Source organism: Ambystoma mexicanum, chromosome 8 (assembly GCF_040938575.1).
Source record: "Ambystoma mexicanum isolate Mex_15411 chromosome 8, UKY_AmexF1_1, whole genome shotgun sequence".
NCBI lineage: Eukaryota > Metazoa > Chordata > Amphibia > Caudata > Ambystomatidae > Ambystoma > Ambystoma mexicanum.
Window position 1 is genome coordinate 1,061,558,783 of NC_090929.1, and position 72,089 is coordinate 1,061,630,871.

Sequence of the window (72,089 nt, forward strand, 5' to 3'; positions counted from 1 at the left end):
AAGACTAGACCGCCAAACCAGGAAGTGAAAAGAAAAAACACACGGAAAATCTAATGGCGCCGCCAACGCCAAGCCTTTCATAACCGCCAGCGGCCACCAAAGGACGGCGGCATGACACTTACTCAGTTCTTTGGTTGGTTGGAGACCCAGTGCAGGGTCTCAGTGGAAAGTTAAGTCCTTGCTCATTACGAGTTTGGCAGTGCGGGAAAAAAGTGTAGGTAATTCTGTTTACTTCCATTTTTCCCACACCGCCAAACTACAAGTTTGCCGGCATTAGCTCAGGCGCGATAACCAGATGGTAATACCGCTGATTTTTGGAGGTATAGTGGAGGAGTTACCACCTAGAGGTAACTCCTGCAAGTTAAGTCTTTTCTTTTTCCCATCCCAAAGTTCAAGGTTTGTAGAGGCCACTTACCAGGTTCTGTCACCTCCCCTGAGCATTTCCAAGAATGTTCTGCCCACAAGCCGCCATCACTGCCAAACTGCACATCATTGCTGGATCCCATCACATCCTGGTGGTAACTCCTCAACTTTACATCCAAAAAACAGCAGTATTACCATCCAGTAATTCCGCCAGAGGTAATACCGGCAAAGATCGGGAGTCCTATGGACTCCATAAAATTGGGATTTACACCGCAGCTAATACCTCCAGTGGTAATACCGCTGGACAAAGTGGCAGTAACGGTAATACCATATGGTGTTATCTCTATAGTATTACTGCAGAGATATCACCAAACTGGTAATGAGCCCTTTGTCCCTTCCAAACCTTGAAGGTTTGTGGAGAGTACTTGCAGGTTCTGTCACCTCCAGTGGCCATGGTCCTGGATACCAGGGTCTCAGTTGCAGTAGGCCTTGCCCAGACAGCCGGTCATCACAACTAGGCCCTTGCGATGGTTAGGTAGAAAAGCTTTCCTCTTCCTTTGAGCTCCTGGTGTTCACCTCTCTGGCAGAGGACTTTGGAGTTTACTGGTTGCCCAATCTGGTTCTTGTGAATCCTTCATCAAGCAGTGTTCAAAGATGAATCAACTACAAGGTGGGTCTCCTACCTTTATACAGGCAAATACTACAGCTGTTTGGGCCACAGGAAGCCTGTTGTTAGGTGTACAATTCTGGCTGTTGTAAAAAGTATTGTTTGTCATTTTATGTCATACCGCGTGTGCCCAGGCAGCAGGAAGTAGGGAGACGGGCCAGAAAGTTTGAGGGCCCTAGGCAAGTCTAAGATGGTGAGACCCTTCAGTGAACTAAGGGTCTCTACTGGGCAATTCTAGCCCTGCCGCTTCCTCTGCCTGCTTACTTCAAAAGGACTCATGTAATCAGCATTCTGATGTGAGGTGGCAATTGAAGTAACACAGCTTTCTTTGAAACACTGGTTCCCAGGGGACCTCACAGAGTATTTCTGTTACCTGAATGATGATTATAACTCCTCTTCGTGGGATCAAAGAGAGGGCTTTCTGGGCTGACTGAATATGTTTGTTGTGAGTACAACCAGCCCAGACAGTTTAATACACACTAGGTCCTGTCATATATATTAAGTCGTATCATGTATCACGCCCACTATGTCTGCTCAGATGGGGGACGGGGGCAGTCATGTCATTTCTGAGGTGGTTAAGAGTGCAGTGGCAAGTGTACTTAAGGTAAAGGCCCGTTACCCTGACTTGTGGAATTCTATCACCAAACATGAGATTCTTATGCTCCAGGAAACTTGGACCACTACTGTGCTCCATATTCAAGTATTTACGCTCCACTCAGTACCCGCAGTTAGACTGAGCACCAACGGCAGGCTTCCGGGGTACTTGCCATATATCTCTGAACCATCTTAGCAGTGTCTGACATAAGACTCATGAGGAGAACTCTAATTTGCTTTCTGCCTGCCTTAAGTGGAAAGGTGGTCAGGAGGTCGGGCTGGTGAACTTTTATAATAATTCAGTGGATAAGGAGTCGTTTGCACTAATCATCCAACTAAGTGAGACTATGGACTATTACCCAGATGTATGGCATACCTTCCCTGTGATTGTGGGTGGTGATTTGAATATGAATCTTGGTATGTGGTGGACTTACTACAAGATAATGAGGAGGAAGCAGCTCTTTGTTTGACAAAAGCCACGCTGGTGCACCCGGCCACCTCAGATAATGCTCTGATCTTGTGGGAGATATTAGTTGAGCTAGGCTTTAGAGCAGAAAATATGAGGGTCACCTCTGCCATGTCTGGCAACTACACCTTTGTAAATGGCGGCTTCGGAGTATAATTGATTACATACTGATACCCATTACATGGTGTGCCAACATTCATGGTATTGAAGTTAGGGAGAGGATTGAAAGGGATCATAATCCTCTTATACTCGCCTGGTCAGGGAATGTGGGGCCTTTTCCCAGATATATAGTCCAACTTTGGCTAGTAACTTAACAAAGAAAGGCTTCAGGGTTATCCGGTGGTCATCTGCCAACAAAGTAGTGTTACAGAAGTCAACCACATATTCTGCAGAGAGGAAATATTTACCTGCTTGAATCCCCTTAGTTATTATATCTGCCTTCTCCCACAATATAACAAATTGTGGTAGGATATTTAGGATACCATGCCCAGATATAAGGAGGAACAATAGAGTAAAGAGATCTTGACTCTCCCCAATCTGCACACAAAAGAGGAAAGTACTAACGTATGCCCTCAAAGGATTACTGTGAAATGATTGAAAATGAAAAACCTACTGCAAAATGACTGAATTGTTTTTGGTCTAATATTTTTAAAAATGTTGTGAGTGAGACCCCCTGCAACCCTCCCCCACTACCCCCTACCTTAACCTATACCCGTATCCCATCACTTATCTATTTTTTATTAAGAATGTGCATAAATCCCAAACAAATTCGACCAAATAAATTCCGTCATTTTGTTACGTATTTTCGAATTCGATCATTTCTGCAGATACCACCCTCAAATGCAAGCCGCCTGACACTAATCTTATTAATGCTATGTGATGTGATTTTAAAGAAGCTGGGGGGAGATTTCAAATGAGAACTGGGATAGGCCTACAGTGACGGCAGGCCAACACAACTCTAAGGACTTTTGGTCTATGGTGTGTAAGGGTTCAGAAGAAGGCAACTAACCAGGATGTGTCATAGTGGTTGGCAAAGACTGTTATTGAACTAAAATAAACTAGTTATACCTGATTCTAAGAGGGGTTTTCCTGCCTAAAACTAAAAACTAAAGGATCGGTCAGAACGTCCATCAACTGAAAAAGCCACAATCCTGAGTCAAAACCCTGCATCTGTCCCTTACACTACAATTATAAGCTCTTGATCAGAAGTAAAGTTGTTTCACCAAGAGAACTCCCTTCTCCGGGTGTCTTAAAAGGAAGTCTCCTCAGTACTTCAAATGCTAGGAGGGGGAATGACTCCCTTCCCCTGGTCTTGATTTACCCTCAGATCCAGAAGTGGCCAGGAGGAGTGACTCCCTTCACCTGGCTTCTCTGAAAATGGTCAGGCTGGTTCCAGGGTGAATGACCTCCTTCCCCTGGATAATGGTTTCACCAAAGTTCCAACTCTACCCAGAGGGAATGACTCCCTTCCCCTGGATGTTAGTATCAACAAAGATCAGACTGTGCCCAGGGGGAATGACTCCCTTCTGCTGTGTATTAGTTTCAACAAAGTTCCAATTGAGGTCAGGAGAAATGGCTCCCTTCCCCTGTTTCCTTAGGTAACTTTTATAATAGTTCCAGACTCTCCTTAACCCGTCAGTGGTCTTTTCTTTACCAATGCTTGGAGTGTTGCTCCTACCGATATTCACCCTCTACTTGCTTGGGTCCCAGACCCTATTTGCTACCCCTTTCTTGTCAGGCCCACTTTGTTCACTCTCCTGCCAAGTAGTGTCACGAGGAGGATGACTTGTATGCTAACTTTGGTTTGGGTCCCAGACTGTGGTTTCTATTCTTCTTTTTCTAGGCCCACTTGGTTCACTCTCGTGCCAAGTACTGCAATGAGGAAGATGACTCGCATTAATATAGGTTTCACCTCGGTTCGGGTCCCAGACCCTGGATCTCTTCCCTTCTCACTAGGCCCACTTGGGTGACTTCCTTCCAAGTACTGCCACAAGGAAGATGCTTCATGTCAACATAGAATTCCCCTTGGTTTGGGTCCCAGACCATTGGTTCTCTTCCCTTCTGACTAGGCCCACTTGGTTTACTCTCTTCCCAAGTACTTCCATAAGGAAGAGGCTTTGTATCAATATTCCCATGCGATTTCTCTCTCTCCTGAACCTCCAAGCCCCTACCAGCCACTGTAACGTACCTGTAGAGATGCAGATAATAATAATAATTTGCATTTATATAGCGCTATGAACCCTCAGGTATCTGAGCGCTGTTTACCCATGGTGTGTGGTGCTCATTTATCGACCTCGGAAGGATGAAAGTCTGAGTTTCGCCCTGCCGGGATTCAAACCTGCGTCAACAGGCTCTGTACGGATATCAAAGCGAGCGTTCTACTCGCTGTGCTATCTGACCAGCACACAAATATATAAAAGACATCTATAGAGCCCACTGCCTCACCTCCGCCGAATTGGGAGAACAGCAAGAGGGCACTGTGCATGACACCTGGTATCATCCCAATACCACATCTAAGATATGAGAGATGTTATGCACTCAGACAACCATATCGAATGTATCCTCATACTCGTCATCCACTTTGATTTTATTGAAATGGAACGCTGTATTAATATGAAGTACGTCTTAGTGGTCATCTGTGCTTTTAGTAAATGGGTTGATGCTTTCCCTGTCAAAGATGCTACAGCCATGACTACTGTGAAAACCATGTTAAAAGAGTACTTCCCGCGGTTCGGGTTACCAAGAGTCAGCTGGTCGGATAATGGTCCACATTTTGTCGCTGCTGTAATTCTGCAGATATGTGCGGCATTACAGATCGACAAACGGTTCAATTCGGCCAGACACGCTCAGAGCGCCAGACTGGTAGAAAGACACAATGGCATCATCAAGAACAAGCTCGCTAAGACGTGTGCCGACACTAAATTAAAATGGCCGGACGCCTTACCGATCGTGTTATTATCCATGTGTACAACTCCTCAAAATAGGACTGGACTCTCTCCATTTGAGGTGGTAATGGGGAGACCTGCCAATATCTGGAACCTTCCTAAATGTAGATCTTTGAGAAATGTTGAAAATGTATTACTTTCAGATTATTGCAGCCAGTTGACTAAAAACATGTATTTGATTTATCACCAGGTGCCAGAGGCTTTACCTTTGCGATATGAGGGCCCGGGCCACAGCATACGGCAAGGAAGCTGGGTGCTCATCAAGGCATTTGAGCGCTCTTCCTGCCTTGCATCTCGCTGGCTGGACCCATTCCAGGTCCTGTTGGTCACACAAACGGCGGTGCGGGTTTCTGGAAGAAAGAACTGGATCCATGCGTCGCACGTCAAGAAACTTCCTCACCCAGTGCCACACGATACAGAAGAAACAGAACCCATCGCTAACGCTGCAACCAACGATCCCAAAGCAGTAGATAGCGCTGAGAGTGTATCAGAGAATCTTTCTGAATCAGAAACCAGCCATTTTGTCTCCACACTCTCCAAAAGTTTTGCTTCTGGAAACTGCTGTTTCAAATTCGGCATCTTCACTTGTCTTCGATACGTTGCTTCCAACGGGAAGTGACGACACATTGTTTCTGGATCAATCAGTACTGGGAAAAGCAAGGTACAATCTGCGTCCAAGAAAGTAGACTTGCGGCACGGTTATGCTGTGCATCTGATAGACTTAGGGCACGGTTTTGCTGTGCATCTGATAGACTTACGGCACCGTTCGGCTGTGCATTCGGAGAAGGAAAGGATCATCGAGGGCTTGTTTTTGCCCAAATTTGAGAAAGGGGATACTGTTGGCCAGGGTTGTGGAAGGACTAAGAAGTCGCGCGGGCAGGAGGTCGCCAGCAACGAACATTGGGGGTTTCTGTTTGAAGACTACAATGCCTGCAACCACTACCGCTCGTATGGGACTTGTAAATGATTGTGTGACCAACCGGGAAAATGGACATAGAGATTGGGCCACGAAAACGTATTGCTGTGTTTTTATAATAATATTTGGTTTTATAATAGTCACTGTCTTAGGCTTATGGTACCTCGAGGAAACTCATCCTTTAGAATCCTTGTTACTGACTGAAAATGTACCTAGTGTTCCTTCTCCCTTTGTACATTTGCATACTCTGTCCCCTAGGGACTCCCAGCATAGACAAAGGTACCACAATAATACTCTGCTACTTATCATGAATGCTACGCATGCCATTTTTAATAAGTCTAACTGTTGGGTCTGCTCACATTTACCACAACACGGGGATAAGGGGCTAGGTTGGTATACCCATCCTTTTCCTTTGACAACTGCTTGTTATGATTCTCTTAGAGCACTGTTCTTTGGCCGTTGGAACGATAGCATCTCGGGGAACTTTGATGGTACTAATTTGAATAGTTTTGAGAAACGTGTTCTGACTCCCTTGGGATGTTCGATACTATAAAGTGCATGATTCTACCACCAAATGACTCACAATAATATTAATATACTCCAATTTTAGGCATATACAATTTCACTGTCTTTGGCCCCATCCATGGTGTTAGTGTAAAAGTTGCGTATATATTTTGGGTAATGAGTATTCTGTTGCCCTCTAGCTCTACATGGCAAGTTTCGTGTACCGGGCTTGAACCAGTGCCCTACACTCTTCGGGAGCTCAGAAATATCACAGTTATTCATTTTCTTTGTTTTCATTATGTTGAATGTATCAGCATTTTTCTTTGGATTTGTTATGACCCATCCTATTGTTTCTATTTGTCTACAGGCCACCGACCTGCAACACCACCATCACAGACACTTTCATGGATGCCATCACCAACATCACCATTAAATATGATTACTTGATCCTACTGGGAGGCTTCAACATCTGGTTCAAAGGAGAGAACATCAACTCACCCAAAACATTTACTAATGAATTAGCCACAATGATCTACAAAATCTGGTGAAAGGAGCGACACACACACACACAACAGGCCACACACCAGATGCAATTTTCTGCAACAAATACATGGTCGCAACTGCACCACCAGTGCAAATCCCTTGGAGCAACCACCTATTTATACCCTTGGTGATCCAACCACCAATGAGAACACTTCCTAACCTCCCAAAAAATCCTCCAATTCTGAAAACAAACTGGAAATCCATTAACAGCATAGATGGAAGCATGAGACTAGAAGCCAGAAAACTATCAACCACCGCTCTAGAGTGAGCCAGAATAGAATAAAGAACAGACACAATCCAAAAATGGATCATGAAAACATTTCACCAGAAAAGCCATTCACCCCCTCTCTAAAGAAAACAATCGTAAGATGGTTCACACCGCACTCAGAGTCCTGAAAAAAAACAACAGAAAACTGGAACAAGAATGGAGGAAAAACTATGACCAACAGAAAAAAAGTGCAAAGACAGATGCAACTATACAAAGATGAAATACTCAAAGCAAAAAAGATATTCTACAACAAATGGATTACAAATTCAAGCAACACCCAGAAAGAGATGTTCAGCATCATAAACAAGTTAAGAAACCAGGCAGCATGTAACAACATACCAACCCCACCACAAAATCTATGCAATGACCTTGCAGACCACTTAAAAATCATCCATCAAAACATTGAGAACAAGCAGAAAATCACCATCAGCCACCTCAGCCAGCCAACCCCGGAACCATCTACTGGACTAAACCACCTCTCACGATCTTGACAGAAAAATTCAACCGCCTGGTGAGCAAAATCAAAACAGCCGGCTCTCCCTGCCCACCAGATCCTAACTTAAAAAAAACCTCCAGAATATTTCCTCAACCTCTTCAACCACTAAGTATCAACAGGAACCATCCAACAAGCCTTCAGATCAGCATACATCAAGCCACTACTTAAAGATCCATCGGGAAACACGGAAGACATCCCATACCTGGTGAAACTACTCGAAGGCTACGCCTATAAAAAATCCTGGAACATGTGGAAAACAACCGGATACTAGACCAGGCACAAGTAGGTTTCAGACCAATGAGCGTAATGTAAACTTCATTACTATCTATATGGGATGACCTGATAATCAATGCAGATTTCAATGTCAAATCAGCACTAACACTACTCAACCTGTCAGCATCCTTTGACACAGTCCATCATGAAACACTCATCAAAAGACTCGAAGATATAGGAATCGGCAGCACAGCCCCCCTCTGGCTAAAATCTTTCTTGACTGAAAGAACAGAAACAACTTGGATTGCACCATTTGAGTCAGCACCTCAGACATCAACATTTGGAGTCCTTTTGGGTTCATCGCTATCACCATTACTCTTCAACATCTACATGAGCCCCCTGATTAACCTCATAAAAATCACAGCCTCACCTAGCACAACTACGCAGATGACACTCAAATCAGCTTCACAATCAATGCCAGAGAAGAACAAAACAAACCTTACCAGCTGCCTCACTGAATTAAATCATTGGATGAGCACCAACAGCCTTAAACTTAATCTGGACAAAACAGAAATCATGATTGCACCCAAAGACTCGTGGAACAATCACCACATTCCATGACCTACTGAACTGGGAAACCCACCAGAACCATCCAAAGTAGTAAATAATAGCAGAATACTAATGGACACTGAAGTAATGCTAGAACCACAAGTCAACGCAGTAGTTAAGAAATGCTTCTTCCACTTACACACAATTAAGAAGATTTTCCCCTTCTTCACCTTCCTGCCCAGAACACTTGCCATGTAAAGAATAGATTACGCCAACAGCATCTATCTCGGAATACCTTATGAGAAAACTACAACGAATACAGAACTCAGCAGCAAGAATACTCCTCAGACTTATTATGAGAGAACACAACACACCAGTACTGCGAACACTACATTGGCTACCAGTCAAAAAACAAATCGTCTGTAAAACACTCAGAGCAATCCACAGCCAAGGAGCGGGATTCATAGAGGGAAAATCTCCATACACAAACCAACATGAACACTAGGGTCCAGCAACAGCATTGGCCTTGAACCAAAACTATTCAGTGATCAGCATTCTCCTTAATAGCAGTGAGATTTGATAACTCGCTTCCAAAGGAAATACGTACAACAGAAGATCACCTAAAATGCACGACATTTTCAAAAACATGTCTCTTTAATTCACCAAATTAAGGAGTGAACATCAGCAAAGGAAACCCACTAATGCAACACAACATGAAACTCTGCAACTGGATCAACTGGAGAAATAAAACACCCAACACCAACCATCACAGAATAATACTAAACCAATCAGAACAAGCTGACCCACCGGAAAAGTCTCAGATGACGGTCAACTAATCCTAATAATAACGCTCTAATACTCTGCATACCCACCCTCCAACACTGAAGAAACCAGACACACAGCTCTGCCACAAAAATAAAAACATCACAAACAGTAAGCATTCTACTGACTCTCCCCCACACCCAACACACATAAACCACATATGTACAACCACATGTCAAACAACAGACAACGCTAATCATCTAAAAAGAAACCAGCACAAAGTGACAGTTTTTTCCGAACTGAAGCTATCAACAGAACATCAAAGCTCTCTTCCCTCTCAATCCCACTAAACTAACCATTTCCAACCCCCTTCCTTTTGTTTGTGCCCTCCCCGTCTTTCTCATGGAAAAGAATAAAACTGACACACCCCAGATGGGGAATGAGGCAAAGAGTGCAGGCTGCTAGAGTTCAAGCCAAGGTTTATATATGTAGATGGCATTCAAAGATCTCTGTTGACTCTGAGAGCGCTCTGACCAAATTTAATGTTACAAATCATTTTAAAGGGCAAAGGATGCAGCTAACATAGGATACTACGTTGGTCCCGGATTGGACAGTCCATATGGTGCCCATGGTGTGGGTGGCATCTCTTCCACCAGGTTGGCTGCTTGGTTGGCGGGAGGATGGACGTCAGGCATCTGTGCTCCGAATGGGTGAAGGTCAGGTCGCTGTGAAGCAGGGTGGTCACTAGCTAAGCTATCATAATATATTCTCAAAATGCATGCACTAATTAATAATCGTTCAAAGTCTTTGAATAACTAATCATGTCTCTATAAACGTCACACATGCATCTATACTATCAGTTACATCGGATTATAGAGGCCTTAGGTTAAGGGCCTTGGCCACCATAATACACTGGTTGAAGTGAGGGTCTGTGTTCATAAGAATCTCTGGCATGTGACATTTGTTAGTGGTAGACAACGATATACTGCAGCAGGGGTCTAATGTTATTTGGGGATCTGTTGGGTGGGCATCATGGCGTGGTCAACGGTCTGGCACATGAAAGGAATACCTTGCAGGTGCACACGGTCACAATGGCAGTAAGTTTCCACTGGCGAGGGTGCGGGGCAAGGACACGTTTGTGGAGATGAACGAGCTATGTGCTTAGCTCATGCTGGTTCACATGCAGGACAGTGATCTCTGAGGAAGAGTGATGTGTTACATTTATTATTTGTTGCAAGTACCTCCGGCTTCGGCGTGAGAATGGAGCCGCAGAGTTTTCCAGTCAGAGTGGGAAAGATGGTGGGGGCCATGTGCCCTGCTCGTCTGGCCGCTGCGAGAAAGGGAAGCGAAGCATTTTGTACTATCGCAGTGAGGCCTAGTCACCAAGATGGAGTCGAAAGGGGGTACAAAAATGGATGCCCTGTGTCCTGCTCAGTGGTCCCATCTACGCGAATGTTAACCAAAGTCGACATTGCATAAGGGCAAGGGGCGAACCCACTACGGGAGGCACTTGGTCCGAGTTTTGTACTGAGAAGTAGAGGATGCGAGGGGCCTGCTGGCACACATTCCCCCCTTTCGTCACATCTAAAGTAACACATTATGACACTTGTTTTATTTCATTCTCCCTTCGGTAGTACTCAGATTCAGCAACTGCTTCTTTCCAGGCTGGGGTACCTTTTATTGGCATCCATGCTCTGCATACACTTCTCAAGCTATTACCTCTTCTTGCATATTCGTCTGGGGTGCATGTTAGGTATATCCCACCATCCCCATCCAGGTCTACCCATACCTCTTTATACCATTGTAATTCTCCTGGTTCCTTGATGGTGGTGTGGTATAAATTATCAACCCTGTCTCCATATTGCCTATAGATGGCAGTCATCCTGTATTTTGTTTGTGCATCTATCATAGTTGCTACCGTTGTCAGTCGGCCCATTGTTACCATCATCATAGTTGAGGTAGGCATACTTTTTGCACAACACCAGAGTCCTAATTGGCACACGCAGAAGAATAGCAACACAAAGACGGTGACAGGAATGAGTATTTTCATCATCACATTTACCCATGATGGTATCCAGCTGAATATGTTGTCAAACCATGTGCTTTCTTCTGCTCCGCCCTCTGTTCTCATCCTCTCTCCTAAATTGTGAACTGCTGTTATCACATGTGAGAGTGTCCCGTTATCTGCATCTTCAGATGACACGAATGTGCAACACGCTGCCCCGAATTTTCGGTAAACACCACCGTCCATCGCCGTGAGGAGATCTAGAACATATCAGTTTTGCATTGTCATTAGTCGCAAGGCACGGAGCTCTATTTTTATAACGTTGAATCCTTCTTCGGTGTCATTAGCTAGTTGGATTAGCTCCCAGCGCACTATTTGTAACCATTTGGCATTTGCTCATGCTTGGAGCCCTGGCACTAGGGGCAATGCAAAAAATGTCTCTGCGGATGAGAAGAGCTTGTACTTTTGTGGGATCTCAACAAGGAGTTTTGATGATTCAGACGAAATATAGTTGGATGATCTTTTACTTCGTGATAACTTTGTTTTCAACTTGTGTTCTGACAACAGTTCATAAGGTGGAAGTTCTGTTTTTACTTGTTGTGGCGCTGTCGATGGGTCAGCTGATTCTTCTGCTGCCGATCTGCCAGCCGATTCTGCTGCTGCTCCTTGGATATGGCTTTCGGGTATTATCATCATGGCCATATAGAGGGTGGCTAAGGCACAAGTACCTTTCCAGGATGCAGGTAGATGCAGGTAGGCTTGTTTTCCGCAGATCCAGTACATGTCCATGAGTGCTGCAGTGCCTTTCTTCAAATCAGGTATTATTACTGTCTTGTTGCATTTCCTTGCCTCCCCCATATTCACTTTCCCTTCCCCATCCAAGCATAGTTTGTGCTGTACTTCTTTTTGTATTTTTATATGCTTTTCCAGTGCTGTGATCCATGTTAGCTTAGTGACATGTTGCGACCAAATAGAGGCACACACTTCCTTTATCCATTGCAAGGTGTCCTCAGATAGTCCCTGAAGTGCTTCTGCTTTGCATTCGATGGTTTCATCGTGCCATTTGTTCTCTGCATACCTCATTCCTTTTATGACAAGAAATTGCTTTCTGATGCAAATTACTCCTTGACGCCGGCTTGTGCATGTTCTCTCATTTTCCAGCCTCTCTATAGTGACGGTGTGTGCCTGGAAGGTGCTTTTTATCTTACACAGAACTAAGTGAATCAAACATTGAGCCTCCGACAAAGGCACTTCCTGTGGTACTTACATTTTGGGTGTCCCTGATGCATGCGGGATGAGTGAACAGACATAGCAGCTTTCATTTGTTGCTTGCTTTGCCGTAGCACTCATGTCTAAATACCATTTGTTATATTGATCACGGTGGCGGGGGTCTTCTATTTCATCTAACCCCATGGCATGATAAATGTCGTATCTTTTCCTTCCCGCCCAACCTTTTTTCTCTTCTTTTCCCTTCCTCCTTATAGCTTCTCACCATTTGATAATGTATTGGGAACATTCCAGCCCAGACAGTATCATTGCTGTTGAATATGGCATGTGTATACTCGTTAGTAGCAGCAGCGTAATATGAGGTAGGTTCTATGGTTGTCTGTGCATGCATACTTATGTTGGCTAGGTTACTCGGCCAATAATAGTCACCATCATATTCATTTGATTCATAATCATTTCTCATATTTATGCCCGGATGTGACAAGGAGACAATTGTTGGATCAGCAGGAGCGTGCTCTGAAGTTTGTGTCACATTTGTATCGTTAATACCAATGATATATGTTTCTCCCCATATTGTCTTTACTCCAGTCCATATTAGGCTTGACCCTTCTCGTATCAGCTTAGCCCTGCTTCGCCCTTTATGTATGTCATTAACCAGAGATAAGAGAGTGTAATACCAGGCCATGAAGAACAACATCACAGAAAGCAAAACAGCAGCACATTCAAAACACATTCAACATTGCTAAACTTATTAGCCCTAATGACATCCCTATTGCTATCTAACATTAACGTGTTCTCTGTGAGTGCACTTCGTTGGGCCATTTTGTCACCTGGAGGGACGATACAAATTTGTTAAGTCACCAGCATATATACATTATATATATATTTACACATCATGTTTACTCATTGTTTTAGTTTATGGTTGCTGTACTTATTATTATACATCTTTCTGTTATTCGCTTCACTTATGTCCTCTTTTTTACTGTGCATTCTTATAGCAGGAGGAAGATATAGTGATGAAAAGAGAGTGAAAGGGACAAAGATAGAGAAGTAGGGCAAGGCAAATCAGAAGGCACATCATTGTTTTTGCTCCTTACAAGTTCCTTGTTTCATTTGATCAGGTTGTCATTGCTTGCCAACCTCATTTGTAGTAGTACCACTTGCACATTCCTGTTCACTCTGAGGGAGTGTACTATCGTGTGCCCTCCTCACATCTGAGAGGTGCACCCAATATTTCAGTCCCTTTACTTTCACTGCAGTGGGCGTACTGTAAATCACTTCATATGGGCCATGAAACCTTGGTGAATTCCATCTTCTGACTAAACTCCTCACATATACCTGTGCTCCTAGCATCAGCGGCCCAGTTGGGCTATCTGTAGCTGGTGTGGTAGTATCAGTTGCCACATTTTCAGTAAAAGGCGGTGCTATTTGTCACACTCTGCTGCATACTGCACACGTCAGCTGAGTCAAGTATTCCTGAAATTCTTCCCACAGCACTGTGGCAGCCCTGTGTGCATCCGATGCTCTCCTAATCGGGGAGAGTGGTATGTGTATCCGCCTCCCAGTCACAATTTCATGGGGGCTCAAATGGTGGTCCTTGCATGGTTGCGTTCTGAGTTGGAACAGTGCTAGGGGCAAGCAATACACCCAGTTTTTCTTTAGTGTATTACACAATTTTGATAGTTTACTCTTGAGCAGACCGTTGATCTTTTCCACCACTCCATTAGCCATCGGATGATAAATGGAACACAGTATGTGCTTCACCCCTAAGAGTGACGTTACTTCTTTGAAGAGGTCATTCACAAAGTGCGTGCCATTGTCTGACCATATCACATCACATATTCCCTCCCGGGAAAACACTTCTCTCACCAGAAACTTTGCCGCGCACTTCGCGTCTGGGTGGGGGCATGGACCCGCCTCCACCCACCTTGAGAAAGGACATACTACCACAATTAGATATCTTGCCCCGTTACATCTCTCTCCCATATCTGCATAATCTATATGGAGTTCTCTGAAGGGCCCTGCCGGTCGTGGCAAAGTACCTCGCAATGTCCTCAATGTCATCCCTGAATTGTATGTTTGACATGTTGTACAGTCTATGATACATTTTGACAAATGTTCCTGTAAGTTGGGGACAAACCAATGTTCCTGAATGTCTGCGGCGATGTGTTGTTTCGCTACATGGGCTGGAAAGTGCAGCTGTTAGAATGCTAGCTCTAGTAATTCTACCAGCATCACTACCTTCCCTGTTGTCTCCTGCCTCCAAATGAGGTCTTTGGCCGATTGTTTACATCCCCGCTTGCTCCATAATTCTTTTTCCTCCAATGGTGCTCTCCTCTGTAACTCTATTAGCTGTGTTATGGGCGTGTTACTATAGGCCTCTTCTAGTGGTTCTACGGTGGTGGCTTTAACAATGCACTCAGCCGCTGGTGTTATATTGAAATACGAGGTCTCCTTCGCTGCTGCGTCGGCTGCCGCGTTTCCCAATGAGATCGCATCTGTGTTGTTGGTATGGGCTTGACATTTCACCACTGCCACTACTGATGGCTCTGCCGACGCCTCTATTAATTCATTCAATAGTGTGGCGTGCTATACTGGTGAGCCATCTGCTCGTCGGAACCCTCTTCTTCGCCAGCATGATAGTCCTGAATGGACAGTGGTAGTTGCATATGCTGAATCTGAGTATATAGTCACTGTGCATCCTTTGGCTGTACGTAATGCTTCAATTAATTCAGTTAGTTCAGCCGCTTGTTCAGAGTAATGGGATGGGAGACGCTTTTGGACGATCGTTTCATAGCTATCTTCCTCCATTCGTACTACTGCGATCCCTGCATGCTTCTCTCCTGTTTCTGGGTTTATTGATGCTGAACCATCTATGAAGTATATTTCTCCTTCCTTCAGGGCGTTTTCACTCGCCTTGGGAATATCATCACCCTCCCCCTCATAGGTTGCACAGGCGTGTTCCTGCATATCCTCCGTAGTACATGGCTCTGTAATGAATGTTGCTGGGTTTACTGTTTTACACCTGACCACATGCACGTTGGGGATTGAAATTATTATCTCATATGCGGTTGCCCTCTGTGTTGTCAGTGTTGATTTTGACCGCTCAAGAATCCCAAATAATGAATGCTCTGCATACAATGTTACTGAACATCCCATTACAATTCTGGCACTTTTTTCAATGGCGAAGGCCGCGGCTACGATGGCCTGTTCGCACGCGAAGTGACTCTGCATCACTGCATCCAGTCTTCCGCTGTAGTAGGCCAATGGTTTGTGGCCTAATGATGTTTTCTGTGTCAACACTGCCATCATCAGTGTTCCATTGCAGTTTGAGAACAAGAAAAATTCCCTCTCATAATATGGGTTCGCGAGGACTGGAGCCTCAGTGATAAGGTCTTTCAGTCTGAAGTACTGAGCCATCATGTCATGTGTCCATTTTATTGGGGCTCTAATTTTTTGCGCTTCTTTTAATGCTTGCAATAATGGGCATGTGTATGCTGCATATTCAAGGATCTATGCTCGGCAATAGTTACATATGCCAAGAAATGTTTGCATGTCCTTCACTGTCTTTGGTATTATTATGTCACGTATAGCAGCTGCCCTGTCAGGGAGTATTCATTTTCCATCTTTCGATGTTAACTGTCCGAGGTATACAACTTCAGCAAGGCAATATTGTAGTTTCCCTTTATCAACCTTGTATCCTTTGTTAGCTAACATGTTTAACAGTGTTATAGAGTCTTCTCTACACTTTTCTTCTGTTTTGCTACAGACGAGTAAATCGTCTACGTATTGTATAATGGTGCTTTCTACATCTATATTTCCAATGTCCTCTCATAATACTCTGTCAAAAATACTTGGGCTTTCGCAATATCCCTGTGGGAGTCTGCGATGTTCATATCTGTTATTTCCCAGTGTGAATGCTGTGAGGTACTGCGATCCTGGGTCAAGTGGTATGGAGAAGAAGGCATTCTTCAAGTCAACCACAGTAAAACATGTAGATTCTTTGGGTATATTACACAGTATTGATGCCGGGTTAGGCACTAGCGGGAACTCTTTTTGAATGATGTCATTAAGTGGGTGGAGATCTTGGATCATCCTCCATGCCCCTCCTTTAGATTTTTTAATCGGAAAGATGTCTCTGTTACACGGGGAGTTTGATGGCACTATTATACCTTAGTTCAGGAGTGCATTTATTGTCTCCCTAATCCCTTCCTCTGCCTCTCTTGATATTGGGTATTGTTTCACTCTTGGCGGCATGGCACCTGGTTTGAGTTTTATCTTTATTGGTGTTACTTCATGTAATAACCCTACATCATGGGGGCCTGTAGTCCAAATTTCTGGTGCTGCGTTTGCCATGTCTTCCTCAATTATTGTTGGTGGGCATTAACACTAGCCATAAGTGGGTTGTGTACCTCTCTGTACTGGATCATAATATCACACGGTATGCTTATTTCCATTATTATCTCTCCATCATCTTCGTTGTCAGTGAATAGTTCTTCGTCAGTTAGATCTCTTAGCATTATGTTTGGATCTATGCATAACACAGTTCTTCACTCACATCCATGCGTGTCCAAGCCTATGACCACAATACGTTTACTCGATACCTGAACTGCCTCAATGTCTATGGACATTGTAGTGCCTGGCACGATGTCCGTATTCACAATTGGGCGAAATATAAAGTCTGATGGTGTCCTCCATTCTTCTCTCGTTATCTCAGGTACTACTCAGGCTAACACTTTGATGCCATAGATAAACATGTCTATGTCAATGGGTATCCCTCACACCACAACTTCATTCATCATCGTGCTAATCATTAACATTGCTCGCACTGGGAATACTCCTGGGGTGGAACACACTATTCCCCGCTCGGTAAACAAAATGGTCATGTTCAATTTACCTAGCAAATCTCTACCCAGCAAGTTGATTGGCACATTTTCATGGTACAGTAAGGGTGCGCATACTGTTTTTCCCCCCACCGTTATATCAAGATCTTTGGTGTAAGGAACTTTTAAGATAGCCCCAGAGAACCCCTGCGTTTCCAAATTCCTGCCTGAGAGTGGAAACCGCCCTTCCATAAGACATGATTTTTCCGCTCCTGAGTCTACCATAAAGATAAACTGCTTATTACCTATCTCTGCCCCCACTAGTGGTTCCTCTTCTGCGCGTAGGGTGGTGGATAGGACTAGACACGCACGTGCTCCCTGTGGGCTGTCCTAATCTGCGTACCTTTCTTGTCCGGGCACTGAGAAAACATATCTCCAACTATTGATGCGCCATGCAACGGTGCAGGTGCACCATGTGCAGCTGTCGCGAAACTGTTGCTGCTGGCGTTTCCTACAGTGTTTTGTCTTGTCATGTGCTGTGATGCACTGTGATGTGGTTGTGAGGGTGGTTGTCTTTGCTGCATTTGGGGTTCATTATAACACTGGTCCTGTGGTCTTCCTCCTCCCATTGGTAATCCATAGGGGCTACCAGGGTGTGGGCATCCCCATACCTGTTCATTGTCCATGGGTGGTTGCCCTTGTAAAAACCCTGAGGGCCCCATTATGCAATCTCTTGAATAGTGTCCCCATCTCCCACAGTTCCAACATGACCCTTACTGTCCTCCTCGCATCCCTTGGCCACCGAATCCTCTATTCCCCATGCCACCAAACCCCCGTCTCTGGCCACGGTACCCACCTCGTCCTCTTGCCGGCCTTTCTTGCCACTGTGGTCCTCTGTGTTGCTCCTCTCTGTTCCACGGCCCTTGTTCTCCTGCTGCCCACAGCACTGCTATTCCGACTGGCCTGCTCCCCGCACTTTCATCCCCCTCGTTCTCTCTATCTGTTGTTACGCTGGTGTTATTGGCGGCGACCTTCACTAATTTATTCTGTACCAGTTTCGCTTCGTCTGCCAGCCTTTTTTCTGCTATCTCCTTTTCTCTCTCTTTGATCCTCCTACAGTGGTGCACAGTTATGCTCTGAATTTCAGGCCAACCCTTGGCTTCTATTCCAGCTATCTTGTCCAAGGCCTTCTGTACCTCCTTCGGGACCCCTTTCTTGATTATAAAATAGAACAAGGCAGTGGATTGGTTCCACGCGTACCAGTTTCGCTTCTCCACAAGTTTTGCACCCGCAGTATGAATTGCGTAGGATCCTCCCGCAAGTGGGGGGAGGAGTTTCAACAGGTTGTTTTGTCCATTTGGGCCCACGGAATATAGTGTGGCCTACCTGCTCCCTTATGTATCAACGGCATCTGCAACTTATTCTTCTTTCCTGTTTTACTTACCGTCCCTTTCTTTGTCTTACTTACCAGCATATTCCCTACTCGCTGCCTTAATCTACCCTGCCATCATGGGGGTAATCGTGGATCTAAGTCATCGAAATGATGTGGCAGTGGGGATCCTGCAGCTGCCATTTCTTCCTTGTATTCGTCTAGATCACTCCGCACCTCTTCTATTTCTTCTTCTCGCTCGCCATTCTCCTCTTGTTCTTCCCCTCGCTGGCTTTCTGGGGTGGCTGGGTGTCTTATTCTCACTGGTTTATCTTTCAGATGGAACAGGAATTCTCCCGATTGCCATTCTTTCTCTCGCCCCTGTGATGTGGGTGTTCCCTGAGGCAATATGGACTGATCTGGCTCTGGCGTCGCTGGGGCTAACTCCCCTGCTGCACTTAGCGGGGGTGTAAGATCTGCTACGGACAATGGTGGTACTTCCCCTCCCCCGGTAGCATTTGTCCCCTGTCACACAGTGCTCTTAGCAGTGTTATTTCCATTTGTGCATGCGCTAACTGGCGGTCTAACTCTCCGGTTAGTCGTGCTAAATGTACAGGGGGCGCACTTGTCGGGCCATAAAGGCCTCCTTTATCGTATGGTGGTGGTGCCGTGGCTACTGCTCCATTTGAGGGGGTGGGGCACACTGGTATATACAGAGGCTCACTGTATCGTACTGCTGGTCTTGTCATTAAGGGGTATATTTTGGTTGTATCATTCTCAGCTGTGGTCGTTGTGCATTCACCCTTTGATGTTCCGCTTACCTCTTCCTGTGTTTTCTGTTTTTCGATCGTTTTTTCTGTATTTACCTCTGCTGTAGGGGTAACTTCCTCGAACATTCGCCACAGGTCCAATACCTCTCTTCTGTTTTGCAACTGTTTTCCCTTATATTTTGCCAATACATGTGTGGATACTAAATCTAACACCCTTTTGTCAAACGACCCTCCCTCTCACACTGTCCCCTTTTATCTCTGTCACCCATTGATCGTGGTATTTCTGTATCCTGTCACTATATAGTGGGAGATGTTGGCAAATGTGAGCTAATGGTGTTATTACCCTCATGACGATGTTTCTCCCTTCGCTTTGTGGGCGCACTTGCACTTGATCTTCCCTCTAATCACACCCTTCAACCACCGTTCTTTTTTATAGGTCAACTATATATTAAGCGTTTCTCAATTACTGACAGTTATTGTGCCTCAATATTCAACGTTACCTTTGTAATCATTGCATTTCCCATTTCAACAGTTCACTTTCGCATATATATGACCCCTTACCAACAAATCACTTACAACATTTTAACATACGCAACAATAATGGACAAAAAAGACATATAACACATAACATGCACTACCTGCATGCTTTTATCTCCCCCTTGTTCCCGTTACTGAACACTTTTTATCCTCCCCCGCTGGCTACTCTTCTCATTCACTCCCCACCTCTTACACCCTCTTACTCTTTCCCAAGAATTCTTGCTCAAACGGAAAAAGAATATTCTAAATAACTACTCCGAGTCTACTCAATATACAAGATCCCTACTATCTTCTTTTTATCTTTACTTATTTATCTGCACTGGACGAGACAATGCTACGCGGCGTCGCCTTCTACCCCATTCGGGCTAGGATATCTCTTCTCTTCTTCTTCTTACTTCTCACAAAACCTAATGGCCATATAATGGATAGATCAGAAAAGCCTCAACATCACTCACACAGCCCCTACTCTTGGCTTTAACCCACTACCACCTGTTCCCCTGTTCCCTTATTTTCTCCCTTACCTTTTCTTGGGAACTTTCGCAACCGGCACTCACGTGTTCAATCAGGTAATCCGAGGGTCACCGTTCACGGTCTGACCCCAGTCAGGGCCGCACCCCAACCAAGCCGTGGCCTGCATCGGCGAGCAGCTTTTTCAGTTGGGTATTCGTTGACCGGGAACCCTTGACCCTTTCTTGTAGTGCGAACAGGCTGTTCGGCCGCGGAGGCAATGGTTTTGCTGGGGGGCGTCCCGGATCTCACCGCATGGTGCGGGCCTCGAGGCACCTCTCCAAATCACGTTGCAGAGAGTCACCAAATGTTTGTGCCCTCCCCGTCTTTCTCATGCAAAAGAAAAAAACGGACACACCCCAGACAGGGAATGAGGCAAAGAGAGCAGGCTGCGAGAGTTCAAGGCAAGGTTTATAAAAGTAGATGGTATTCAAAGATCTCTTTTGCCTCCGAGAGCGCTCTGACCAAATTTAATGTTACAATACATTTTATAGGGCAAATGACGCAACTAACATAGGATACTACATTGGTCCCGGATTGGACAGTCCATATGGTGCCCATGGTGTGGTAGGCATCTCTTCCTCCGGGTTGGCTGCTTGGTTGGCGGGAGGATGGACGTCAGGCATCTGTGCTCCGAATTCGTGAAGGTGAGGTCGCTGTGAAGCAGGGTGGTCACTAGCTAAGCTAACATAATATATTCTCAAAATGCATGCACTAATTAATAATCTTTCGAATTCTTTGAATATCTAATCTTGTCTCTATAAACGTCACACGTGCATCTATACTATCAGTCACATAGGATTATAGAGGCTTTAGGATAAGCGCCTTGACCACCATAATACACTGGTTGAAGTGAGGGTCTGTGTTCATAAGAATCTCTGGTATGTGACATTTGTTAGTGGTAGACAACGATATACTGCAGCAGGGGTCTAATGTTAGTTGGGGATCTGTTGGGTGGGCATCATGGCGTGGTCAACGGTCTGGCACATGAAAGGAATACCTTGCAGGGGCACAGGGTCACAATGGCAGTAAGTTTCCACTGGCGAGGGTGCGGGGGCAAGGACACGTTTGTGGAGATGAACGAGCTATGTGCTTAGCTCATGCTGGTTCACATGCAGGACAGTGATCTCAGAGGAAGAGTGATGTGTTACATTTATTATTTGTTGCAAGTACCTCCGGCTTCGGCGTGAGAATGGAGCCGCAGAGTTTTCCAGTCAGAGTGGGAAAGATGGTGGGGGCCATGTGCCCTGCGCGTCTGGCCGCTGCGAGAAAGGGAAGCGAAGCATTTTGTACTATCGCAGTGAGGCCTAGTCACCAAGATGGAGTCGAAAGGGGGTACAAATATGGATGCCCTGTGTCCTGCTCAGTGGTCCCATCTACGCGAATGTTAACCAAAGTCGACATTGCATAAGGGCAAGGGGCGAACCCACTACTGGAGGCACTTGATTCGAGTTTTGTACTGAGAAGTAAAGGATGCGAGGGGCCTGCTGGCCCCTTGCTCCCACACATTTTTCAAATCCGCATAGGCGTCTGGAGACTATGAAAATGGCAGCAGTGAACGGTAGAAATCACAGTAACATAAAATAACATTTTGCTACCACAGTACTACTGTTGTTTGGTCTGCTTCTGTGCATACTCACATCTCTACTGAATCACATAGCCAGACCTTGGCTGATGTTACCAAAAGATGCGAAGAAGCCTGTTGGAATATGCCTGTTTCATATTATAATCGGGATTACTGCTGGTTTTGTTGTAGTGTGGGGCTCAGCAGACTTGTATTCACTGCTCTTCCTTGTACTACTGCAGAGCAGTAGTAGTTCTGTCACATGAGATCTGTTGTATTGTTTAATTGGAGAAATACAGGGCAAGATGCAGGCTTCTTACAAAAAAGTGTGCTCCTGCAGCTCGGGCCTGCGCTTTGAGACGGAGTGGCAGGACACTCAGGGTTGAATGCACAAGAGTCCAACGAACCCAGTCCCACCCTCACCAGGTTTTAATGGTCAAAGCATGTTGATGAACAGTAGTAGAGTCGAGACGGTGTTTCCTCTTAATGGCTCTAAAGACACAAATGTTTCACCTTGCGATAAGTTCCAGACCTGTTCCATAGCCGATTTAAGTTGTTTCCAAATACAACATTATTTACCAGAGTCGAAACGGAGAGACTTTCTGAAATTGACCGTCATTTGTTGCAAGGATACCGTGTGATCAAAAGAGAAGAGTTTCTAGGAAACTGAAAATTCAATTTCCTTGAAATTGCCATTCTTTCGGCTCTTACGAGGACATGAGACGGCCACCTATCACGTGACTCCATATCAGGTGCATTTGGGATACATTTAGATCTGGTTGCTGATGAAAAGACAAGTGCTTTTTCTAGGAAAGGACCCAACAAAGAAAGGGATTTTTCAAAACGCAGAGAGCTCTGAAAGTGACATTCAAGGCAATGACCCTTTGGTAAGAAGGTACAGACGATTCCATACTCTTAAGTAAGTGGAAATGTTCACTTCATTGAGACAGATCGAATCTTAAAATGAACAGCTAACCTTGCTCAGTTGTCGCACACACTAACCTAGATGGCCTGTAACATAAGCCAGTAACTTTAACTCCAGCCCCCTCCCCTAATACCTCTCTCTTGCAACCCTCTTCCGTTTTCTGTTCGTTTAGGATGAATGCACCTGCCAATCCCAGAACTCCTTCATAAATGTCACTCCATCCTATGACTACAATTCCCACAATTAAGCGTGTCAGTATTACTTGGAAAAACAGAGCATCTTTTTTTTCTCGGAGCAGTTGGTGGATACACATGCAGGTAGCAGGCCCTTTAACTCCTGGAGCCTACTTAAGTCCGCAAAGTGAGGGTGTTAAGTGTTTCAGTGTTTGGAGTGTGGAGAGCAGGCTGCAGCTGGGCTGGTGAGTCGGTCCTTGGGCGTGGGCATTTATATTTAGACATTATAGCATGTCATCCTACAGCATATACATCCTTTACTCATCGTCCGGAGCTCCGCTTTGAACTTATGGACTTCTGAACTTTTTTTTGAGTAAAACTTGAATAGGTTGTGGTATATACATGTATTTTTTTGTATTAGTATTTGATTTTTCAAGTGGCGACTGAGGGCCATAGTGTCTTTGAGCGACTCATTTTGTTAGTACACGGGAACCTTTTAGGAGACTAGTCTGTGCGTGTTACTCTGAAAACAACCCTGAGATTATTGGAACCTCTGGTATTTTTGGTCATGGTCTGTGATTGCATCTCTCAGATATTTTTTTGTGCCTTTTTTATTTTTTCGCCCTGCGGTAAATGCAGGCCTTGGTGCCTTTGATCCGCTTTCTCTCATGTGATACATGTTGTGCTGCATATGTGTGGCAAATGATTATCAGACATTCAATTATCTAATGTTTGACAGTGGTGTGGAGTGCTGACTGTGTGTGGGCCATGGTGACTTTGAGCCGCTAGTCTTTGAGCCATTAGCCAACCCCCTTAGCACGAGTCTCATTGGGGGGCTGTTGTATGGCTAATTTATTGAATTGTTGCGCTGCTGTAGAAACACTTTGCACATAACAATGGTTACCCTAGGCAGGTAGTGCTGTGGTGCTTTGGTGATTGGGTGATTTTGGAATCATATATTTGTCTGGAATAAACAAAGTAAGGAAAGGAGGTACAAAGTGCAAGGAGTGTGCTAGAGAGTGGTCAAAACAGACAGGCAAATACAATAATGGAAGGATCTGATGCCTCTGGGAGAGACGTCGAGGTGGGCCTGCTAGAAGGAGAACTGGCAGTTCTGGAAAAAGTTCAGCGCTCATTGGAAGACTGTTACTAATCACTACGCCATTCACGAATGTGGCCCCCTAAAATATTTAAAGCACCATCTAAGAGAGTTATGGCCCATGGACCTGGGGCACCGATTTACTTCTTCACAGCTGAGGTGGAGCGGAGATCCCCTAGACTTAATGTCTCATTAGACCTTAATACATCGTTGTCATGCCTTGGTAGCAAATTTACAGAAAGTTTGGAAAGAGTGTTGACCTCGGCCAACAGGGTTATGAATGAAGCTCCCCAGTAGTGTGAGGAGGTTCAAAATGTTCAATTGTTTAGGGTGATACTGTGTTTGACTCGGGGAAAGAACTTGAGATCCTTTTGGACCTTGGTAACTTAAACTTGACCAGCCCGTTTACACTTGTGATTGACATCCACAATCCACTAGATGTCAGGCCAGGTGTCATTCAGATCGCGCAAGTGCATGGGTAGGGGGGACGGGAAAAGTGCAAGGGGGAAAAGGAGAGGGGAAAGTGCAGTACAAAGTGATTAGTAAAATACAAGATAAATAATAAGGGCCAGCTGGTGGCAAGTGCAGGATAAGTGCAGACAAGTGCTGGGAAGGGGGACTGTAAGGATACAGAGACAGTCTCGCAGTGCAGGGGTTGCCAGGGAGGCAGTGAAGGGAAGAGTGGCTGGGCCAAGGGCCGAGATTGGTGAGTGGCCCAGTTGCTGATTCAGTACAGTTTCAGTGATTTAGCAGGGGAGAGGGGGAGAGAAAGCAGAAGCAAAGAGGAAGGTTTTGAGGTGCTTCCGGAACCGGAGATGTTTCTCCTCAAGTTTCAGGGAGGCAGGAAGGCTGTTCCAGAGGGAGACCCCTGCTGCGGAGAGAGATCTCCCCCCAACTCGTTTCTTGGAGAAGCGGCTGACCCTGAGGGAGTTGGAGGCGGATGAACGAAGAGCTCGAGAAGGAAGATATTTAGGAAGAGAGAGTTGAAGGTATTTTGGCCCAAAGCCCCAGAAGGCTTTTTAAAATATTTAAAGCACCATCTAAGAGAGTTATGGCCCATGGACCTGGGGCACCGATTTACTTCTTCCCAGCTGAGGTGGAGCGGAGATCCCGTAGACTTAATGTCTCATTATACCTTAATACATCGTTGTCATGCCTTGGTAGCAAATTTACAGAAAGTTTGGAAAGATTGTTGACCTCGGCCAACAGGGTTATGAATGAAGCTCCCCAGTAGTGTGAGGAGGTTCAAAATGTTCAATTGGTTAGGGTGATACTGTGTTTGACTCGGGGAAATAACTTGAGATCCTTTTGGACCTTGGTAACTTAAACTTGACCAGCCCATTTACACTTTTGATTGACATCCACAATCCCCTAGATGTAGAACTAGGAGAAGTTGCCAATTACAAGGGGTTAAGTGCTGCACAGCATGAGTCAATGGTGGACAGGAGCTTTGATGGGCACTCTTGCACCTTGAATGGACCTGCTATTTCTAGAGAAGCTGGGGGCATGTCTAGCTGGCAGAGGGCCCCAACAGGGGATATTGGGGAAACTATGGGACTTGGTATTTTGGACTGGTCGGTGCATAATGTGAATGACTCTGTGGCAAGTGAACAGGCGAGAGAGTCATCTACTACCCAATATTTGGCCCTTGAACAACTTTTAACAGCAGTTTTGGTGAAATGTGATAATATAGAGCTGACACTGGCTTCTCAATCAAATGACTTGGGTGCTCGTAAATTACTTTGCACACAGGGAAATACACAAATTAGTACTTACACAGAATTAAGAGAGAAATGTGTTTTGCTAGTAAACAAATTGGATAGCCACACTGTGTCCCTGGAAGAGTTAATAATGTGTGTGGGTATAAAAGGTGGTACAATTAAATTGGTGATCTGGGTGGGCAGGATGATTGTAGGTGATTTATCACTGGAGGCAATAACTATCATTCTGAATTTTGGCAAGACACACATGTGGTAATGGGCAGGGTGAGCCCAGGAAATACAAAATAAAACAAACCCCCTGCCCACCAAGATATATGATATGATATGATATATGATATGATATGATATGGCATTTGTAACGCGCCTATACACAAGTGTTTCAAGGCGCGACGAGGCAGGGAGGGGGGAACAAGGGGAGACAGACAAGCGATCCTACTAGGCCAGGTGTCATTCAGATCGCGCAAGTGCATGGGTAGGGGGGACGGGAAAAGTGCAAGGGGAAAGGGAGAGGGGAAAGTGCAGTACAAAGTGATTAGTAAAATACAAGATAAATAATAAGGGCCAGCTGGTGGCAAGTGCAGGATAAGTGCAGACAAGTGCTGGGAAGGGGGACTGTAAGGATACAGAGACAGTCCCGCAGTGCAGGGGTTGCCAGGGAGGCAGTGAAGGGGAGTGTGGCTGGGCCAAGGGCCGAGATTGGTGAGTGGCCCAGTTGCTGATTCAGTACAGTTTCAGTGATTTAGCGGGGGAGAGAAAGCAGAAGCAAAGAGGAAGGTTTTGAGGTGCTTCCGGAACCGGAGATGTTTCTCCTCAAGTTTCAGGGAGGCAGGAAGGCTGTTCCAGAGGGAGGCCCCTGCTGCGGAGAGAGATCTCCCCCCAACTCGTTGCTTGGAGAAGCGGCTGACCCTGAGGGAGTTGGAGGCGGATGAGCGAAGAGCTCGAGAAGGAAGATATTTAGGAAGAGAGAGTTGAAGGTATTTTGGCCCAAAGCCCCAGAAGGCCTTGTGGACAATGCAGAGGGTTTTGAACTTAATCCTCACAGCCACAGGGAGCCAGTGTAGTGATTTCAGTCCTGGAGAGATACGTTCCCTGGGCTTGAGGCCAAGGACAAGTCTCGCAGTCCTGTTCTGGATGAGTTGCAGCGGGCGGAGAGTAGAGGCAGGCAGATTTAGATAGAGGCTGTTACAGTAGTCCAGCTTCGAGAGAACCAGGGCTCTGGAGACAGTGAGCTTCTGGGGGAAGGAGAGGAAAGGAAGGATACCTCTGAGGAGGTGCAGCTGGTAGTGTGACTTCTTAGAAACGTCAGAAATGTGAGGAGAGAAGGAGAGTGTGGAGTCGAAGATGACCCCGAGGATTTTTGCCTTGCAGGTAGGAGCAGGAAGAGGGCCAAGAGAGGCCAGCCAGAGAGCTGCAGGGAAGGAGGGAGTGGGTGTGCCGATGAGCAGAATCTCAGTCTTACTGGCATTAAGGCAGAGGCGTTGGCGGCACACCATTCCTGGATAGCAGAAAGACAATCAGAGATGAGGGAAGGAGCAGAGGAGGCCGAGGGTAGCCTGAAAATGAGCTGGGTATCATCAGCATAGCACTGAAAGTTGGGGCAGAGAGCAGCGATGCGGTGGGCAAGAAGTGCCAGATACTGGTTGAACAGCCAGGGAGAGAGGTTAGAACCCTGGGGGACGCCACAGGTAGAGAAAAAGATGTCAGAGAGGAAAGACCCCAGTTGGACCTGGGAGGGTCGATTTGAGAGGAAAGAGGTCAGCCAAGCCAGAGCCTGTCCAGAGATACCCAGGTTATCGCGGAGACGGTTGAGCAGGATGGTATGGTTGACAGTATCAAAGGCAGAAGAGAGATCAAGCAAGATGAGAACACATGGAATGTTAGAGTCAAGGTTCGAGAGTAGATCCTCACGGATGTTCAGGAGAGCAGTTTCCGTGCTTCTGGCGGCTCTGAAGCCAGACTGATGGTCATGAAGGCTACCAACAGATTCAGCATGGAGATTAAGCTGGGAGATGGCCAGTTTCTCCAGGAGCTTGCCCAGGAAGGGAGTGATAGAGATTGGGCGATAGTTAGCTGGGCAGGAAGGGTCGGAAGAGGGTTTCTTAAGAAGGGGGTGCACAAGGGAGTGCTTGAGAGGGGATGGGAAGACTCCAGAGGCGAAGCACACACCAAGCACATTTGTATGTCAATAAGAGATATGGGAAGAAGAAAAGACATGGTTGTATAATTACTTCTCAAACATGGACCCTGGTGGAGAATGCTGATGGTAATTATGAGGTGGTAGGTGTGCCCCCCTGTTGAGTTGGATTTGGAGGTAAAGAAAATAATCCTGTGTTCAGTGCAGGGGTGGTCTCTGGGGAATTGGAAAAAGTAACCAACCTTTTCCAGCCAGTTACAGAGCATTGAAGCAATTTGATTGAAGACAAATGCAATATGCCGGATATAAAGTTGATTGAGGACTTCCCAGATTCTGCATGTGGGAGTAGAGTGAACAGAAGTGAGGGGAGAAAGGAGGATATAAGAGGGTATCTGCAAACAGTCGAGATGCAAAAGCCCCCTACAATGGATGTAGAACTGGAGAAGAAAACAAAAACTAAGTATGCTAGTTGTAGTGATGGAAAATGGTCAGCAAGTAGAGGTTTTGGTTGGTGATCATAGGGCCCTACAGGTCAGTTGGATCTTGAGGGATGAAATGCACCCCCAAATAAATAACCACCTAATAATGCAGTTATTCCATATAATACATATCCTTGAGTCTTATCAGGGAGGATGAGATCTTGTTGGTAGATCAAGAAGAGGACATGGTGAACTCTGTTTCCAGTATTGTTTTCAGAACTAATGACATTCTAAACTTTGTTCGACAGTACGAAGAATAATTTTTTAAGTGTGGCTATGAATGTTAATTGGTTTATGTTCCCAAAGGAAAAAAAAAAGAACAAGGTTCAGGGGTCCATGGTTCAGCAAGGTCTTGGTGGCAAGGTACACTAGTCTGTGCTGGTGAAACTGTACAGGAGGGCGCACAGTCTTCTGACGGGCCCATAGGTCAGAGCACACCCTCTAGTACCTGTAAAACAAGATAGCTGCACCTTGAGGAGGTTGGGGTGCAGGATTCACATACTCCAACACAATTCAATAAGGACAGCTCAAAAATGTGGCAGAGACTGTTAAGTTCATAAAGGTTTATTCCATTTCCCTGCTGACACAGCGCGACCCTATCTGCTGTGGTCAAGTTCCCTGCCTCGAATGAACTTCCCTCAGCATTACCCAGAGCTCATTTTTATAGCCAATTATGAGGAGGCAATCTGCCCCCACTGCTCCTGCTCAGTCTTAGACAACCTCTGTTATCTGAATAGTGATTAGCTCAGTTAGAGATATTAAGAATAACGCACTAACCTGTACATCCAGCTGTAACCGCGAAGGGCAAAGGTACTGACGACTGCAAAGGCTTCCCTATAAGCCCAATCACTCCCTACCCGGATTGAACAACCAGTAGAAGAGAGGACTGTGCCCCCAGGGAAACCCTCTATGGGAAAGAAAACCTGCACGGCACTGAAGACACTGGTTCTGGGCTGGATTCAATGTCCTGGAATCTTGCAGGAACTGTGATGCTGAAGTATGAGTTCGGTCGGGAAGAGTTCTGTAAAATGAGAAAGAGCTGATGAGAGAGGTAAAGGTCGGAAGAGGAGAGTCCCACAGAAACCCTGCACCTACCTATATCTGCCTCGGATGTTCTAATGCAGACAAATTGCGCTCCGTGTATCAAGGAACTCGGAAGGCTGAAGGGATGGAAGGAACACTCCTGGAAGGTACGGAAGAGGAGGATGGTTAGTAGAATAGTAGCAAGTAGCAGAATGGCAGGTCTAGGAAGAGAGAAGAGGAAATGACCTGAAAGTAAGTACCATAGAATGAAAGCAACTGTACTAGATTTGGATAGAGGTCCGGAGATACACTGCAGGGGGTCTCGGCGGGTGGAATCAAAGAATCCCTGAATTATGGGAGATTCAATGCTAAAGCACACAAGAGGGAAAAGGGTTAGCAATCGAACAGAAGTCAGAGAGTAAAGATCCCTAGGAGGCGATCACTTACGAAGCGTCTGGGCTAAAGGAGTAGCGATGCGCGGAGGCAAAGCAATCGGTTCCTTATATCCGGTCACATGACCCGCTGGCAGCGTCTGAGAAGTACGTGAAACAACTATGCCGGCACTCAAAGAATAGCAAAAAAGATACGCCACTATGCTGGGGGGATTCACAAATGCGGAATGGCACGTCCTGCCGCGATGCCACAAGGACCAACGTTTATAGCAGGATGTAACAACCTCATTGTTAGCATTAGCTCATTGGGCAATTAATTGGACTAAAACCTTCAAAATGAAATACGCTCTAGCATGCATTCCTGACTCTTCTTTCGGTGCACTGTTCAATTATAATTTGTACAGGTGGATTCTTCAAATAAGGGTTTCGACTAGGCCCGATTTAATGTCTGGTTTCTGTCCATTAGTCAAGTTTCTGAAAGCATGGTGGCCTCGAGCGTCTCAACTTTAAAATGATCTCATCATTACACCCTTTCAGCACTACTCAGTTTCTTCTTATTTTAGCCACATTTTGGTTACATGTATTTCCATTAAAGGCATTTTAGCCAGAATGATGTTCTGTCTGTGTATAGAATATCTCATTGTCCATTATGTGCTTTGCCACCTTTTTACATCATGGTAATGCCATTTTCGACATTATAAACACAATGCCTTTTGAATACTAGTATATTGTAACATTATAAATACAATTTTTGCATAATTGCAACACCACATAAGTCCCTTTGAATTTCTCTGGTTAGGTTTAAGTGGGGGGGGCTCCACTTCATTCAGCTGTTGATTCAATATATATATATAGGTCGGGACCTTCATCACACTCCCCCGTCTTGAAAGTTCAGGTGATTGAAAAACAACAACTTTAACCCATATTCGATGTCCATTTTCCTTAATATTTATCCAAACATATCTTAACACGATCTTATAATTTAGCACATACTAACGTATTGTCATTCTTAAAATAAACATGTGTGTGTCATCTCCTTACATGTAAGCCCTACTTCCTGTAATTGTGTGCCTTTGATCTAACTGTATGCCTTGGACTATTCACAGCCATTGTGAGACTCAAGAGGTTTGGTCAAGCTTTGAGGTAACCCATTAGCCCATTGTCTCTTCGTATGTAACACCTTGTCTGCAACTCCCACCCCAACAAAGTACAATCTCTCCTTGAGCATCTTCTCCTGCCCATGAATATTATTTCACTTTGTCCTTCCCTCTTGTCCACACTCTTTCCTTTTCTGTATCTTCCGTTGTAGTTGTCATGAGTTTGGCGTTTGTGGACCGTCTGCGTCCTGTCGCCTTTTCCTTTCCATTGTGCTGTTTTCACAGTCGCTCTCCCAGGTTCCTTTGAAGCTTAGACCAGAAGTCCATTGTTTATTTCCTTTTCACATGAAGTTCACTTTTTTCCAGAGTGTTTCTCTTTCAAAAGGTTAATTGTTCAATTGGTTCACAAGAGGGGACGGTTCAGCATGGGGATGCAGGGTTGGGGGAGTCTCTTTGCAGACATGATTCAGCGTCTGGCTTTCACTGGGTTCCTCTACAACCTCCCTCTCACCTCACGCAGTTCAACGTCAATTTCCCAAGGGATACAAGTCCATCGACGTATGCCTGTAATATAAAACGGAATGAGTTTCCTTTGTAAAATAAACAGATCTCTGCTATTTAACACATTTCCTACCAACCCATGTCCTTAAAAACTCTTTTCACATTGGCTATTATACCTTATTCCCTAGAATTGAGACATTCCCTCTTATTTGACACCCCTGCCTCCTCGACAAGCTACACAACATTTCCTTTTAAACATTTCCCTTTTGTGGATCATTTTTACACCATAACTAAAATACCCCCCATTCCCAGCACTGAGTGAGCTGGCTTAGACAATGATTTTTGTTTTCAATAACACTCGATACATCACGTCCTTCATGGGACACATTTTCCCCTTCCGGGTGCCACATGCAACCCTAAGGAGACAAAACAATTAAAGAAAGATGTCGTCTTCTTTCCTGGTCTTCTAGGCACGTCCGTAGTAGATGACAGAAACGTCCTTGGGGGTCCCCGTTGTCTGTAGAAAGTCAAGATAAAGGCAAAAGTAATTCGGGCATTTGCAAGGGTTCAGGTTTTCTTCCTGACTTTAGCCCCCTTCCTCCCTTGCTGCTATCAAAAATACTCTCTGGGTCATTCTCCCCTATTCGTTGGTGCACATAAACAACTAATTCCCAACCACCCCGCGGGGATACTCAATTTCAGCTTGGTTCTTTGCTCAGCTCAGCTGTAAACTCTTCCTAGTTAGCTGCACATACTTCCTCGGCTTAGCAGTAAATTCTTCCTGGTTAGCTGCACATACTTCTTCAGCTTAGCAGCAAATTCTTCCTATTCTTTTTTTTCTTCGTTAGTTGGACCATGGTCTCTGTTTGTGCTTCGTGTTCATCCTAAGGAGATAAAACAGAGGCGTTTCACTGCACACCGTCCCTGTCTAACTTGATCTAGCCTACCCCTGTCTTCAAAGACTATGGCACCAATTCTTACTACGTGCCTACACCTTTATTGTTCCTATTAATGCTTGCCTATTCTAATGCTTGCATACCTCTATCGTAACAATCCTTTTGACATTATGAACATGAAAATAATTACTCACCTTCAATTTTACTTCTGTTTTCTGTGGTTGTCTGGAATGGCCATGCTGTTTATCTATTTCTCTACTCTTTCTGCACCTGATTATACCTATCTTGGGAAAAACAGCTAACTTGTGAGGACCTTGTGTCTCTTGCTACCTTTTCCTGTTACTCACCTGGATCCTCTTACCTTTAGTGTTGATCAATTGCGTGTTCACACCCTTTTGGCGTAAACTAGTACTTACCTTTTTTTCCCTTTTCTCCCTAATTTAAGGCCATGCAGACAATTTCATGTGCTTTCACGCAAGAGGTCCATAGCTTGTCTGTAAAATAAATCAGAATTGTTACTGGCATTCACAAGTTGTTTTGCTTACTTCACCATATTTACTTTAAAATGGTTTGTGTGAGTTTTCTTTCATTTAATTGACCCAATTATATCAGCCATACTCCTTTTCTTGTTCTTCATGGTCTCCTGATGTTTTTTATTGCCCAACGCTCCTTTTTTCTGTTAGCCAGGAAACCTCATAAGTGCTATTTGTTTTCCACTTTTTGCTCTTTTTTTCTTTATGCTTTTGAGTGTATCCCTTATCCTTTTATTCATTTTTTATTCAAGATAACCACTCACTTTCAATATTTCCTGATTTATTTATTTATTTGTTTATTCATTTCTGTGACCAATCCTTTTGCGCTTCCTCACCTTTTCTCTGACCATATCTTCTTCCTTTCTTCTTATCTCTATGTTCATTTTTCCATTGAATTTCCTCATCCCTTCTTTCACGTACCTTTGCTTTTCTTCTAACCTTTGCTGTTTCTGTCTGTCACGTTCATAGGCTGCTCTCTGGTTTGCGATCGAGCTGCTTTCCTTGCTCTTCGCGATAAAGCTGTTCTCGCCTTAGCCTAACTTTTCTTCTTATTCTTCCACCCCTTAACTCCGCTTTAGGCCTCCCATCCTCACTTTCTTTCCCATCGAGTTTCAATGAGATTTGTCCTCCCATCCATTCGTCCTTTGTAAATGCTATTTTATCAGTTCTGTCTTCACTTTCTTTCCTCTTCTTTCCCTCTCTTCCCATGTTGAGAGGTGCCCTTGTCTGTGCCTGATCCCCTCCTTCATTAATGCAACACCGTGTCTCCCCTTGTCCCTTGGCTAGGGATGTGAGATTCTTGTCCTTAACCTTCTCTTGATTTTTGCTACTACTGTATGTAGGTGACTCATAACTGGGTTTACTGTACCCTGTGGTTGCTTTTAGCTCTCTTTACTGGGAAAAGTCCCTTAGGCTTACGTCCCTCGGTTCTTGTTTCAGGCGGGGCAGGCGTTGCTGCAGGTGTCTCACCCCCCTCACTGCATATTTTTTAGCATCAAGGCTGCTGGAGGCTCTTACTCCTGTCCTTGTTCTTATATTTTTCACAATTTGAGAACAGCATAGTGTTTTCTAACTTTTTGCTTGTATATGCGGCATGCAAGCAAGTTGTTATGCGTTGTAAAATGGCTTTAGATGAAGACTCAATTTGTGGCCGCGGCACAAATATCTTGTGGGCGGTACCTTTAACCCACTCCTCTAATTGGAGCAATGTTTTCCGGGCTTAACTCTGTTTCTATTGATATCCTTATGTGAGTCCAAAACTCCCATTACAATGAGCGAGCATCAAATGCAGCAAGCTACAATCCAGTCCCTTCCTGCGAAATTATTTATACTGCCAACTTACTCAAGAACATCAATCGATGTGCGATTCCTTCTCAACTGTAGAATCGCATTAAACTTTTACTTGATTTCAACCAACAAGGAGACACAATTCCTTACATTTGACATACAACAGGACATGTATAACAGACACTTGACAGACTAGACAAACACCAGCTGGACACACATATACCTGCCTTCTAATCAATACCCCGTCATGGGATGCGAACGAAGCGCCTTAATGACGTCTTTAAACGTTATCGTAGCCTAATTGTCCCCCCACTGTGGGCTCTGGGTTCACGTTCCTTCTGACCACTCTTTAAAGCGCAGGAACAAGGCGAATCCTCTTTACTTTTTCTCTCGGGTGACCTCCCGGCATTCTTACGTTTTTCTCTCGGGTGCCCCCTGGAATTCTTACGTTTTTCTCTTGGGTGCCCCCCCCCGGAATTCTTACTTGAACCACTACTGTCCTTCATGATTCTTATTTCATTCTGCTTGCTCTTTTATCAACTGACATATTTCCCTATTGTATGGCTGCTTTCATTTTCCTGGAGGTCATCCGTTTCACCTCGTGTTTGCAAATGTTCATAATTCGCAGCCTTTGCCTGAATTTCTAAAATCCTTCATCTCCCTTTTTTTCGTTATTTCTTCACCAGGTTATACAGCTGGCTACATTCATCACACTGCACACATACTAAAATCTTTTACTTCTCACTCACCCAATCTCATTTGCTTTCTGCCGCTTTCATGCCTTGCTTGTGTTTAACTAGGGTATGCCCCAAATCATCATGTTTTTTCTTGGTAACCTCAACACTGTCATCATGCTTTCACGCTTTGTCATTCAAGTCTTTCTTTGTTCCTCTAATTCCTACAATACCAGAATCTCAACCGCCCGTCTCAAACCAAAAGTTTTTCCACATTTAATAAAAATGTTCCCCACTCCGGCTGACAAGGCCTCAAAATTGTAACCTACCACCCCTGGTATGACTCCATGCAGACTGTCCTACCAGTCACGGTGGCGCTCCTAGAAAAAGCCTTTAGGAGCCCCCAAAAACCCCCTTCACTACATGTGTGCTATCCCCACAATTCCCCAAAAGCAGGTCACAGATGATCCAGTAACCTCCTTTGATTTCAGGAGGCATGCTTAGTCAAAAATGATAGAATCACACAAATGGCAACTGCCCATTCAGCTACAGGGCAGTGCCTGCTCCTGCCCACACGTTGATTTAAAAGCTCATGTAAAATCACTTGCTCCTCATCTCATGAAGCTTATCACTACCTCTTTTAATTCTAACACTACTTTTGTAGCTGTAAAATAACCCTTGCTCATACCATGCTAGGTTACATGCTACACTCTGTTTGTTGCACTTTATCATTAGAGTGCCAATGCAGGGATGTCATTTGGGGGTCGCCAGGGGTCTTGGCTGCACCCCCTGGAGGTATCCCTCATTGCCCCGTGGTCCCCTTTGCTACCCTAAGAATTAAAAAATGTTTAAAACCTTTCCTATAGTGGTATCATCAGAAGTCAAGGGTCATTGAGATGTCACTTCCGCTACCTCTATTCTTTTGGTGAGACGATGTCCCTGTGTCATTACTTCCCTTTCACTATCATATACGAAAATGCCTCCGGCCCTTTCCTTTCCCCGCCTTACTTAAAGAACACCCTCCTCATTCATTTCTTGTGTCCTTATCAGTGTTAAATTGTATTACTACACAGCCATCCTTGCAGGCATCTCACAAAAATCCTCACAGGCTCTAAAAGTGCAGAGTGCCGCAGTATGCAACTCTCAGTGTTGTTTGAAAGAATACACATGACTTTGTGCCAGATGAGCTGCTCACTGGTCAACCATGGAGGAAAGGCTACTCTTTTAAAGTCACAAATGTACGTCTCACACAGCGCTGGTGACTTTGGATGTTGGTGAGGTGTACACATCTTGGTGGGAATTTGGGAGCGAGCTAGGCCACCTCACAACAACCAGTGTGTCGGTGGCTTCTGCCTTTCCAAGGCATTTTGGAAACATGGCTTCCAAGAGGTGCAATTTACTGTCCAAGCCCACATAAATACGACATCACAATTCCTGGCCTAATTATGAGTTTAAACAGCCTGGAATCCACTGATATTTCGGCAATGGTTTTTCCCAGCTCACGGACATCTGGACTGGACTAATGTGAAGGCATTAACAAATAATGCATACAAATACAATGTTCTAAAACAAAGCACCTATCAACACCCCTAAAGGCAGTTCCCAAAAACTGGGAACACTGCGCCTCTGCCATACAACGCACACACACAATAAACTTAACAAAAATTCCACATATCAGAAATACAAAGCAATATCTGAGCCAAGGTGTCTGCAACCAAAGGGTATGAAAGCCACGTGTCCAAACAGCACCCCATTGAGTGACATGTATGAGGCTGGTGGCGTTCATAGATATGCACAGACACAGACTCTGCCCTTTAAAGGATCTCTGCTAGTCCAGAAAGGGGTTGAGATCGAGGAGACAGCTAAATTAGGCTATGACCTCCATTCTCTAGCTCCTTCAGAACCACGCATGCTATAGAAAGCAACATTCATACACTGACTGCCATATTCCATGGTGCAATGACCAAGCCAATATTTTCTGTGATGCTCAGCCAGGGCCAGGTTGCCTACCTGCCCCAGGCTGCTTGCCACCCCACAATATAAAGGAATAGAAATGGAGCTAAGACCTGTTTCATTGTCATCACTGGTTCCCCCATTGGGTACGCAGGATGGTCATACACAGTTTTGAATTCTCCCTTCCCATGCGAGGATTAAAATCCCCATTTAACAATTCAGTTATGTGCGCTTACCATGCAACCTTAGTGTTAAAAATCACCACTCCTGCTAGCATTCTGTTTCCATACAGCACTTAACAGTACATAAACACATACACACGCGTCACTGCAGGGCCTACCTGGGTGAGAAGCTTTTCCGACATGCAATGCGAGAGGCAATCAATTCTTAAATCCTGTGCTACCCCCCAATGCTCTTGTTCATGGACTCCTTGTTGCCCACTGCTGTCCCCATTAACCAAAGGGGCTAATGTCACAGGGCTAAGCTTCCCCGTCTTGTCCCCATCATGGAATGCTTTTCTAGTGAACTTGGCGCAGAACCATCCCTTCTTATTTCTCGCAAAATTCTCAACCCTGCTTTGGTTACCTACCTCTATCAGTGTCCCCTTTTGCTGATTTAACCACTATGCTGTGTTTTACTTAATATACTCTATCCAGTGTGAGCTTAACATGCAGCTCATTCACAGTAACTACAATATATATCTATTTGTCCTATAACCACAGGCGATGCTTCATCACGCAGCTCCTAGTGTATGCCTTTTACTGTAATCTGCAAGCCCCTTGTTTTTAATAGCACCACATTGCCTACGGGCTTCTGCATGCTCCATGCTTCTAGGAATCGCTCATTCCTTGCCACACGACAGTAGACCCCAGAGATGTTTTTATTGGAGGGCTCATGGGGTGGCTGCCCAGGGCCCCCACAATGCTGCCTTGTCTAAGGCAAGATTCCAGTTTACATTGGGCTTAAATAGCACATGCCAGGAAAATTTAATTGCATGCTGCTGAGGCTTCAAACCCATTCCCTGTCGGTTTTGACAAGTACCTTCTGCCTTGATCAATTAAAACATGCATTTCCTTTCATTTTCATTGTGGAATACATAGTTTGGGTAACACGATCTTTGTAGCGTTACTTTCCCCCTGTGGGAATGTTGCTGATCGTGTGCAATAGTCAAAGTTGAAATCCATATTCATCCACGGGGGTTCAGAAGTTGTCTCAGTGTGTTAAGCACTTATTGTATGGATATGTGTTCATGTGAAGGATCAGAAGGGCACATCCCAGTGAGGCTGGCTGAACCGTTTTTAAATCTGAAGTTCACAAATAAACCTGCACAATTACTTGGGTTTGTAGCACAAGCGGCGCGATTAGCAGCACTGTTCCTGCACCAGATAGGGGTCAAAATTTGTTTGCTCAGCTGGGCATTCTTAAAACCTAAGCAATCCCTTAAAAGATGTGCATACAATATCTGTCCAAGCGGCAAACAAGTATGCAAATTCGAGACTGTACAGCAAATGTGTTCATGCTTGTATCCTGGCTATGCCTGCAGACGGTACAGTGATCCTGGTCAAAACATATAGGATCCCTTGCATTACTGTGCTGTTTTCTGCAAGGTTTGACCTACTTGCATGCGGGAAAGCCCCTTGATCATGGAAAAGTGATGCTAACATCATTCCCACGTTGTGTAACCCCCTTCTGTAATATTTTGGTTTTAAAAATTGTCAGGTTTGGAAATGCGGGTTGCGTACTCTTGCAAGTCAGTTTTATAACATTAGATTGTTCTAGATCATGTTGAGAGCTGGAAGAGAAAGTGCTCAACTGCTTGGAATTGCAATATTGGCACAAATCCCAACTTCAACCCTTAAACGCTGTCTGATCCTGGGCATCTCATTTAATCTTTTATACATTTTAAATGCTTGTCTTAAGTGCTGCACGGCCGCATAGTATGTCTCACTGAGAGTACGGCCTCTAGGTAATACTTAATGTTCCCACACAGATGCCTCTCATAACCCAGATTAGGCGCGCACAGGCTATCAGTAATAATGCATTTCTTGGCAGAGCGAAAAAGATGTCTTTTCATCCACGCTCATTCATCCTTATCAGAATCAATCATTCTTTTTAGTTCCCCAGACCCTCCAGGTTACCCCAGTAATGTATGCCTATTCTTGAAACTCCACAATGGGGCCTAGCTTTTAGTCATCCGCTCCTAAGAGCTGGGATGTCCGCTCACCAGTACTAAAATGAAAGAATCTTGCAGTGCTTTCCCCAACAGGCCGGACGCATTAATATGCAATCAAGCTCTTTTCCTACTATTGCTGGGGTTGCTTTGCCGTGAAATACATTAATTCTGCATGCAATGCACTCTGTTTTAGAAATTAACTGCAATGTATAAAACACATGGACTCAAACATTCTATAGAGTACTGAAATAACCTCACAATTACATTGGCTGTTAGCCTGTCTTTTTTTCCATACAGCTTTGCAAGGCAGGGTCATTTGCCGGGCAGTGTTTTATCTCAAAACTGTCTTTGCACATTCCTTCCTTGACAAATCACTGCTCACTTTCGTGGGCCATAAAGCAGGCATGTTTTTATTTCTCTTGTCGCGCTCTTAACGCACAAGAACAGCACTACCCTAAATCACTACAACTCAGCCATTTCAATGTGAAAATCTATCGTTCTTAGCATGATTTATCAGTTATCTTGCCTGCTATAAGGAAATACAACTTTAACTCCATAGCTGCTGGTTTGAAACACAATGTGTTCGCTTAAAATGTACCAGCATTTTTGCACTTTTGTCAGGTTGTCTAACTCTTTTTGGGCTGCAATCACCACGACTTTGTGTGCTTTCAACTATAATATCTGACCACTTCTTTTGATGCAATTTTTTGCAATTCCAAAACCTTGGCTTGATCCCAATTTTTTATTCAGCTTAAAATATCATTTTTATACTAGTTCCACTGTTTTAACTGCGCACGCAGACAGTTATGCCACGAAGCAGCCACATGAACAGCCACAACATACACATTTAGACACATACATAGCGTGACATGTAACAAAGTCAGACACAAATCCCGACCACCTGCATGCATGTCCTTCATTAATATTTTACTCTTGTTATTGATTTTTAAGTGCAGGTAATGTTTTCGGTTTGTTCCCAAATCTTGACTGCCATTATTCTTTTTCCCCGTGTCCCTGTCTCTCTCTATCGGCTACGGCAGCTTTCACTCACCTTCTGTTCTCCCACCACCATCCCTTTGCGATCACTGCTTTCTTCAGGTTTTTCGTCTGATCCGCTGCCCGTGGGAATGAGAAGGGTTATGCTTGGAAAGGCGGGTTCCTTCAGACCCACTGCAGATTTTTGAAATGTTACTCTATCATTGTCCACGGGGAGCTTTTCAGTCTACTCAGCCGGAATGGCGAAAAGACTTGTGATCTTACCGAAGGCCTAGAGTCACTTTCTGCCTTCGGTCTAAAGGTGTCTTATAACTATATCAATCGATAATCTATAATCGATGGCCGTAACCATCCTCACGATACCAAGTGTACAGGAGGGCGCACAGTCTTCTGACGGGCCCATAGGTCAGAGCACACCCTCTAGTACCTGTAAAACGAGATAGCTGCACCTTGAGGAGGTTGGGGTGCAGGATTCACATACTCCAACACAATTCAATAAGGACAGCTCAGAAATGTGCCAAAGAGACTGTTAAGTTCATAAAGGTTTATTCCATTTCCCTGCTGACACAGCGCAGCCGTATCTGCTGTGGTCAAGTTCCCTGCCTTGAAAGAACTTCCCTCAGCATTACCCAGAGCTCATTTGTATAGCCAAATATGAGGAGGCAATCTGCCCCCACTGCTCCTGCTCAGTCTTAGACAACCTCATTGTTAGCATTAGCTCATTGGGCAATTAATTTTAATTGGACTAAAACCTTCAAAATGAAATACGCTCTAGCATGCATTCCTGACTCTTCTTTCAGTGCACTGTTCAGTTATCATTTGTACAGCTGGAGTTTTCAGATAAGGGTTTCGACCAGGCCCGATTTAATGTCTGGTTTCTGTCCATTAGTCAAGTTTCTGAAAGCATGGTGTCCTCGAGCGTCTCAACTTTAAAATGATCTCATCATTACACACTTTCAGCACTACTCAGTTTCTTCTTATTTTAGCCACATTTTGGTCACATGTGTTTCCATTAAAGGCATTTTAGCCAGAACAATTTTCTGTCTTATTATATAATATCTCATTGTCCATTATGTGCCTTGACACCTTTTTACATCATGGTAATGCCATTTTTGACATTATAGACACAATGCCTTTTGAATACTAGTATATTGTAACATTATAAATACCATTTTTGCATAATTGCAACACCACATAAGTCCCTTTGAATTTCTCTGGTTAGGTTTAAGTGGGGGGCCCTCCACTTCATTCAGCTGTTGATTCAATATGTATATATATATGTCGGGACCTTCATTACAAAACAACACCATAAAGCCCTTGCACACAATAGGCATGATGAAACTTTGACTCTGGAAGGTTTTCTGCAATGAATCTGCACAGCTTTCCAGAGTGATCTAAATAATCAATCGTGATAGCTGGTCGCTATTATATTCAATGAATACAAGGGGCCATAGTCACATTTGGGATAAGGGAGGGTTGAGTGAAGTGTGTAACTCATTTTATATAATCCTACTGCAGGAACCATGGATGGTGGACAAGCTTGAACTAGTGGGGAGGCAATCGATTAACACAGTAGCGACTAAACAAGATGGGAGGCCAAAGAGAGGACTCCATATTTCAGTGGATAATAAATGGCAGATTGCAAAACATCCAGAAAGCATGGAGTTCGTACTGGGTGGCCTGATTCAGTGTGGAGAGGGAAACATCAAAGATAGAATTCTCCTAATTAATGTATATGACCCTCCAGGTGACAGATGGCATGACAATATCTTAGTGACGATTAACAAAATGCTTGTAACAACTGAGGCAAACACTGTGACCATTATAGGGGGCGATTTTAACACAAATATACCGTGGATATCTGCAGAGAATCTGGAAATGGAGGAAACAACCACCTCTAGCAAGTCAAAACATAATAAGCAGGGCCATTCATGGGCTACATTTATGCTGCTCAATGGTTTTGCCATGATGAAGGGAAACTGTGCAAGTGATCAACAGAGGTGTCACACTAGATTTAGCGTTAAATCATCTTCTACGATTGATTACCTGTTGATATATCTCACCTAGATAAGATACTGGATATGGCCATAGTTGTGAGAAAGGAGAGTGACCATGTGCCTTTGTGCGCCCTGTTGGTAGTAACTCAAGGGGGGGGGAGATGTGATGGAGGTGGGAGAATTAAGTGTGATTGGTGGTCATAACAGGATCTGATGGATCTTAAAAAACTAAAGGGGGCTAGAGAAATAGAGCAGGAAGAGCTGAGTGGTCATTTAAACAGAAATAAAATAAGCAGTATTGACAATGGTGCTGATTGGATCAATGAGGAATTTGAAAAGATGGCGACCAATATCCGGGATCTTGTATTCCAGATGGGTAGCACAAAACCAATAAATGGACAAAAAATGAAATCTAAGGAAAGACAATGATGGAGAGGTGCAATTGGAAATAAAACGATTCAGAATGGACCTTGAAGAATTAATTCAAAACCATATACATTATGAGGGAATCGGCCTTCTATGACAGCTTAAATAAGTATCTGAAGATTAGAAAAGCCCAATTTAAGAGGTGGGTGCGAACACACTTTAGAAATAAAAAAGGAGTGTTTGGGTATGGCGAAAGCACTGAATGACAACGATTTTAGGCGTTTCTGGCAATATATAAAACAAAATAATAGCCCAGCGATTCTAATTAATGGGATATCGAGTAGAGAGTGGGAGGATTATTTTCCTCCACATTAGGCATGGTTGAAGTGGTCGACTGGAGGAAGGACAGTTTCTATGGTAATGAATGGCCATTTAAACTATCTATCTCTGGTTAAATTGATTAGTGAACTGAGGGTTTCTAGAGCCTTGGGCGCAGATGGAACGTGCAATGCCTTATGGAAACTGGACCATAATATGGGGCTGCTCTCAAGGATGTCATTTCACCAAAATGCCATGGGTAGCGGAAGTGAGATCATATAACCCCCCAATGGCATCACAGGAAGTGATGGCAAACAACCTTCAGATTTTTTAGATGCATCTAGCACCCGTGTTTCCAGGTGCTCTCATTTCAGGCAGATATAAGAACTGAGGCACAGAGGGAGCCATGATTTGTCCACGATTACACATTCAGGGAATGCCATTTTCCAGATTTGACGTGGGGTCTATATGTAAAACATATATAATGCAGTATTTGTAACAGGGTAAACAAAATCTGTAAACGCAGGCTACAGCTATTGTATGAAACATCTATTGATCAATGGACACAGAAGTATGTGTTATCTGTGGGTTTGCTGTGTTAAACAATCCAGAAATGCACTGGCCTGGAGAGGTGTGCACTGCTGTTTAACCAGGAGAAAAATGCTGCACGAGCAAGACCTGAAAATTAAATCATTGACCAGGATTTAGTATCAAAACTGTTCCCTGGTTATAAATCTATCTATGAGTCAGCTTCCACTATGATAGAAGAAACCTATTAGACTGGTCTGCATGCACAGAGGGGAGTGCACCTGATAATGCTGTCTTTGCTGTAGTATAATACCTGGGAAAAGTTATTTCAATCTACCCAAGACCCCCCCCCCATAGTTTTTATTATCTAAGCGTAATACTGGGTGCCAGAAACTCCATTTAATGTAATATTATTGCTGCACACATAACTTCATGGCACCACACACTTATTTAAAATTGAAAACACCCACAAGATGCGTCTCACCCGGAAACTCATTGGTAGACTTCAAGGCGCCACTGCACACTACCCCTTTATTTATTTATTTTTATTTTTTATTTTTTTTTTTACATTTATAAAGCGCTCACACAGCCCGCAGGCATCGAGGCGCTGTTACAAGAATTGTTTGTTTTTCTTAGTTGCTAATTATGTTTTATTTTTTTGTCTTAGTTACGTATTTATAACGCGCTTAAACACACAGAGGTTTCTAAGCGCGGACCCGGGGATCGAACCTGTGTTGCTTCGTGTCGTCTTGCTTCCAAGATGGGCACGCTGCCGCTGAGCTAGCTGTCAGACCCAGTGGTGCCCAATGGCGTAGCACAAAATTTGGCAACTCCCCTGCGAGCCATTCTGTGGGCGCCCCCCCCCAAGCTCCTTAACAAAGCATAGGACATGACGCACCCCAGGCCGAATCGGACCACCACATGTGCGCAATGTCCATGATGATTATGCCGCTGCAGGGGCATGCATTACTGCAAGTGAAAGAAGTAAATATGTTTTTCAAAGCTGAAATCTTTAACAAAACATAGAGAGAAGGGGGTGGTGCCCGGTCCACAATTATACTAGCCACCAGTGTTTTTTTTCTTCAGAGGGTGTAAATATTTGCCACAAGTATGTGATTGCGAAGGAGCATAGCGAGGGAGCCCAAACTAATGAAAATGGGTTGGCGAAGCAGGGGGTTCTTCTCCCTCCTCAGAGCAAATGTTTTGTCTTAAGGGTGAAAATGGTGGATTACACAGTACACGTTCATCGGAAAATGTGGGTTAAAGGCCAACAATGTGGGTAAAAGGCCAACAATCGGTTTTGTAGGGTGTAGGGTAAATCATGAAAAAACTGCAATAGATGCAAGTCACTAAAAGTGCACAGGGCATTTTTCAATGCATTATCATGCCAGTCCCTGCAAAATATGCTAGTATAAAAAAAACATTTTTATGCTGCCTGTGCTCATTCATTTCGATGCTGGCTGCACTAACATATGCTAGTATTCCCATATACGACCATACCGATGTTTGGTTTAAGACTTTTTCTATAGTATCATTACTGGCACTGGGCACAAAACTGGCTCTGCCAATATATGCCAGTACTCCTATATAAGTACTTACTCCTGTTGGCTTGGCCATTACAAGTGGCATGTCACAATATAGAAACCTGTACAAACTGGTTCCAGTGTAAACCAGTCATGACCCATAAGAACACTTATCTTGCTTGATTCATCATAGATGCTCAGTTAATAAAAGGTCATGTTACAGTGAAGAATATACAGGCTGCTGCACTACAACATCAGTATAGCGAGGTAATATTACTTATCATTCTTGCTTTTTTAAAGATGCTGAGTAATAAATGTCATGCCACAGTAAGCAATGGCTAGACTGACTGCATCAAAATGCCATTCTAGCCAGGGAATGGCACACATGAACTTGCCTTTGCCCAAACATACCAGTAAAACATGCAAAGTGAATAAAGGATGTGGCAAAAATGCTCCAGTGATCTCCAGTCTTCCAGTGCCTTTCACACACATGCATCCCCTTTCACCCAACAGTCACTCACCCATACATCTCCTCTCACATTTACTCACAGTGGATTCACTGCACAGACACACACCAAACCACAGCCAGAAGATTCAAACAAGCACTAATACATGTATGCTCATTCACCCACCAGTCACTCACTCACACCTTCTCTTACATGCACTCATTGCATTCTCTACACAGGCATACACCAACCCACCCAGAACATTCGAAAATACACATCACATCTCTTCTCAATCACCCTTCAGTCACTCACACCTTCTCTTCCATCCACTCATTGCATTCTCTCTCAGGCACACACTCACCACCCAGAACATTCAAAAACAAACATCACATCACATCGCTTCTCATTCACCCACCAGTCACTAACACCTTTTCTTAAATCCACTCATTGCATTCTCTACACAGACACACACCCACCCTGAACATTCAAAAACATACATCACATCACTTCTGATTCACCCATCAGTCACAGACACCTTCTCTTGCATCCACTCATTGCATTGTCTACACAGACACACTCCCACCCAAAACACTCAAAAACACACATCATAGCACTTCTCATTCACCGACTAGTCACGCACACTTTCTCTTACATCCACTCATTACATTATCTGTGCACAGGCACTCACCAACATACCCAGAACACACATCACTTTTCACTTACCCACCATTCACATACATACATCTGACACACACTTCACACATGCAAAACACACATCATATTAAAACAAAAAGAATTCTTACCTTTTCTTGCAGCTTCGGTCCATCCTTGCAGGCCCCCAGGGCTCCTCCATGATGCTCACAAACAGGAACCAGGAAACTTTGAGAGGTTCCTGTTTGCTGTATGTGAGCTGCAAGGAACTATGAAGCCGAAAGAGAAGGGGTACGAGCTGAACTGGCCTGTGACATGTGGCACAAGTCATAGTCAGCTCCAACCCCTACAGCCCCAGGGGTTGCAACTGTGGCCCCCAGGGGTTGCAGTTGCGAACCCAGGCAACCCCCAAATGACGTCCCTGGCTGCTCTCCATTTGCAGTTTTGGCTGCAATTAGTAAATCCAGAGAAAATCCCAAAACCTGGCAAGAGAGTACAATATTGCCTGTGTTTAAGAAGGGACGGCGAAGGGATGCTTGCCATGCTTAGTATTCCATCAACATTTGATGCCAGGAATCACCTTGCAGAACATTCGGATTGGTGTGAGAGTGCTAACATTTTGCCCTTTAAACAAACTGGTTTTTGTAAGACAATGTAAGACAATGGGGATTATTGATAACGTTTCCCTTACAAGCATAATAGTTTACATAGGGCAGGAGGGCATTACCTCTGTATGTGGCCAAAGCAGAAATCCACTCTATGGGGTGGAAATATGGGGTGTTTAGACAAACTAGAGGCTAAAACCCTAAGGAAACTAATGAATACAAATCCTACTCTCACGGTGGATTATTTATCCCTGGAACTCAATCTGCCCAGCTGTGAATCAGTGTCTAGACAAAAGCTAATATTGTTATACAGGAAGCTATTTACAGCTGAAGGTGACTCATTGATCCATCTCTTATGGTTTGCCTATAGCACCATGAATGTCCGGCTTAGACAGGGCTAGTTCAGAAAGATTGAGTCTGTTGCAGTAGGGTGGGAAAAGGAATCAATTTTACATGGTGTAGTGTACTCCCAGGATAGAGATCAACAAATTGCGGTGCTTGCATCTAAATCTAATAGCACAGAATTCTTCAGCTACATTGAGGGGAGTAGCAACCCGGCAAAATACCTGAAGGCTTACCCATATGGTAACATTGTAAGGAAATATTTAGATAGTAAATGTAATAATATGCCCTCAATTGAGGTATTGGGTGGTGATATGGGTAGCCCAAGAGGAGAGAGAGTCTGCCGATTATGTGGTGAGAGCGTATTGGAATCCACACATCATTTGATAATATATTGCACAAGTTTGGACAAGATAAGGGGGAGCTACCTCAGGAAATATTGCAATAATGGCACAATGGTTGATGTGCCATTACTGTGGGTACAATGTTTAAATGGTAAAAATGTTAATTTGTTGTTTTATATTGTGGGTTTTGATGAAGTGATATTTGATTTATTGTATGAGTTTCTCTGTTAGGCGATGTTGTTTATTTCTTCTTTTTGCATTCTAGTAATTTTATTGTTTGTGAGAACATTTTGGCAAAAGGATTAAACTGTGTATAACGTCTTCATAAGATTGTATGTAAACAATAAAAAAAGAAAATTCCCACCGTTGGACTCCTGCGGTAGCCTGTCAGTCTAAAGAGAATGGACCAAGCCCTTCTTATGACTATCACAACCGCAACACCTTAACCAACCCCAACTACTAACCAAACTTCCTGTTCAGCCAACCCCCAACACACTCACCTCCTACTCTCCCACTAGACATAAATCACCTTCCACTCCATACTAGGCATCGAAAACAGACTGACCTACCACACCAGCGACACATAACATTACATATTTACCTGTTTACCTTTCTGCTCCTCTTGATTTTCTCTTTCAAGGTATTTGCTTTGGTGGACCATACCACCTTCATCTCTAACCTTCTTCCATTGTATAACCCCCAAGATGTCATCCCCTCATGTGCAGCAAGAGAATGTGCTTCCATTCTATCCCCATTGATAACCACTTTCATTAGTATGTGCTTTGTCCTCAATTGTGGTCCGGCAAGCTTTTAAACAAGCTGTTTTGACACTGCTTCTCAAGAAACATCTCTTGAACGCCCAACCCAAAGTAATTATCAACCTATTGCTGGCCTCCCTTGGACTTATAAGGTGCGTGAAAAATGTGTAACTACTCAATTGCAATTTGTTTTTACATTTGCCATTATGGTTTCTGGCCTAAGCATTGAATAGAGACATCGCTTGCAGGTGTGTGGGATGACAAACTTGCTCAAGTGGATGAAGGTGCATGCTCACTAATATTCATGATCGGTCTGTTGACAGCCTTCAACACCATGGATCATCGCCTCCTTCTGCAGTGGTTGGCCAGTGGCACATGCCCCTGAAAAGGTCCTTGGGGACCTTATATCCTGGGGGGGAGTTTATATCCTTTTTTGGCAGATTGCGTACTACGTCCCACTCCACCACACTGGAAATTGACTACTATGTACCTCAAATTTCTCTGCTTTCCGCTCTCCTTCTTAACATTTATATTTGTCCTGTTATGCGTGTTTTCCATGCTATAGGCCTGTGCTTCCATTCTTATGCAGATGATCTGAATATCTAATGACAACTTAGGATCTGGAGAAGATGTGGTTGGCCCAGGACTAGTAGCCTGAGGTTCAATGCCTCCAAATCTGAGGTTCTTCTTCTTGGTCCTCATCGTCTGCTTGAGACTCCCTCCCACATACCTGTTCTGCCTAAAATGGTTGACATTCACTCTTTTTTTGTGCCAAAGTGTTAAGAACCTTAGAGTTTATTAGGAGGCCAATCTCAGCATATATACCTATTGTGGCTCAGTAGTTAAACATTGTTTATTCAAACTGTATCACCTCTGATGATTTCTCACTAACATCCCATCACAGCTCAATCCCTCAGTAGTCGGCTCACTTCTCAACTCTAAACTGCCAAATCCCTTCTGTGAGATCCTCCAGCTTATCCACTCCAATACCTGCGGCAAGCACTAAATGCAGCTGTTTAGATTTTCAGTCTGAGGAAAAGAGATTCCATTTCCTTTTTTCGTAAATCACTTTTTTTGGCTTCCAGTACACCAGCTGATTCATTTTAACGTTGTGAGTTTGGTGTTTAGATGCCTTAATGGTTTTGCACCGATTTGCCTGGTGGAAATAAATCGACCTTTATGAACCCCACAGTTCGTCAGATTCTCTGTACAATCTTCCCTATCGTTACCACAGGACCGTTTCAAACATAGTGGAGGGAGAACATTTGCTGTTCAAGGCCCTAGATGTTGGATTGCTCTCCGTGAAAACCCATCTTTTAATTCCATCCTGTGATTTCTGTTCAGCTCAGTCTCTGTCATCGGTTTGGTGCTTGTTATAATTCAGTTTGTTGTGTTGCACATCAAAAGCACCAATAACTAAATGAAATTAATTAAATCATATCATAATCACCATCAAATATCTAGATATTGCCTAAAACCCTGATCCAGGTCCAATTTCATCTGGGGGGCCTTGTTTCGCAAACATGAATGACAGATGAAAAAAAAAAAACAAGGCCCATCTCTTATAGGGTGGGACAAGCGCCACAGGTGCTGACTGCTAATTATTCCCGGCTCTTTCAACCACCATATATACTCCAGCCACTTTCCCAAAAACTCCAGGGATGGGGGTTGTTGTTTGGTTGTTTCTCTCTTCTCCATGACCCTCGTTGAGTGAGATGTCTCAAATGATGTCTCTTTCTTATTAAGTGGAAAGGTTGCCTTAATACAGTGGTCTCGAAACTGTGGGGCTGGCCCCCCTTAGGTGGGACCAGAAGGATGTCCAGGAGGGCTGCGAGGCGCTTTTAAAAGGAATTACAATCATTGCTTTTAACAGAAACAATACGCAGTTATAGTTTGTGGGGGGCCCAGAAACAATATTTTTACTCAAGGTGGCCTCAGTGTGAAAAAGATTGAATACCACTGCAACAGGTATGAGCTTACAAATGACTGCTGCTCATTGCTCATCACATGGCTTATCGGCTAAGCTTAAAAGAAGCCGGCATCTTACAAAAAAGAGCACTCTAGCAACTACAGCCTACAATATGGAATTGAGTGGGGAGGATCAGGGAGGGGGAGCACAAGGGGGTTCAATGTGAAATCAGAGTTATGAGACAACCCCTACCTCATCGGCTTTCAAAGGACGTCTGTCAGTAAACAGTAGCAGCGGCATGTCGATCGATCATCGCAGTGACTCGGAAGCCACCCTTAGTTCACCTTGAGACAGGGTGCAGGCCTGTTGCACTGATTTAAGTTTCTATAAACAACTTTGGCACCCACAGGTGTAACAGACATACTCTTTCTGGAATTGCTTGTCATTTGTTGTTAGGATATCTTGATCAGCGAAGACGAGCAAATTCAATTTCACTGAAATCACCATTCTGTGAAAATTAGCAGGACACCTGATTTACCTGGAGTTTCGCATCTTATGAGCGCATGAGCAGGCCAATGATCACGTGACTTCGTATCTTGTGCGTTTGTGATAGGTGTAGGTATTTTTGCTGATGAAAAGGCTAAGGGCCCAATACCCACCAGGATGCCTCGAATTTCAGAAAGAGATAAGAAAACAAGGCAAATACTCTTTCTCATGAACAGGGGTAGGCCACATGAGTTCCATAGAGCACAGGGTCCTGACATGCCACTGATAAACCAACCCACCATAATAATTGGGTATGGCGAACTTGGCACTGCGAAGTGGGTTGAAGGCAGTATACTTGTTGGAATGCAAAGCACCATAATAAGTAGATTTCCACCTGATTGTTCATACCGATTTAGGCCTAAAAGAAATGTGTTTTCTTTCTTCATGGAAACAGCATTTATTTTGTTCTTAACTGAAGCTTCCAAACTAGATCTTTGTCGGTGCATTTTACCAATTTCTGCTGTAGGGATTGAAGTGAGACATGTTTCAGCCCATCCCGTAACTGACTGCACTTTTACTAAATGCGTGCACCCGCTTACATTCTCCTCTAATTTGTATTTAATGCAAATTGAGACTGAGGTCGCCCGCAAATTGTGCACGCTTTGTGGTCCACAATGAATCAGACATCTGGAACACATCCTTTGAGTCAACCACATGCTGGAATCCGTCAAACTCACGCTGACAAAATGAGAATCAGGATCATACCTATAGAAGTAAAAAATAAAAAGCGAAGTCGTTTTTTAAATTAAAAATGTAAGGTCTTAACACAATGCTATCATACACAGTAAATATTAAAAGCTACATACAAGTAAAGGATGGAGAAAAACCCCTTCACAAAAGTCAACCAAACGTGGATCACTCCATGTCCATCTCCAGAAATCTGCCCCATATATCCTCAATTGTCTTGTTTTTCTTTTGACATCTCAGAACAACTCTCTCAAAACTTGAGAGAGAATACATCTGCTGAAGCCAGAAAGACTTGGTAGGAATGATGGCAGATTTCCAGTTCTGCAATATAATAACAGGCAAAGTTGAAAAGTGAAAATATTAGTTTTACACATGTTTACCTGAAGGTGGGAGCAAACTGTCTTTAAAAATAATCACTTTCAGGGAAAATGTAAACAAAATAAAGTTTGTACTTGACGATTTGCCATGTTCAAAGGTCCCCCCTTCGCCCCCTCCAACTAATACAGAATAGGACAGCAAGACTTATCCTTGGCCTCAAGTCGAGGGACCGAATCTCTCCTGCACTAAAATCTTGCTGCTGGCTCCCAGTGACCGTAAGGATCAAATTCAAGACCCTCTACATCATCCACAAGGCCTTCTGGGGCCTGGGACCTCTTTTCACCTGGCTTTCCCTCCCTAAATACCTCCCACTAGAGTCCTGCGGTCCTCTGTCTCCAACTCTCTGCAGGTCAAACGTTAATCCAAGCAGAGAGTGGGAGGTAGATCCCTTTCTACGGTTGGCTCCTCCCTCTGGAATGACCTTCGTCCCCCCTCCGACTTGAGCCGGATCTTCTAAAGTTTTGGAAAATTCTCAAGACTTTCCTTTTCTCCTCTTCCTTCCCTCTCCCCCTCCCGTGCTAACTCTACTTCGGCCGCTACGACTGGGGAACGGTCACTTCAGAGTCAGATAGGGGCCAGACCATCCACTACTAGTGCCCATGTATCCTTTGCTAGCAGTTGCCCTTGGGCTCCCTTTCCCAGACTAGCTCAACTGGTCCATCCTGCCCACCGCACTCATCCTCCATTTTCCCCTTTTTTCCTGCCCCCTTGCCTGGGGTGCCCCAATCCTGCTCTTCTCCCTCTACTCATCCACCCCCTGCAATTACCATCTTTTCGAGGATTTGTACGGTAGGATTGTCACAAGGCCAATGTAACCGTCTTTTGTTTTATGTTATTCCCTTGCCCCCCCCCCCCTCCCACCTTGTCTTGTGGCGCCTGGAAACACTTGTATATATGCACCATACAAATGTATAATACATAAATAAAGTAACTTACTTCAAGTTGGAACAGGGGCACATTACTACAGGGGAAACTAAATGTAAAAATAAGCAGTTTGTTCATACTGGGCCAGTTGCCTCCACAGCAATGTCCCAGCATCAAGTCATGTCCATAGGTTGGAAATATGTGTTCCCCTGGGTAACTAGACCAGAGTATGATGAGGGGTGGAGCAGAGAAGGATTCAAATTGGAGGCAAAGTAGGAGCAGAAAAAGATGGGGAAGTACCTGTTTAAGCGTGGGCACCTGCAGACTCCAATGTGATGACCCAACCGAGTCAGTTCAGAAGTGGAAAGCCAACACTACAGTACAAAATGTTTGAGGAAACTATAGCTCTGTGGCAGAATATTGGTACTCAAATAAAAACTATGTCATCACTGCAGGTCCAGTCCTCTTGCACTTGCTTCCAGACCTTGCACTTGCCTCATCGTTACTGCACTTGGTCAAATGACCCTTGAGAGTGGCATCTCTCAGCACTGTTCCCCAGCCTTTGGCTGACTTGGTGCGCCCTCATCCCTCCTGCACTTGCCTGCCCCTCACCTCTCCTCCACCGCTTACACACTTGCACAATCCGAATGCACCATGCCTCGAAGATCGCCTATCTGTCTGTCCCTTGTCTCCCCTCCTTTGCATGGTAATGCCTTAATGCACTTGGAAAAACTGCAGAATCGTTATCAGACCTATTTGCTGTTATCTACACTGTTACCTGTATTATATGTACTTATTCCTTGCGCTTACTCTGCTTAGTGCAGACATGTATTGTTCAGAATTTCAAGGGCTCTGAATGACTGTTGTTCTTTTCCCCTTGTTTCCTCCCTCCTTGAGCGCTTTGAAACACTTGCTTTGTGTAGGCACTTTACAAATAAACAATACCATACCATAACAGGTGTATGAATGTGCGATGGCATGAAATGTGCTCAGCCATCCTGCAGCAAACAGGCTTTTGTAGCTCTGGGAATGGATATTGCCCCAAATCCACCCCAGTAGGTTAATCTTGGTACTATGAAGCCTTGGGCTGTCAGCAAGCACAGTGTCTACAGGTGACAGAGTAGAAAGGTGAGTGTGGGCGTCAGTGGCGTAACACAACATTTGAGGGCACCCTGCGAGCCATGCTGAAGGGGCCCCCCCAGTTCGGCAACAAATCATGGGTCGCGCCACACTTTGGGCCGGCCTACATTACCACGCTTGCGCAATACGCATGAGAGTGCTGCTTCAAGGGTATGCCGCATACTGTACCAGGGGCAGCATATAGATATATGTTTGTGTTTTAATGCATTATACAGCACACTTTCTGAGAAAAATTGACTAAAAAGCCAGAATGTTTGCAATTGTTTTGTAGGGTAACACCAGTCCAAAATCCAATACATGCAAGGCACCAACAGTGCACAGGAGCATTCATGCTTTCATTAATTGAATACTTTTCTATTAAAAATGCCTTGACACAATGAAAACATGTCCAAATGGCTGTACATTGTAGACCAGTCTAGATGCATAATAACATATTACAGTAAAGCATGCCACACCACACTTAGACATACCTAGACTGGCTGCACCACAATGGCAGTCGAAGCAACCCTTATGGTTGTTTTATCACAGATGCCCAGAAAAATATACAATACCACAGTAACAAACAGCCAGACTGGCAGTGACCACATGCCAGTTGAGCCAGATAATTACACTTAGCAGAACTTCTTTTATCAGAGATGCCCAGTTAAAGAAAGTCAAGTCAAACTAAGAAATGACTAGACTGGCTGCACTAAAATGCCTTTCTAGCCGCTGATAGCACATATCATGCCTGTTTATCCTGGAGATGGATTGACATTGCGATTTACCCCACAATCCTTGCCCCCACACAACCCCTCTCCATCCAAACCCCTGCTCCAACCCCCAGAATCAGCACATCGGCTAGAATTACCTCCACGTCCCTCTTCCTTGTCCCAGTGCTGAAATATGAGGCACCTTCCCTCATAGGTAAGTACAAGGTTGAGGAAGAGTGGGGCTAGAAGTAATGAAGATTACAGGTTACTAATCCAGGCATTACCTCCATGTCCCGCTACCTCATCCCAGTACTTGTGTATGAGGCAAAGTGCCTCATACACAAGTACTGGGATGAGGAAGAATGGGGATACGAGTAATGAAGATTACCAATAGGTAATCATGGCATTAAACACAAGCAGTGGCAAAACACCATTGATCTGACTGGGCTTCAGTCCTCTCCTCCAACCCCTGACATTTTGGGCTATGTTGACTTGACCTGGCTGACCTACAAAGCTGTTGCCGGACAGAACAGGACACAGATGTTCAACGGCACCTGTGTTTCGTCATTAAGGCCCAGCAAATACTAACGTAAAGCATTTCACTGTTCCTTTTTAGGCAATTGAAATTGTGATGTGGGTTTAGTACTTGCATGCCAGGGGAGTGATTGGAAGGGTAGAGAGGGGAGAGGAAACCGCTTATTCTCACAGCTGTCCATAAGTGCATGCTTTAACCGGCACCACTAATGACATGCCGGTGCTTCCATGAACCCATGGGGACAAACATTTTCCAGCACCTAGCTTGCCGGTCTGCCGGGATTTGTAATGTCCCGGTAGCACCGGGAAGCTAGGTGTCGGAAATGGTGCTATGCTGTCGGCGGCTTCGTAATGAGGCCCTATTTCTTTTTGAAGTCATAGGGCTCCCGCTCCATGCCTTGGAGGTCACTATCCTTTAGGCTTCCACGTCATGAGGTGGGGGAGCCCTAAGACTTCATAAAGAAATAGAATCTTTTTTTTTAGTCCCTCTGCCTTCATAAAGAAATTATTTCTGTAAGAAAGTTATTTATGCAGGCAGAGTGACTTCAAAAAAAACCTTTCTTTTTTCTGTTTTTAAATTATTTTGTAAAAAAATATGTTTTTGTTTACAAAAAATATTTTTTGTCTGGTGGCCCCCCCATGACATGGACAGGGCCCCCAGCACCGCGGGAGTTTTGGGGGCCCCAGTTACACCAGTGGTGGGGGTTTGAGAGAGGAGTGCACAGGATTCACCTTGTTGTGCTCACGGCAGATACGAGAGAGCCTAGAGGATTCTAGATCATATGGAATATCACTAGTCCTGCAGATATGAGGAAAGTGTGGAATGAATATGTAATATGAGACACGTTTCTTTACTATGCCCCATTTCTGCCCATTTACCCTTTACCATTATGGTGCAGAGCATTCCCCCAAGTAGCACTTGGTGGTGACTTTGTATAATATGGAGTGGGAATGCAAGCAATTTGAATTAGAACATGGATTAACATATTGAAAAGAAGACTGATTGTTTCCTCTTTGCTTTTTGACATTAGATTAACTGGCCATATGATGAATTCATGAGCCAGAGGAATTTCCTTGAGCCTGGTGATCTATCACGGGATGTAAGCTCAGGTTAGTGATATCTCTAATCCTACGGTTGTATGCTCTATTACCTATAATACGAGGTTAACAATCTGTTACAGCCCAGGGTTATGACGGGATAATCCTGTGTTTTCTAGGTAACCAGGTGGAGTGGAATTCATTGTGTGGAATTCTTTGTGTGTTTGGTGACATGATTTGCATACAGCAATTGCGATTATCTGCTATATGTCCTGCATAATTGACTTAATTGCAACAGCGTCGTGACACCTCATACTGTTTCTTGTAGGCTTCGATTGCAGTCTCCATCAAAAATAAAGATTTGCGGTGCAGTAAGAAATATTGCACAAGCATGACACAATAAGAGACTAGAGCATCCAGAGGCACAGAAACTGCTCTTCTGAACACCCGTGAAGACCAGCTCTCAAATCTTGACACTGACTCTCCCTCTGTCCTCATTCTCCTTGACCTCTCCTCTGCGTTTGACATGGTTAACCACAATATCCTGATGACATGCTGGGAATCACAGGTCAGGCTCTGGCGTGGTTAATCTCTTTTCTCTCTGACTGCCCATCCCATGTGGAACTCAGAGCCTTTCTTTCGACTACTGCTATCTCACCCTGTTGCATTCCCCAGGGTGTTAACCTCTCCCCCTGGTTCTTCAACGTCCATATGACTGCATTGGCACGTGTGATTGCCACTTTCATCTCTAACTTCCAGTGTTATGCGTATAACATAAAACTATCTTTCAGGCTACCCTCAGCCGTCTCCTCCTCACAGTGGAGAAACTTTGCTGAAAATGTTGGGGGGGACATGACCTCTGAAGAAAAGGTGCCCCCATTCAAATGAATGGGGACAAAATAGTGTGCCATGAAAGTTGGGGGGGACAAACACCCCCGTCCACCCCTAAAATTACGCCCATGCCTCCTCACTCATAACTGACTGTCTGTCTGCTATTCATTCATGGTGTGATGCAAACAACCTCTGCCTCAACACCAGTAAGACTGAGATCGTTTGTATTGGGACCCCTGATCCCGCTTTTCCACTTTCACTCTGGCTGGCCTCCCTTGGCCCTGCGCCCGCACCCACATGCGAGGCAAAAAACCTTGGGGTCATCTTCAACTACACTCTCTCCTTCTTCTCTCACATATCTGACATCTCTAAAAAGTCTCTCTTTTAGCTACAACACCTACTCAGGGGTAGTCTACCTTTTCTCACCTTCCCCCAGCGGCTCACTGTCTCTAGAGCCTTGGTACTCTCTCTGGCTGGACTATTGGAACAGCCTCTTCTTCAACCTCCCCTTCTTCCGCCCTGCGCCCTCTGCAACTCATCCAGAACAGAATCGCAAGACTTATCCTTGGCCTCAAGACCATGGATTGCACCTCTTCGGCGCTGAAATCCCTTCGCTGGCTCCCTGTGGCTGCAAGGATCAAGTTCAAGACCCTCTGCATTGTCCACAAGGCTTTCTGGGGCCTGGGACCTACCTACAATGCTGCCCACCTAAATATTGTCCCTCACAAGGCCTACGCTCATCTACCTGCAAGCTTCTGCAGTGAGCCGGTTCTCCAAGCAAGGATTTGGAGGGAGATCCCTATCCTCAGCAGGTGCCTTCCTCTGGAATAGCCTCCCTGCGGTCCTCCGTCTTGAACCTGACCATCTTAAGTTACGGAAACTCCTTAAGACCTTCCTCTTCTTGTCTCGATTAGCTCTCCCTCTACTCTGCTAACCTAGCTCTCTGCTCTCTCTATCTCTCCCTCCTCTTCCTTACTGCTTGCTAACTGGCTACCTGGTGTACCTCAGAGTCTCACAGCTTCAGGACGCTACACCCATCCACCTTCACGGCACTTAGAAATATCCCAAAAGAGCGGCTCTCTCTGCACTTATCCCAGTCTTCACTGACTGAATGCACTTCACGACAGCAACGTACGCTCTTAGCACTTACAGTGTTAAAGCCAATCTGTAAGGTCATTTTAAGTGGATTTTACCAGGGTTCCTGATAAGTAAAGTTGATTGCTATGGGGCGTGGGCCTGAGCAAAATTGCATAGCTGTCAATAGTTTGTATGGCTTTAAAGCAGAATATTCCAGGTAGGTTTTGTAGGCCCAGGATTGCAATTATGATATATCATACGTTTTCGTCACTGACAGATAACTGGGTGTTGTTGTTAGTATCTAGTTATTTGCTGCTGGTCTCACTGTACTTAAGTGTGCAGCTAACTAAATTATCTCCACTTGTGCATTTTCACCAAAATCTTAAAACCTCCATGGCACTCTGAAACTACTACTGTGGTCATTTGAAAAAGTATATTAACATAACATATCACCGGTGACATCACATGATCTTTGAACCCTGTGGCAGGACATTGTATTTTTCATACATTTTCGTTGAATATGTGACACTGCAATTCTGGTAAACGGCTACGCATAAAGGAGCAAACACAATCAGCTATCAAATGTAGCACAAACTGAAGTCATGTATGTTTTTGATAATAAATCTTCATGCAGGTTCCACAAATACTCGGGCGGGGGGGCAACATCATTACAAAGTGATTAGAAGGCAGAGAGGGAGGCAAGGGGCTTCAAAGTGTGCATATGAGTGAGATCAGAGTATAGGGTGGGGCTAATCATTGAATATTATTGTGCAAATCAGATTACTCTTTAACCAATACCGTCAAAGAAGGTCAGAGATGTACCGAACACAATACTTAACAACATGAATTGTCATTTCAGTAAGGAACTTTTATTTCTTTAACTCCCTGATTGTTGTGACTTGACCTTCAGTCACGCAGGCCAGTCCGACCATCGCTGGGGGCACACAGCACACACTTTGCCCTGAACAGTTACGGCTGGTCCGCAGGCTCACAGGCCGGCCCGAGGACTTGCTGTGGGCACCCAGCCGATATCAAGGGACAGGGAACACCCGGTCCGCGCATGAGCGCACAGTCGCTTCAATGGTCTGGGGCCACCCAGGCCATCACAGCCACACAGCCGATGTTGCCCAGCAGGGGCACCAGCCTTCACATGCAGAGTTGCCCAGCAGGGGCTCTGCTTCTGCAGAGGAACATGGGGACAGTGTTGCCCAGCAGGGACATCGTCCTGGTGCAGGGCCTTGCAGGGTGGGCCCTCTGCCTGCTACGCAGCACCAGCATTGCGCTGGCAAGAACGACACAGCAGGTAGGAGTCAGTTGGTCGAGACTGATGAGCGGCGGGAAACCGCTCATCCCTTTTATTGATCTGGTCACATGGTCACTGACATGTGACATGAGCACGAGCCCTTCGCAGGGGCTTCTTGTCCTTAAAGGAACACAACACCACACTGATGGCTCACTGTGTAACCTGCTGAGCATGCCCTATCCACCAGCACCACTGTGCGCATGTGCTGATCCTAGCAGTCTAGCAGAGTATACACAGTTTTGACATTGCTCCTCATGGATCTTGGTCACCACTGGGACATAGATATCGACTTGTGTAGTTAGTTTGAGTTCTTTTCACGTGCTTGGTATCCCCTGAACACATGCCCGCGGGCTACCGGCGCTATACAAAAACTAAATACATACATACATACATACACATGGAGACCATGCAAATGGTAGCAGTGACCGGTACACATCCTAATAACATTACATAACATAACAGTATTTTCTCCAGCAAGTGTAGGGGGGTGATGAAATAGTGACATGTGGCAACTCCAATTGCATTTTTGAAGAGGTGAGCTTTCAGGCTATGCTTGAACCTGGATTATTTTTCCTCCTGTCTCTGAGCTTTGGGGAGTTTATTCCTGGATCTGGTAGCATTGCATTGCAAAGCTGATGTACCCTGTGCTGAATTCTTTTAACTTTTGGAGGAGATGTTTCTCGGCCACTGATCTTTGTTTCCTGTTGGTACCATGAAAGGATAGGAAGGGTTGCATTGTATCTGAGTCCTTTCTTGTAGATATCAGGGTCCAATGAATAGTACTTCAAAGAGATACAGGAAGTCTATGGCCAAATCAGTTGCATGACAGGCTTGATTGACGCACGTGACCGCTATTCTCACCCCTGTTACTGTGTTGACTTTCCAATACTACTGTATGATGCCTTCAGGATCAATAAGTCTAGAGTGGGGGCTTTGTACAGCTGAACAGCCACCTTCTATCTTCCCATTAGGTGTACTTGTTCCAGCGCTGCGTCACTGTGCCTGTTCCTGGAGATATAGGACCAAGGTCAGGTGATTGGCTTTCCTTTGCCACCATCGCGCCTACGTCACAAACCTAGTGATGTGCCAAAATACGGCCAATCCGAGCATGAACCGGAAGAGAAAATGCTTGGCAGAGCTCCCAATCCGTGTCTCAATGCTCTGTGATTCTACCAGTGCAGACACTTCCTGTTACCGTGAGTGACCGCTCTCTTCCTCTTCAGCTGCCTTCTTATTTCCCTGCAATTAGATAAGTCTTGCCTTCTTTCTTGCACCACTCTAATTTATATTATTTTTTATTTTATTTTATTGAGCATTTGTTAGGTGCTTTATAAAACAGAATTGTGTTTCAAAGCACCACAAGGCTAAATGGGAAGGGAACAGGGGAGAGAAAAACATTGGCAAAACAGTAAATATGTAGACGTGTTCCTACTAGGCCTTGTGGTATTTCAGATGGGCAAGTGCAGTGAAGAGAAGTGTAGGGGATTCGGGGGGTAGGGGAGTAAGGAATGGACAAGTTCTGGTGGGGGGCCCGGGAGGGAAGTGCCAATGAGAGCTAAAGGAAGGCTTCAGACTAAGTACTAGTGCGGGTGACTCTCAAGATGGGATGTAGAGCTGCCAAGCATGGGCTCGCAGGGGCAGTGCAGTGGGGGGGGGGAGCTGTTGGTATCGACTGGGCAGAATGGTCTGGTATCCTGTGAGGTCCATGAGGGCCAGGCCACCGGTCTGAGCGGCAGTGGGTGATTAGCAGGGAAGGGAAAGGGGTAGAGAAAAGCAGTTTTTAGCAGTTTGGGGAACTTGTTGCGGCCGGCTCGAGTCTGAGAGTGGAAGGGATGCTGTTCCAAAGGGAGGCACCAACCAAGGAGAGAGACCTGCTCCCCATTCTCTGCTTGGAGAAGCATTTGACAATCAAAGAGTTCGAGCTAGAGGAGTGGAGGGCTCTAGCAGGGGAGTATTTGGGGAGGGAAAGTTGGAGATGGTGTGGTCCCAATCCCCAGAAAGCTTTGTGGATGATGCAGAGGGTCTTGACTTTGATCTGTGCAGTCACTGGGAGCCACTAGAGATATTTTAGGGCTGGGGAGATACAGTCCCTGGGCTTGAGGCCAAGAATAAGTCTTGCCAGGTATTTGGGTATTCATATTACTCAAGATTTTGGAAAGTTAGTAAGTTATAATGTGGATAAAACCATTGAGGTTCTTAGGCGGGATATTATGAGATGGGGACGTGTTAATCTGACTCTTTGGGGCAAAATTAATGCTATTAAAATGATTTTGCTGCCAAAGATTCTGTATGTTGTTCAATCTCTGCCTTTACATTTTACAAAGGGAGCATTGGCACGTGTAGATAGATTGTTTCAGGATTTTTTGTGGGGATTTGGGAAGAGAGCCGAGATTCCCCGGTACATTATGGTCAGGAAAGTTAAAGATGGGGGATTTGGGTACCCGGTATTGAAAAACTACTGTAGTGGTTTTTTGTTAAACAAAGTGTCTAATTACACTGGTGTAGACCTGAACCGGGTACCGTGGTGGGTACAAATTGAGATGCAGTGGTTTTTGCCTTATGATATTAAATGTTTGTTTTCTTTTGGAAAGTTGCCTAAGAAGGTACTGTGTTTGAAATCGGTGTTAGCTACCAAAGAAGCGTTGTCGTCATGATTTATAGGTACTGGTCAGGGACTATATCTTTATGAAGAGGCTTCACTTTGGCATAATCCTGGTCTGCAGTATAATAATAAGGTACTGACTTGGAAGAGTTGGATTCAGAGGGGAGTTTTGATTATTGGCGATGTGTGGAATGATGCTGGGGTGGTACCTTTTGGGAGTTTAGTTGAGAAATTTGGTTTGAGGGACAGGGAATTGAGAAGATATGAAATTTTGGTAGCTTTACTCTTGGAACGGAGAGAAATGTTGGATGCTCCATTCTTGAAAAAGCCATAGAATTTTGATATATTGGAAATGGGATTTCAAAAAGTGTCTACATTTATGCAGTTTATGCAACTGGATGGGCAATGGTTGGACTCGTGGGAAAAGTTGAGGTTATCGTGGACGGAGGAGTTGGGCAGGGAACTCACATTGAAAGAATGGGATAAGATTTGGAGAGTGCCGACGACAGCCAAAGTGGATTTGCAATTACGCTACATACATCAAAGGATATTGGGCAGAATATATTGGACTCCAACACGTATGTGCAAATTGGGTTTAGTTGATGATGATTTGTGTTGGGGTTGTGGAAAAGAACAGGGTACTCTGTTACATATGTTGTGGCATTGTGAAAGAGTGGTAAGATTTTGGAGGGAGGTTATTGACAGGATTGATCAGGTCTGGGACATTGTTTACCCACGCAATCCCTTAGCAGTTATATTCCTGTCGTATGGTGGTGGGCGTAATGTAAGTTGGGTGATATTGTGCGGGGTGCGTAAAGTTTTGTTGGTGGCGGTTAAACAAGTGTTGAAGGTCTGGAAGACACAAAAAAAGCCGACAGTGGAGGAGTGGATTTTGGATGTTAGAGCTTTATCAAGATTTGAAAAAACTATGTTTTGTAAACAAAACAAGGCAGAACTTTATGATGAAATGTGGGAGAGTTTTAATGACCTTTATGGATAATGCTAGGTTGAATTATAGAGTGGAGTGAAATGGTTTACTTTCAGGTACTTTACATATAGGGGGGGATTGTGTTGTTTATGTGGTTGTTTTGTGTAGACTTGTTTGTCTGTTGTTATTTGTTTGATATATCTGGTTTGGTTTTAAGTTAATTTTACATTTTGATATGGTGGGATATGGGGTTATGGTATGAAATTCTGCTGTATTGTTTCCTGCTATTGTATAGTTTGCAGTTCAATGACTTATGATGATGATACTGCTTGTTGAATATTGTTGAAAATGAGAAATAAAGAGTTGAAAAAAAAAAAAAAAGGGATCTGAAAAAAGAAAAAAAAGAATAAGTCTTGCAGCACTATTCTGGATTAGCTGGAGGGGGCGTAGGGAGGACAGAGGTAGATTGAGAAAGATGCTGTTGCAGTAGTCCATCCTAGAGAGGACCAGAACACTGGAGACCTTGACCTTCTGGGGGAAGGTGGGGAAAGGGAGAATGTGTCTAAGGAGGATGAGCTGGAAGTGGAACTTCTTGGTAAGGTCCATGATGTGAGGGGTGAAGGAGAGAGCAGAGTAGAAGATAACCCCAAGCCTCACAGGATGGTGTGGGTAGAGGGGCCAGAGAGGGTGGCCAGTGGGTAGGAGGAAAGGAAGGAGCAGGTGTCCCAACGAGGAGGATGTCTGTCTTAGTGGCATTAAGAGAGATATTGTTAGCTGCACACCATGCCTTAATGATGGACAGACAATTGGAGATGAGAGAGGAGGAAGAGGAGGTGCTAGAGGGAAGTTTGAAGGAAGGCTGTGTCATTAAAAAAGCACTAGAAATGAGGAGAGAAGGCGATCATGTGAGCCAGAGGGCCGAGATAGATATTGAAGAGCCATGGTGATGGGAGAGGGCTCTGGGAGACGCCACAGGCAGAAAGTGTGGAGGTGGAGGAGAAAGGGCCATTTCCACCCTAGGCATACAGATCGTGTCAGAGTGGTTTGTTATATTCCTCTGAGACATTGTGGAGCCCCTGAGGGACTGGCCTTACTGAACAGGTAAGGCTGGTGGATGACAGTGCTCTTTATCGCTAGTCAGGTGCTTAATGTGTGATCTGGGGATGTTGTAGAACATTCCAGGTTCTGAAGTGATATTTAATTTCACTCTTTTGCAAGAGCGACTTAAACTGCAGCATAGGCAGCCTGAGAGGAAGTGGAGAACGGGCTATTTACTAGCCAATACAGTTCTCTTTCCTTTGGCTACTGCAAGATCCCATAGTGCTATTACAGTGGCCAAACAGCTATTTTTTTGTGGAAAACTTGAGCAGACTATCAACCAACCTAAAGCTCTATTTGAGGCAGCTCAAATGCTGTCCGCTCAGCCTAAGTCTCAGTCCAGTTTCCTCCCCTTGCAAGAGCTTTGTGACTCCTTGTCTAAGTTCTTTGATGATAAAATAGCTGCCATTGTGGTGCGGTCACTACTAATCACCCGCATTCCACCTTGCCCCATACATCTGTGGGCAACTGTGGAGCTTCAGCTGACTGGTCTACTTTCCCTACTTTTACTGCCCAGGACATTTTAGCCGCTATTAAAAGGCTAAAATCGGCATCACCATCTGACCCTATCCCACTTTCTATATCGAAAGATGTGTCAAGTGTAAACATTCCGTGGTTGGTCAAAGCAGTCAATGATTTGCTTTCATCAGGGGTTATCCCTGATGATTTAAAGCACGCACTTATAATCCTCCTTCTTAAGAAACGTCTTTGGCTCTGCTGGTCCTTTCTAATTTTCGCCCTACTTCCCTGCTCCCATTTCTTATGAAACTACTCAAGTCTCTGGTTACTCCTCTTCCGGGCTCTTTTCTTGAACTATCCTCCTTCTTTGACCCCTTTCAATCGTGTTTTTGCCCGGACCGAGGTACTGAATATGTCTTGTTGTCAGCAGTTGATGATTTGACGCAGTTAGTGGACCAGGGGGGTGGGTGCCCTTATTCTATTAGATGTTTTGCTGTATTTGACACCGTGGACCGCCCCATCTTGGTCTCCCATCTCTCTTTCGCTGGCCTATCTGGTCAGGTTTTGGCCTGGTTTGCTTCTTTTTTGGCAGGAAGCTCACAATCTGTTTCTCTGCCACCTTTTCAGTCCCAACCTGTACCTCTGCTATGTGGAGTCCCTCAGGACTCCTCGTTGTCTCCCACTATGATCAATGTTTACATCCAGCCTCTTCTTGGCATCATCCACGCACATGGATTCCTGTGCCGACGACACACAGATTATTCTGCGGCTCAATCTGTCCCAACATGAGACAGCTGTTCAGCTGAGGAGTTGCCTGGAGGACGTGGGTGGATAGATGGCCAGGAAATGGCTATAGTTGAACGGGGAGAATACAGAGGTGCTGCTGGTTGGCACCGCTAATCCTTCTCTGTTCTGGACCCCAGAGTTCTAGCATGTTAGTTTCGGTCCTTTTCCCAAATGTTTCATCGGTCAATGACCTAGGCATCAAGATTAAGTCTTCTTTATCCATGTCGGAGCAGGTGTCAGCCACTTGTCAAAAGGGTCATTTCAAGCTGCAGACCCTATGCAAGGTTTAGCCTTTTATTCCTGTTAAATTTCAGGCCGCTGTAGTCTCCTCTCTGGTAATCAGTGGAATTGATTATTGTAAAGCGCTTTATTCGGCTGCATGGCACTATTTTCTCCACCATCTCCAGCTGCTGCAAAAATTGGCTGCTAGGACGGTTCTTCACCCCATGCATGGTGCCCATATGTCTCCAATTCTTCGGCAGCTCTACTGGCTCCCAGTTGAGCAACGTGTGAGGTTTAAGTCTCTGTGCTTGGTACACAGAGCCTTCTACAAAAAAGGGGCAGAATATCTTCAGGGGAAGTTTTGCCCTTGTGTTCCCCTCCCCCCCCAACCCCAACAGCACTGCGCTCCCAGTCTTATTTGACTATCTCAGTTCCTAGGTGTAGGCTCTCTCGGGTTGGAGGCCGTGCTTTCTCTGTGGCTGTGGCACAGGCTTGGAATTCCCTTCCTCTTCGACTGCGTGCTATTGAGATCTATTTTTCATTCCGCTGTACCTTGAAAACATTTCTTTTTTAGTTTCCTTTGGGTACTCAGCCAGTGCGTACATTGTTTAGGGTATAGCGCCATGTGCCTTTGGGGCGACTGATGTGCTTTACAAGTGTCGATAACATAACATCACAAGAGGGTTGATATCCCGTGTAGCCAATATTTTGACTAACACACTATCAGATGAAGTTGAATAACATCTGCTCCAAGACACAGCACCCAAATTCCATTCCACGTGATTATTTCTGATATTCAAGAACACCAACGTTTCCAACGGAGTTTTTGCAGAGCCTGTGTCCGTACGTAGGAGTACTTAAAACAAATGTGTTAATAACGAAAGCATTATGGAGGAGAAGGTGGCGCCCCCGCAGCAAAGCATGACGCCCACACGCTTCCACTACGTATCAGTTTTGTGCCACTGCTCTTTGTGCAAGGGAAAACTTCAACGTGTGCTTTTGTGGTTTTGTCAGAGGAAGTAAACTACCATCGCCTTCGCCGTGGTATTCCCCTCCGCCTCGGGGCATTTCCACCGGTTTCCACCTGAGCACGTCACACAACAGCATGCGCAGAACCCTCTCGAGCCAAATGGAAGCCAACAGCTGTTTCTTCTGCATCGCCAGATGGGACTTTTGACTGCGGGCTCATTGTCGCGCTGGGTTCGAGCTGTGACAGACATGCTGGCGTTTAGTAATCTGACAACATTTAAACTGTACCAAAGCGTTAGCAGCAATAAGGCAGCTCTTCTGAGGGAGAGTAACAGAGATGCTCACTAGAGCCGTTTGGAAGCAAGCCAGTGCTGGAAATTGACATGTTTAACTGGCTAATTAATACATTATTGAGAGCAGGAAAATAAGCCATGAAAGGAGGAACATGTCCTATAATGTTACAAACACATTCTAAAAGGTGCACGACCTTCAAACGTACAAAGCTGTATCTGCGGCGAAAATCCTAAGGGGCTCTTTCACAAGTGTTTTCACTGACTTTCCAAATGTCTAGTGGGTTTGGTTGATTCCCAGGTTGCGCCACAAAAACGTATCGAATACATTAAAGGGTGCAAATAGATTTCATGGAAAGGGGGAGACATGTTTTGCAAGACCTCAGATGTGGAAAAAAAATCCCTACCAATGACCAGCTCTGGAAGCAACTGCAAGAATGGGCAGGGCGTACTGGTAGGTCATGGCTTCTCAAGGGAGAACTCCATCCCTTCTTCCAAAGATGGTTCTTCCCCATACAGGTTACCTTATAAATCAGCCTCAGGCCCCACAATACATGCATTTACTTATCTCAAACTAAATACCTACTTCTATGCAGTGGAATGATGCAGGATAATCATGTCTGCACTGTAGAGGAACGTGAAATTAGGGTTCCAAAATGGATGACATTCCACACAATGACGTGTGCAATGACACTGACTGATCGTACATTAGCTAACGCGTTCATCGTTCAGTCCTATGGGTTTGTAAGGGCATTTCCTGTAATGTGGGTTCCAGAGGTAGAGTGGTATGTTTGCACATACTTAATATCAAATATCGGTATTGTTTTTCTTTTTGAATCTTCTTATATAATTTGACATAGTGCCAAGTGTGAGGAACGTGCCATTCGAGGTGCTGTGTTTCTTTGTAAAAGATATTTAGTCAGGCATTAATTGTGTTTTGGGTTTTGCTGATTGGTGTGGGTGTGTATAGTGTAGTTGTGTAGTGCAGTGCGGTTTTGGAGCCTGCTGTGTGGATTTACTAGAGTGAGAAAAAGCAGGTGGTGTTGGGATTTTTGTTGGGAATTTCTAGAGTGTGCTGAGAGCTTGACGGAACCCATTTAGATGGAAAGTAAAGCCGGTTGGATGGAGGATTACACACAGATGGCTTCTGCGAGAGGAGTGTCTTTATCGGAGTTGATTAGTTAGTGGGTGACAAGAAAAGGGCGGACGAGAGAGACAGAGGGGAAGCAACGAAGGAGAGAGAGATAGAAGGAGAGAAAAAGAGAGACAGTGAGACAGAAAGAGTTGCAATTGGTTGAATGGCAGACCTGGGTGCTAGGGTTGGGACTGACGAGCAAATGGCACCATGACCCCCGTTTCAGAAGCCTACTTGTGCTCAGGAGATCTTCTTCATCTGGAATGACAAATGCACTCTTGATGCCATTGTCGTCAGGCCCTGTCCCCGTGAGAGAGTAATACTGCTCCTTCCGGAAGTAGTACCTCTCTAGAGAGTCCTAGACACCTGGGCGTTGGCCTATGGAATAGGCCCCTCTGTTCCTGGGAGATGGGGACAGCTATCGCCGTAATGCAGGGCACTGAATGTGTGCTACATTTGTGATTGGTAAACCACGGGTTTTGGTTTAGGGTAGGTGGGTGAGCAGGATGAATAGGTGTCCTCCCTCTACAGAAAGCCATCAAGTGCACTCAGCCTGAAAGACATTCTGAAGGCCTAAGGCAACTAAAAGTGATGGCTGGGAATGTTTGCTCACATATCACAGGGAATACTCCTGAGTATCATTCCATTCCACTGTGTATGATCTTGCCCGCCATTATAGGACAGGACGAAGCATAGGCGAGTCCTTATTGAGTATCTTCCCCTATAGGCCGAGGTCCAGCCTGAAATGTTCGCTCACACTCCCTCTCTTCACAAGTAGAAGCAATCCAGGGCATGTGTTTGCCTTATTTGGCTTCATCAGTCAAGTGTCTCCTGATTCCCTCTGATCACCTTTCCAAGCCAAACACTGAATCACCCGAGTATTGGACATTTTGGTAGAATCAGGCTTTTTATCAGCAAAATGCACTTTTGCAGCCATTATCGGTTCCTGTCTTTTTTCGATCGAACTGGATGCAGACACTGATTTGGTATTCTTTCAAATAGGAATAATGGGGATGCAGAAGAGTGATGACGATATAATGTCCTTATAATGATCAGGATTACACCCACTCCTATTCTTCCTTGTCCCATTCATTGCCTCTATGCTCCCTCAGAGAATCATTTAATAACCTGTCATTTCAAAGGCTGGCTTCTAACCCATTGAATGCTCCCCTCCCCACTGCTCCTGGACTCCTAAGTAATTTGAATTCAATGATTAACAACTGAGGACGCCTATGGGAACAATGGAGCCCCCATTGTTAGGGTGTATGTATACTTCCTAAGTGCCCTCCGTGAGTTAAGTGGAAGCCATTAGAAGATGAGGATTCTTCGGAGTGTTGTAATGTGGTATTGTATAGGGCAATCAATGGCTCCCCACATGTTTTGCACTGACACCTACAATCCCTCACGATTGACTGTTATGGCTTGGGGCTGATGGAAGCAGTAGTTCAAAACAACTGGACAGCCAAAGGTTGCGGACGTCTGATAGATGGCAAATTCTTCAATCGGGCTGGCCTCTTGACACTAAAGTGGCCCAGATATTCAGTAGGGTGGCATTATCTATTCACAATAAAAAAAGTGATAAAGTATAAACTTCTTGGTTTGCCTGTCAAATTAAGTAGACCTCCTTCAATTAGTAATAAATGGGATGAGGAAACATGTGACTTGGGCTATCAGACAGAACCACTGAACACTATGCTCATACGCCCATGATGAGAGAGAGTCCGCTTTGACGACTTCCTTCAGTTTTACTGAGAGCTACACAGATTTTTTTTTAATGTTTGCATTCTCCCATCTTATCAGGCTCGGTTGTGTGAAAAAGGGCTTATCAGTCTGCTGCAAGCAGTTTTCCTGCAGGAAATGATCAGGCGACTACATCATTTCGTTTGTACTGGCAACGTGCCTATGTTTTTAGGTTCTTGTAAAACCACTGCTTATTACTCTGAGAAACAATGTTCTGTCAACATTTTGACTAGCTCTCCCCATTAATATCTTGCACCTCACTAGCAGTGACTCCCTTACTGCACAGAAGAGGCACACGTGGTTTGATTGCAAACTGAACAATGGGAAAGGAACACAGAGGGGCACATTTTTTTTTTTACAGAAAACCGAAATTGCACTGGAGGGAAACCTGCTCTGTTTGAAGTTATGCGCAAAAGATTCCCTCCGTGCAAAATGAAGTCGAAATGCAAAGAGTAAAAGGCAAAATCACATTTACTCTTCACATTTCTAATCTGATGATGCCTAATAAGGTTGAAATCAGGGATGCACTTGTCTGCAGCTTTGAAAAATGTCTGTCTGGGGTGATTACGCTATGTGTAAAATAGCACTACCCTGTAAAACAAAGACAATTTTCTGGAGTAAAAGCCTTGCATTTGGGCTAATTTGAACACCAACAGTGACTTCCACATGTAGCTCTGAACTGGAGGTGAACTTCCAGTGACGCTGTGAGATGCGTGACTTGGCTGAAATGTCTTATTCTACTAATCTGTTTTGAAAAACGTTAACATGCCTCCTGCAAACTATGGATTGCTTTTGAATCTGCTTACTTTTATCTGTTGGTAAAGTCAGGTGTATTCTATGGGAATCAATTGGTTTAAAGCCAGCGTGAAAGCACATATTGGGGGAATTCCATGGTGCTATTTGAAGGTGGAGTGGGAATGCACAACAGCCCCAAACACCTAGCCCACAACTGAGGGAGCAAGATCTTGAATACTGTGTCCAGCCCCAAACGTCATACCGGGAATATTTTGTCATGTTCTGTATGGTACATTTGGGAATTGTCTTAAGTTTTGTTGACCAAATTTGGGGTATTGTTTTTAATTCTGTAGAGGCAGAGTAGATCTGAAAAACATAATTGATCTCTCTATGGCATAATGGCATGCCTGGTCTATTGTATCAAGTTCTGTGCAGCATGTGTGAAGAATTGTGCCACATTTCCAAGGTGTTGTTTGCAATATTATGTTGTGTTCTGAAGCCCACCTCTTGATTATTGGGACAAGGTAGGAAGATTGCATCTGAGGTATTGGGTCAAGATACTAATACCACATTGGTTGATTGAATTAAGGCATCTATATATAGGATTACCCTGGAACATGACTTCAACATATGGAGCTGGTGCCAGGTTCTGTAGGGTACATCTGGAGTACTTTGGCCACTTCTGAATGTTTTGCAACTGGTGAATTGTGTTAATTTCTAAAGGTTACTGTGGGGTAAAATGACAGCCCCAGAGTGACAGGAATGGAGGGGTCATGCTGGGCCACATCGTGAGAGTGAAGATGGCTAATGTGGAGTTCCATTTAAATATAAAAGACAGTGCAAATAGGTGACTTCATCATAAGGCCTATTGAATTAGCAAAAATGCAAACTCAGTAAAATACAAAGACACAGAGATTGAGGAGAGTGTGCCTTAGAACTGTGATTGTAACTGTGTCCAACGGAGTCCAACAAAAAGTCACAGGTGTTTGTTGCACATGCTGACTTGATGTAAACTAGGAAAAGGCACATGTGACATATTTAAGACTGCAGAAGGGCACATGTAAGGAAATAAATACATTTGAAATACTGTGCATTTGAAAGATAAAAAGGAGGAATGATGCCTTACATTTTAGAAATAAAGTCAAGTGCTAAATTGTAACGCTCACCTGGTATCCACGGGGACGTCACTCAGTCTGTTCTGACCTCTTACAACCTCAAACCCTTCCCTGGAGGCTATTCGACTGGAGACTGTGCCTGAAACACAGGATTGGTAGAGTTTAACTCCATATTGTCTCTGTGTGCTTGAACCCCTTCTTCCCTACAGTCTAACCCTTCCCTTTGATCCACAGCTCACCTTGTTTTCTTGCATAGTGTGCTCTCCGTCCTGCTTTCAGCACAGGGGCGCGTTAATTGATGCGGGCTCGTTGCTGCCTAGTTACTTGACTGGCAAGAGTCCGACAGGTAATTATAATGAGTATTTTGAACAGTTCTCTAACTTCGTTCCTTTACTTCCTTAGATGATGGCCGGCGTCCGGGGATGGCGGCGTGATGCTGAGATGAGTAGCGCTAAAGGTGAGTGAGAGTGCGATGCACAATGCACCCCTTTCATATTTGCATTGAACTGAGTTCTTTTTATGTGTCTTTTAGGTGCCACAACGTTTTCAGCGTGGATGCCGGTTATGAAGAACAAATGCTGTGGGTAAGCGCGTTATGCGGCGCCTCTAGATGTTTCCACACTAACCTGGAGTGTCTTTTCCCTCTTGCAGATGGATGAGAAGTTCCGGAGCCAGAGTTCCCCCAGAGTGGCTGGGATTCAGGTAAGCGTTTGAAGCTCCTACAGTATTTAAAAATAAGCGAAGATTTGCAGAATGCTTACTAATGCCTTTTTTCTGTTCTTTTCCCTTTCCCTTAGGAAGCGGCGTGCCGGGATGGGAATGACACCGCCGAAGATGCCCGCAGAACAGAAGGAGCGATGAATGATGAGCAGAAGCGCTGCAAGGTAAAGCTGTTCCTAACCGTGTTCTTGTTCTTGCAGGAGCTGAGCGCAGAAGAAAGATGCAGGCCTACTGGAGTGTCACTCTGCAGGTGCAGAAAACGCAAAGCATGT